Here is a 72,089-nt window from a genome sequence, read left to right on the forward strand (position 1 = left end):
AAAGGCAAACTCTCCTCTCTTCAAACCACCTCTTCCTGTTCCTCAAAGCAGCTTATTGGTAACAGACATTGGTATGACCAAAGAATATGAAAGCAGACTTTAAAATGTACGTAGAAATTGAGATGGTGGATTGTTTTGGACCACATGTGCACGCTCTCATGCTTTTCCAACAACTGAAAAAAGCCAGAGGTGGTTGGATGACATATGAAACATAAATTAGAGGTAAAATATGTCAGCTTGGTTGAAAAGAAACTGGAGGGTGTAATCTACCTGTCTACTGTTACAGTAGCAAAGTTAAGGCCCTTAATAGGGTAGACAGTAGTATCATACAGCAAGGTTGGAGTGGAGTAGTCCGGTGTGTTTACTTGCAATAGAAACATTATAAAGAAGATTTTTGTATGTAAATGTTTCTGTATGTATTTAAACTCATCCAGTAGTGTGAGTTTGGGTCAGGTTTTTTATGCATTGTGTGTGTGTATGTGTGTGTATATAAATATATATATATATATATATATATATATATATATATATATATATATATATACTGTATATATACACAAGTTCATCTCAATAAATTTGAATGTCGTGGAAAAGTTCATTTATTTTCAGTAATTCAATTCAAATTGTGAAATTTGTGTATTAAATTCAGTGGACGCAGACTTAGTTTAAGTCTTTGGTTCTTTTGTTTTGATTTTGGCTCACATTTAACAGAACCCACCACTGATCTCACCATATTAGAATATTGTGACATGCCAATCAACTAATCAACTCAAAACACCTGCAAAGGTTTCCTGAGCCTTCAACATGGTCTCTCAGTTTGGTTCACTAGGCTACACAATCATGGGGAAGACTGCCAATCTGACAGTTGTCCAGAAGACAATAATTGACACCCTTCACAAGGAGGGTAAGCCACAAACATTCATTGCCAAAGAAGCTGGCTGTTCACAGAGTGCTGTATCCAAGCATGTTAACAAAGTTGAGTAAAGGAAAAAGTGTGGAAGAAAAAGATGCGCAACCAACAGAGAGAACCGCAGCCTAATGAGGATTGTCAAGCAAAATCGATTCAAGAATGCACAAGGAATGGACTGAGGCCCTGGTCAAGGCATACAGACGTGTCAAGGAATTTGGCTACAGTTGTTGTATTCCTCTTTTTAAGCCACTCCTGAACCACAGACAAAAGCAGAGATGTCTTACCTGGGCGAAGGAAAAGAACTGGACTGTTGCCCAGTGGTCCAAAGTCCTCTTTTCAGATGAGAGCAAGTTTTGTATTTCATTTGGAAACCAAGGTCCTAGAGTCTGGAGGAAGGGTGGAGAAGCTCATAGCCCAAGTGGCTTGAAGTCCAGTGTTAAGTTTCCACAGTATGTGATGATTTGGGGTGCAATGTCATCTGCCGGTGTTGGTCCATTGTGTTTTTTGAAAACCAAAGTCACTGTACCCATTTACCAAGAATTTTGGAGCATTTCATGCATCCCTCTGCTGACCAGCTTTTGAAGATGCTGAATTGAGGCAGTAATTAAAGCAAAAGGAGCCCCTACCAAGTATTGAGTACATGTACAGTAAATGAACATACTTTACAGAAGTCCAACAATTTACAAAAAAAATAAAAATAATTGGTCTTATGAAATATTGGTCTTATATTCTTATTTGTTGAGATAGTGAATTGGTGGGTTTTTGTTAAATGTGAGCCAAAATCATCACAATTAAAAGAACCAAAGATGTCTGTGTGCATTGAATTTAATACACAAGTTTCACATTTGAGTTGAATAACTGAAATAAATTAACCTTTCCATGACACTCTAATTTATTAAGATGCTCCTGTGTATATATATGTTTCAAATAAATGCTGTTATTTAATCTACTATTCATCAAAGAAAAACAAAATAGCACAGTTTCCCCAAAAATATGCACAATTGTTTTCAACATTGATAATAATCAGAACTGTTTCTTGAGCAGCAATCAGCATGTTAGAGTGATTTCTAAAGGATCATCTGACACTGAAGACTAGAGTAATGATGTTTAAAAAATATAGCTTTGCTATCAGAGGAATAAATTCCATATTTATTTTCGATCATATAAATGTAGCCCTGGTGGGCATAAGAGACTTCTTTCAAAAACGTTAGAAAAACCAACCCCAAATTCCTATATACATTTATTAAACTGCATGCAAAAATAAGATTGACCTCCAAAAATGTGTGGAAATGTGACACAACACAAGTGATTGGGCAACAGCTCAGCAAAGCAGTGCTTACGAAAGTCATCTCTAGGGGCCGCTTTGTTGCAGCACCAAACCACATTTATGCATGTCCGACAAAGCTTAATTCCTGCCATTATTCCATGAATAGTTTCTATAAATATTTATTGTTATTGGCGTGATGGCATGACTTTCTGAGTTCAGCCTAGACCATGTCACTAGGCAGCTGCCTGAATGGTACATGCACTGGTACTACCAGGCTTCATTTATTAATTGTTACAATTAAATTGTTTTTATTTCAATATATTTGAAAATGTCATTTATTATTGTGATGCAAAATTTTCAGCATCATTACTTCAGTCTTCAGTGTCACACGATCCTTCATAAATCATTTTAATATGCTGATTCGCTGCTCAAGAAACATTTTTTTATTTTTATTATTATCAATATTAGAAACAGTTTTGTTGAATCAATGATGTATTTTTTTTTTTTTGCAGGATTCTTTGATAAATAGAAAGAAGTAGAGATCTTTAGTAACATTATAGTCTTTACTTTTACCTTTGATCAATTCAATTGCTAGTTCAAAAGTTATTTCTTTAAAAAAATCTTTCTGGCAGCAAACTTAGAATGTGTAACTTAAAATAACATTCCAGGTTCAGCCCAAGAAATGGCATATTGGTATATGGCATATTGTTAATTACAACAAAAATCATTTCGACTCAACCTTTGATTTCTTTTCCTATTTTTTTATTTTGGATTTTTTTAAATAGTGAGGCATGTAGAGTCTGTGGGGGCGATTTTGGATGATTTAAAAGCAGAAATGTCAGTGAGCAGTTCGGCCAAAAAGCACAATCACAAGCATGTTAGTCTTTGACACAGCATATATTTCAATTTAACATACATTCATATGAAATATAGTCCTCTTCAGTGTACAAGTCATTACAAACCTATGTTTCTTTTAAAAGCATAATGGATAGCAAGTTTTACTATAGAAAAGCTTGGAGTTATGATATCGTACATAATTCAGTCACTCAGGTCTGACTAATGGAGGAGGGAATGCTGGGGGATTTGTTTATTTGCGTTATGTGCATCTGGAGAGGAAAAGTGCTAGAGTCATCATACACAGAATCCATGGTCCAAGCACCCCAAGCGGGTAAACAATTTATGTTTGTCAGTTTCGCACCAGATGCATGGTTACATCTCAGCACCAATCATCTGTCTGCATCAATAGCTAGTTAACTAACACAGCGCTTCTTTTGAACAGCTTGCTAACACTTATATTTCCACTCTGTCTTGTTTGTAGTCGGTTTGCATCCATAGTAAAGCAAGCCTTGCTTTAATACTCGCTGTATGTTATCAGTGAGTGATTAATGAATTCAAGCAGCATCACAGGAACGAATGGCCACGAGGATGGAAAACTCTTGGAAAGTACATGTACACATGGACTGCATCTCAGCATGTAGTGTTCAATGTCTCAGTCCGACGTCCATCTTTCAAGATGAAACCCTAAAGCAGCATTAACGATGAAAAAGCATTGAACTTTCGCCATATTCATGTGCCCCAATGGCACTCCTCTGGTGCATGTCACATTAAAAATTCACTCTATTCGATTGCAATAAGTTAAAATGGATATATATATATATATATATATATATATATATATATATATATATATATGTGTATATATATATATATATATATATATATATATATATATATATATATATATATATTTATAAAAATAAGAGAGCAACCATGATTAAAAACAGGACAAGGAGAGAGAAAAATACTCTCAATTGGGACCTCGGATATTTTGCCCCTATAATTTAATGTCTCATGTATGACATGTTCCTCTACCTTTGCTTGAAATGCTTGGGAATTTGTCTAGTTTCCCTGTGCATGTAGGGAAGTGGTAAGGGGAAAGATCACCGACATGTGTGCATCTCAACCATCTTGTGGCACTGTTTGCACTTGACGTAGCAGCACCAGTGGAACTTGCAGCTGCAGCGGTCGACCACCTCCACCTCCTCCGTGTGGAATCCGCGACCACAGCACATGAGCTCACAGCCATCGATGGCCTTCGAGGTCTTGTTGCAAAAGCGGCCCGCGGTGCCCAGTATACCTGGAGATCTGGGGTCATGTTCGCAGAAGTCTGGGCTTGGGTCCAGGTACACCAGATCTTCATCTGTGTGTGGCTTGAACTGTGAGTTTCGGGGAACCAGGACCTTGGTGGTGCCCACTTTGCGTAGCTCCACCTCTGTAGCACCGTCAAATTTCTCCTTGATTATGTTGCCCACTTTGCGGAATGGCGGCATTGCTTTCCAGCAGGTTTTTACCTCACAAGAGCCAGAAACGCCATGGCACTTACATTCCACTCGCATGTTGTTCAGAATTGCCTTGGATTGTGAAAGAAAGGTAATTTGTTAACAAGTAGTGATAATTTAAACCTTTCAGCATGATGTGTGTTAAGCGCCGTACCTTCCTCCCTGCCTCATTGTTATGAAGGTTCATTAGGGCTCTGTTGGAGGACTGTCCTTTACTTCGTTCTCTGATGTCCACAAAGGACTGGGAAAAAGCAACCCCGTATGCAATGTTATCAGAGCATCCTGACCATTGGAAACCTGGTGAGATAAAGATCCTCAAGCATGGATAAATATAACGAGTCCATATGGAAACACAACGTTGTTAGGTACACGATTGGCAATCTTTCCAGATTAGTGACATCAGATCACAGAATGTCATTTAAAGTTTAGTTTAAGACACTTATTAGTAGGTGAACTAGATAACCATGAGAAAAACCGTGTACTATATGCAACAGCAATAATAATTAATCAGCAATCAGCAATCCTCATAATAATTATTATTCAAACAAAGCGCACATACCCTCTGGACTGACACCGTGCACATTGCGGTCGCAGCCACACTTGTCCAGCTCCCCACTGCTGCAGGCTCTGGTCACTGCAAAGGCTACACTAGCAGCAGATAAAGCGTACACAAATGCAGCTTCCCGTGTACCTGTGACACAAATAAGTAGCCATTAAGTATCTACAGGGTTTTAAGCAGGGCAGGCTTCATGTGCAATTAAATATGAGGCTACTTACCTTGTGTGACCACTTTGCCAAACACAGGAACACTTTCTAGCGTCGAGCAGTTCCAGCGTCGGTTGCGGAACTGAAACTGGCACTCGTCGATGGCGAGCTGAGCGCCCCTGCGGACGGCGTCCATCACCTCCACATTGCGCTTGCAGATCTGAACCTGCCTCTGGATGAGTCCTCTGAGCTTCTCACAGGTTTCTTCATCTGAGATGCTCCCCACTGATGACAGCTTTGCTAAGTATCTGAGGACAAAGCAGTAGAGTAATCAGTAAATGTTCCAAGACTATCAATAATATAGGCATTTGTAAAGAAAAAAAACTATGTATTTAGATGTTGGAAGAAAAACGCAAATGTGATTTGGAATATTAAAATGTAGAATATTACAATTTAGTTGTTTATTTATTTTACATACTTATTATTTCAGGTAATCTTTCATTACTTTTCACCAAGAAGTTTAGTTCACTAGAAGTTTATAATAATAACATTAAACAGTAGTTAAAGCATTGGGTATCATGAACTAACAATGAGTATTATATTTACCGCATTTATTTAATGTCAATTTCTACAAAGATGCATTTATAAAATTAAGTCAAATGAAGAAACCATTTAAACAAATAAACAGTATAATATAATAATAAATCTATAACAATAATACATTATATATTTATTTTATTATATATATTCTAAATACAGTACCGTTATATATTATCCTATTATTTATTAAGTTAGTATATGTATTCTGTAAAAAAAAAAAAAAAAAAAAGTTTATTATTAGTTCATGATAACTATTGCATTAAGTAATTGTACCAAATGTAACCTTAATGTATAAAAGTAATTATTTTTAGTATTTTTGTTTAAAGTTAAATTCAAATTTAATTATGGTCATTTTAATGTGTTTTGTATTTTACTATTTTTTATTTATTTATTATTTATTTATTTTTAGTTTTCTGGTTTAATTTAGTTGTTGTTATAGTGTCTGTTAACCCTGGCCCATGCATTGTTCCACTAATTTAGTGACCCAAGTAGGTTATATATTGAGTCCAAAGCACAAACAGTACAATAAACAGCGCAAACATAAGCAGCGTGTCCCTCCTGTGACGTTCATGGAAGGCTGTGTTGGGCAGATGAGGTAAGGGTGATGTTGAGTGACGGATAGAGACTATCTTCACCCATCACCTCCAGGGCCAGGGGGTCGGGGCAACACCAATGCTTTAAAGGGTCTGCTGAGCTCCATCTCTTTATGGCACCTTATAAAAATAGTCCTATACTACAACACATCACACAGGTTTTCATCCGTACACACCAAGCTTGGTCTCATTATCATCAAGGACTGGTTAATATCAAAGTCATGAGTGTTTAAAGTCTGCACAGATGCATTTAGAGAGTTGCGTGTGCTCACGGATGGGTTTGTTTTGCATTATTTGTTTCTGAAGGTCTTTTGGTGTAGTGCTGGGTAATTTGAATGTGAGCTTAAATGTATTGCGGATGGAGGTCTTAAGAATGGCTTTGAAAGTGCTGTGGTGTAAATACTCAATTAAGGTGCAAGATCTTGAGGTTTATTGATTTGGATTGTAGCTCAAGGCTAAACCACAAAATCACCACGGATCGGATCTGACTCACGAAATGCTTATAGTGTATTCGCATGTACAGTATTTACGCTCTTGAAAGTAGTTTTTAAAAGGGGTTTTCAAAGCGATGCAAACCTTTCATGGAATGGTTCTCAAAAGAAGGTTTTTTTTTTTTTTTTTTTCCTACGGTGAAGACCATTTTTGAAATTTAAATAACTTTTTGTGACATGGAAATTTTCCATGAATGTTAAAGGTTCTTCATGGAACCATTGATGCCACCACTTTAAAAACAAACAGTAAAATTAACTACACTAGTTTATTTCAAATATTAATAAAAGCTCATTGTACTAAAGTTAGATGAACCCAATAAATTATTATATTAATCTGAAATTAAAATGAAAGAGAAGCAGCAGATTTTTTGTTACCGTTATGCCAAACCTGTATGAGAATAAATGTTGAAATTAAGTATTATTTTTGTGTTTTTGCACAGGATCAATATAGTGAGAGATATGTTAGTGTTTAATTTTCTGTTAATTTGGGATTTTTAGGGGTTTCTGTTAGTGATAACCTGCAACTGCTACCTTTTAAAGAGCTATTTTTACCTGTTTTAACCCAGAAAATTCGTTGATACAGATTAATGTATTTGGGTTGATTTATCGATATTAATAGTTAACAATGTTGATTTAGATGTTGCCATTTTTTCAGTGTAACTAGCACACAAAACATTTGAGCTAATCTGATGTTAATGCACATGTATGACTTTGAGTCAGTATTTCAGTTCATGCTTATTAAATTGCAATTAACATACAAAATAAAAATCGTTTTAGGAATTTTAAGTGTGCAGTGTCTTGTTTGGTTTCAAGGGCTCATCTTAACAAGTTAAAAACGGCACGTTTGCATCCCTGCAGCTGGCAGCGGCGCATCCCACCCCTCTCTGCTGTTGACGAGATGATTTTGGAGGCCACGGTTGGGGCAGATATGCAACAAACACCTCCTTGTCCATGGGACCATCATCTCTGCTCTTTTGAGCTTTGATAACATGCTCCTGTTCAGCCAAAAGATGAAGCATGACTTCAATGGCCAGATGCACATGCATTCTGCTCAGAGGGAGTTTGAATTTCTTTTTTGTAGCATCTGTTGACAATTGCATGTTCTTGCATGCGTGTTTACAGCTTTTGTTTGTTTCACTAGTAAATTAGCTCTGTGATCCTGACCTGATAATGAATCTGGCAGCCAAATGGCGGCGGATTAGCGCTAGAATATAATATATCAGTGCCAGATGCACTCATAAGACTGGCGCTCATATCAAGCTTGGGATTTTGACAAACAGACACCTGAAGAACGGCCCGCTGCATATTTGTCTGGGAAAAAGATTGTCTGAGACCTTGAGAAAATCTTGTTTTCATTGCTCCCCAGTTATAGCTCTAGCCTTCTCTTCTACGTACTTGCTAAACGTTTGGGAAAACAAAGGGAGCCGACTGTGGGATTTTGTAAAAGAATGGGAGATGCCTTCCTCTGTGCTTTCTGGGAGGTTTTTGCAGGAGCATTCCACCTGGAGCATGGTGCCTTCTTCCTTTTCTGTCATGTTTGTGTTGAATTACATTGCCCTGGCCTTCGAGCACTGTTGGCTCCAGATGGCTTAGCCAAGCGCGACTTAGCACGCAACAATGCTGTATGAGAGAGTTTGAAAGAGAATAAGAGAGAAAAAGCGTCAAACACGTACACTTGCCTGACTGTATATATCCACTTGCCTCTTACTACTGTCAACTTATAAACATATCAAAGTTATATAACACACTACTGTTCAAGTCTCTTCTGCTCACGAGTCAGCATTTATTTGATCAAACATACAGTGAATGCAGTAATATTGTGAAATATTATTACAATTTAAATGCCTATTTTCTATTTAAATATACTTTAAAATGTAATTTATTCCTGAGATGCGTCATTATTGAAGTCTAAAGTGTCACATGATTCTTCAGAAATCATTCTAATATGAGAATTTGCTGCTCAAGAAACCTTTCTTAAAGAGGTCATCGGATGCAAATTTTCCACAAACTGATATGATTCTTAATATATGATTCTTAATAAGATCTTAATGAAAAGTCTGTAACATAGTTTAGTTAAAATATCTAAATGGGAGAGTAAAACAACAACTTTTTTATCCTGTCAAATACAACTCTTTGCAGAGCAAGCCGTTTTGTAGCATTTTCCTTTAAATGTTAATGAGCTCTGCTGACCCCACCCCTCTCTTCCATGCTGCTCTCAGAGAGACTGTTTACTTTAACTGCATTCATTGTGAAACTTGCTAATTAGAACATTATTTGGAAAGATGATTTGCAAAGATTAATTCAAAAAATATTTTACTCACGTCTTCTGTTGGTGAAGCTGGATTGCGAATTATTGGCTTGAACATAGATGCATTTATGTAGATCGGGGGCTAATTCCCTTCAAAAATAAACGTAATCCACTGCGTCTTCAGTGACTCACATGTCGGGAGTAAATGACGGCTGTTGTGCTCATTATTACATCTAACAACAGAACACCTTAATCTCTATATAAGCATGAGCCCCGTCAGACTGGTCGTGGCGGAGGTGTTGCAACAATATATAGTGATATTCTCAATGTTACCCAGAAAACAGGATACAGGTTTAACTCTTTTGAAATACTTCTGCTAAATGTTACACTGTCAGACATGCAAAAGAAGTCTAATGTATCTCTTGCTCTGGCTACTGTGTATAGACCACCAGGGCCGTATACAGAATTCCTAAAAGAATTTGCAGATTTCCTCTCAGACCTTCTAGTTACAGTTGATAAGGCGCTAATCATGGGAGATTTTAATATTCACGTTGATAATGCAAATGATACATTAGGACTTGCGTTTACTGACCTAATAAACTCCTTTGGAGTCAAGCAAAATGTCACCGGGCCCACTCATCATTTTAATCATACACTAGATCTAATTATATCGCATGGAATCGATCTTACTGCTATAGATATTGTACCCCAAAGTGATGATATTACAGACCATTTCCTTGTATCGTGCATGCTGCGTATAACTGATATTAACTATATGTCTCAGCGATACCGTCTGGGCAGAACTAGTGTTCCAGCCACCAAAGACAGATTCGCAAATAACCTGCCTGATCTATCTCAACTGCTATTTGTACCCAAAAATACACATGAATTAGACGAAATTACTGACAACATGGGCACTATTTTCTCTAATGCATTAGAAGCTGTTGCCCCCATCAAATTGAAAAAGGTTAGAGAAAAACGTACTGTGCCATGGTATAACAGTAATACTCACTCTCTCAAGAAAGTAACTCGTAGTCTTGAACGCAAATGGAGAAAAACTAACTTGGAAGTTTTTAAAATTGCATGGAAAAACAGTATGTCCAGCTATAGACAGGCTCTAAAAACTGCTAGGGCAGAGCATATCCACAAACTCATTGAAAATAACCAAAACAATCCAAGGTTTTTATTTAGCACAGTGGCTAAATTAACAAATTACCAGACGCCACCTGATTCAAATATTCCATCAACGTTAAATAGTAATGACTTTATGAATTTCTTCACTGATAAAATAGATAACATTAGAAATACAATAGTGAATGTAGATTCTACAGCGTCTAACACTTCAGTTTCATCCATCGCACCCAAAGATAAACTGCAGTGCTTTACAAATATAGGACAGGAAGAGCTCAATAAACTTATCACTGTATCTAAACCAACAACATGTTTATTAGATCCTGTACCCACTAAATTACTAAAAGAGCTGTTACCTGTAGCCGAAGAACCGCTTCTCAATATCATTAACTCGTCGTTATCTTTAGGTCACGTCCCAAAACCATTCAAGCTGGCGGTTATCAAGCCTCTTATTAAGAAACCAGAACTAGATCCTAGTGTACTGGCAAATTATAGGGCTATTTCAAATCTTCCATTTATGTCTAAAATTTTAGAAAAAGTTGTGTCTGCTCAATTGAGCACCTTCCTGCATAAAAATGATCTGTATGAAGAATTTCAGTCAGGTTTCAGGCCCCACCATAGCACAGAAACTGCACTTGTTAAAATTACAAATGACCTGCTTCTTGCGTCAGATCAAGGCTGCATCTCATTTCTAGTCTTACTTGATCTTAGTGCTGCGTTCGACACCATAGATCATGACATACTCATAGATCGATTACAAAACTATACAGGTATTCAAGGGCAGGCTCTAAGATGGTTTAGATCCTACCTGTCCGATCGCTACCATTTTGTTTACTTAAATGGGGTGTCATCTCATTTATCATTAGTAAAATATGGACTGCCACAAGGATCCGTCCTAGGTCCCCTTCTATTTTCAATATACATGTTCCCCTTGGTAATATTATTAGAAAATACGGAATTAGCTTCCACCGTTATGCTGATGATACTCAGCTATATATCTCAACGAGACCAGATGAAACTTCCCAATTATCTAAGCTAACAGAGTGTGTTAAAAATGTAAAAGATTGGATGACAAATAATTTTCTCCAATTAAATTCGGATAAGACAGAGATATTAATTATTGGACCAAAAAACACCACACAGAATCTTGTAGATTACAATCTGCAACTAGACGGATGTACTGTTACTTCCTCTACAGTCAGAAATCTGGGTGTTATATTAGACAGCAATTTGTCTTTTGAAAATCATATTTCCAATGTTACAAAAACTGCATTCTTCCATCTTAGAAACATTGCCAAGCTACGAAACATGTTATCTGTTTCTGATGCAGAAAAGCTAGTTCATGCATTCATGACCTCTAGACTGGACTATTGTAATGCACTTCTAGGTGGTTGTCCTGCTTCGTCAATAAACAAGCTACAGGTAGTCCAAAATGCAGCAGCTAGAGTCCTTACCAGGTCAAGAAAATATGATCATATTACCCCAATTTTACAGTCTCTGCACTGGCTACCTATTAAGTTCCGTATCAGTTACAAATTATCATTACTTAACTATAAGGCCCTAAATGGTTTAGCTCCTATGTACCTAACTAGCCTTCTACCACGCCACAATCCATCACGCACCCTAAGGTCACAAAACGCTGGACTTTTGGTAGTTCCTAGGATAGCAAAGTCCACTAAAGGAGATAGAGCTTTTTCACATTTGGCTCCCAAACTCTGGAATAGCCTTCCTGATAATGTTCGGGGTTCAGACACACTCTCTCTGTTTAAATCTAGATTAAAAACGCATCTCTTTCGCCAAGCATTCGAATAATGTATCTCTTAAATTGTGAGTGTAGTTGCATCTGCATTTTTATTCTTTAGCTTGGGTTAAACTAATTTTACTTTGTTGGATCAGCAGCTATGCTAATGATGTCTCTATTTTGTTTCTATGTTTTGCCACGGGATTTACATCCCGTGGTAACTAGGATTTACACAAGCTCCAGTCTGGATCCAGAACACCTGAGAAGAGATGATGCTGACCCTCAGAGGACCCCAGATGATGCTAACCTTGAATCAACAAACAGAACTAACAATTATTGCTACATGTGTGACTGCATCCTATAATTACTATTAATTAATAATATTGATAGTTCATCATCTAGCTGACTACGTCTTGTATTATTATTATTATTTTTATTTTTCTAAAATCCTGTCAAACGTGCACAAACTACTAGCTACTACTAAACTACTACTATTGTAGAAACATAATTTTCTGTAAAGTTGCTTTGTAACGATTTGTATTGTAAAAAGCGCTATACAAATAAACTTGAATTGAATTGAATTGAATCTTAGGAGTCATTCTTGAGATCGGCTCGATTTGAGAAAGGGGAAATTATTTAACGAGGTTAAATAAAAACCACTGGGTGGATTTAAAAAAATATTTTTGGACATTATTAATATTTTTACTGTCACTTTTGGATGCAACAAGACATTTAAGCCCAGGGTTCAATACGTACCTCTGTTTTTCAACCACGGTTTTTAGTTTGATTCGGTTCTGATCGGTTCTGATTTTTTTTTTTCTCTTTTTTCTGTACACTATAAAAAAAACATGGATTACTTCAAAATTCTTTTGAGAGAAGTATTATTTTTGTGGATTAGCCATTATTAGGCACTATGAAAACATGTAATGTCTGTTTCATTCATTCTGGCAGCCCGGAAGGGCATCCTTATGCAGAAAGTTCACATATACATCTCAGAACTAATAGAACTGATGACACTCAAGGAAACCCCTAATATGGACAAAGGCATCCTGCAAGAAACATTTTGAATGATGAAACATGAAGACAATAAACACTCGATTGCGACAATGTATAGTGTTCTTCAAGCCATTTAGTGTATTTTCATAATGATTTATATTTATAATCCAATGTTTGTCGATTTTACAGTACATATATTTACAGAATATATAATATATTTTCTGTGTCATTTGTGATAAGAAGCCATGTCAGATCACAAAAGGAAGTTATTTCAAACATTCTGACTGTTGTAGAGTGAAAGAGTGTTATAATGTACTCTTTTGGTTTAGAAACGCTTCTTATTACAAGACATTACAAAGAAAGATGTTCGGCATGTGGTGTTTTTTCAAATGCACGTTATAAGCAGGACGGCGTTTGGTCATCTCAGTGCTTAGACTCATGAGCACACAAACAGAGCCAGTTCAAAAATTATTTCAACGCAAAGCCAAAAAAAACACAATTCACAAGCACATATTGAACCGTGGATGTCGTGCCGAATGGTTCAATATTATATTGAGAATGGTGGCATTTATATATATATATATATATATATATAGCAACTAAAAAGCTTCAATTTCCCTCAGTATCTATTTTTTTTTATAATCAAACAATGGATGTTGAGATTTTGTCTCTCTGTGGTAAATCGGTGAAAGTAAATATCAGACCTATGCAGGTTACCGACAGTAAGTAAAGTGTGTTGTGGTGTCCAAGGGCCACAATTTCTTGAGGTTTACCAAAATATTTGATATTTACATATTTGTCAGATGTGCGTCATAGGGCGCTTGTATCTGTGTATTACAAGCTGTTTGTCTGAAATAAATTCAGTGTTAAGGGAGTTTAAGGGAACTAATGCATTTAGTGCTTCGCATCACACCCACATATTCTCATTTTTATTATAATTATTATTAAACGCATTACCAGCATTAACAAGGAGTTTGTTTTGAATAGAAGCACTATTAATGCATTACTGTTGGCATTGCTCATACTTTTCATAAAACTCTGTGAGAAACTCGTCCTGCACTGTTTTTTGGTGCTGATATAAATGATATATTAAGCTCAGATTTACAACATCATATGGCTCCTTTAAATATTACCTTGAAAATGAATGAATTTAAAAAGAACAAATTATTTATTCAAATTATTAACTGAATAAGGTTCATAGGTTAGAGTTTTTTTTCTTCTTCATTCTCTTATGCTTACAATGGCTGCATTTAGTCGTATTATAACCAAAATACAGTTGGGCTGCTATATATTTTTTGAGGAAATCCTGATCCTTTTTTCAGCATTTTTTATAGCATTATAAATGAATTTAGATACATTTAATGCATCCTTACTAAAATAAAAGTTTTCATTTTGTATTTTTGAACGGTAGTCTACAGATGATGAAAGTCACACTTTAATTCTCCTCACAACATTAAAAATACAGTCAAGAAGATGTTCTACACAAAGGAGAACTGGCCCCCCAACTGAGCCTGGTTTCTCCCAAGGTTTTTTTCTCCATTCTGTCACCGATGGAGTTTCGGTTCCTTGCCGCTGTCGCCTCTGGCTTGCTTAGTTGGGGACACTTCATCTACAGCGATATCGTTGACTTGATTGCAAATAAATGCACAGACACTATTTAACTGAACAGAGATGACATAACTGAATCCAATGATGAACTGCCTTTAACTATCATTTTTGCATTATTGACACTGTTTTCCTAATGAATGTTGTTCAGTTGCTTTGACGCAATGTATTTTGTTTAAAGCGCTATATAAATAAAGGTGACATTGACATTGACATTGACAAAGGAGCCAAAATGTGAATCAAACAACCATCAAAGAATATGACGTTTTCAAAAACAGATGTGTCATTCTTGCACAACAGTCTTTCTCTGATAAACAGCTCGTTTCCTCAAAAACTCAGTGACTCATTGGTATTTCTAAGTCTCGCAGACTGTTCACAGCTCATGTACCAAAACCTCATTCATTTTGCTTTAAGTTAAGAGAGTTCGCCTAGAGCTACAGGACAGTCTTAGTTGCATTTACACTACACTTAATCTGCAAGTCTGGTGGATGATTTATACTCTAGAGGGCAGTGTTATCTCATTTATTGAGATAACTTCATATATTTAATTAATCTTGTTTCTATATCTTCTGGCAGATTAAATATGTACCAGGTGTACATCATGAAGATACTTCAGACTTTCAGAGAGGGACAACAAGGTGCATTGAACATGTACATTTAAACTTAATCTATGAAGATTAATTCATTTTATATGAGCATATGCTTCTACAAACCAGGACGTTTTATATCATATATGACTCCAGAACAAATTAAAATAATTTATGTAAATATAATTTGCATCAATTCAAGAAGTAAATGGTTATATACTATTTATAGATATATTTCGTAGACATTCCTGCACCTGAGGTCTAAAAAACATCCTAAACATCTTGTGTGACCAGAACGCCGGTCTGTAAAATTGAAGACGGATTGACAAGAATCTGGAGGAAATGTACTCAGGTACAGAGCAGAAAATTAAGTAAGAGCGATTGACTCTTGTTCTGTTTAGGTGTTGACAGGCCCATATGGGGATTCTGCCATTTATTTTTAAGAGCAAAGAACTTAAATGTTGTTGACGGATGAAAGTGGTGATGGAAGTTGCCTGTTTTTATCAAATTAACCTTTTAATAGGCTGCTGTATGAGTGGAGGTATGTGACAACAGGTTTTACAGCTTCATTACGCTGTTGTCACTGGTGTTATTTGTGTTATCAGCACTCGGCGCCAGGATGTATTTCACATTAGAGGTTTCTCTCTTCTCATGTTGCTCATCAGCTGTGAACTATTTATTGACCGTCCTGTGCAAACGCCTCAACCACTGTTCTTTCCATCCCATGCAATGGGAAACACTGTGTCACTTCCCAAACAAAGACAACTGCATGGTTTTGTATTATATTCAGTAAACTGTGCATTAGTGAACATTCTGTAACCTCAACTTCTAAAAAAATAAAAAAATAAATAACATCTGCATTTCACAGTGTGCAACGCTTTCTTTACTTCTGAAATTGTTGCATCATGAAACTAGACTAATTCATCAAGATAAATTTTAAAGTTTAGAAAAATATTGAATTGTGAAGGTTGCATTGGCCTTATGTAGGTTGGATACTTAATGTAATAGTTAAGAATAGAGATAGTTAATTAAAATATACTGAAAATGTACTCACCTTTGGGCTATCCAAGATGTAGATGAGTTTGTTTCTTCATCAGAACAGATTTGGAGAAACCCAGCATTCCATCACTTGCTCACCAATGGCTCCTCTGCAGTGGATGGGTGCCGTCAGAATGAGAGTCCAAACAGCTGATAAAAACATCACATTAATCCACAAGTAATCCACATTATTGTACTCCATCAGTGAACGTCTTGTGAAATGAAAAGTTACATGTTTGTAAGGAACAAATCCATCATTAAGGCATTTTAACTTTTAAGTCGTCCCTTCCATAATCCATAATAACCCTTCTCACATCAAACTCCACCCACATATTTGATTAGAACTGTTTTAGACCGTTTTTGCTTGTAAACGGTGCTTGATCTGTGCATATTTCTCTCCTGATTCAGACAAGATGTCTATTTCACTGGAAAATATTTTAGCCGAAAGCTGGATTGAAGTTAGAAACTCCTTAATGTCGGATTTGTTTTTCTTCACAAACTTGCAGCTATTTGCTTCACAAGACGTTAACTGATGGACTGGAGTCATGGGGATTACTTTGGATTATTTTATCAGATGTTTGGACTCTCATTCTGACGGCACCCATTTACTGCAGAGGATCCATTGGTTAGCAAGTGATGTTTTGCTAAATTTCTCCAACTCTGTTCCCATGAACAAACAAGCTCTACATCTAGGCAGATTTTCTTTTTTGGGTGAACTATTTCTTCAAAGATTGGATGGATCAGTAGAGTCTGGCTTTCTCAATAGAACTCTACAAAATCTGAAACCGTTTGATCAGTCAAAAACACAAAGCACACTAAGTTGGAACAGACTAAACTTTTGGTGGATGTAATTCGGAATGTTGGTCTCAGTTTAAGGATTTTGAAGTTTGATCAATAGCAGTATATGCTGACTTTGCCAAAGCAAGATAAAAGCAAAAATCGTTGCTTGTCAAAATGCATTAGAATAAGGATTAAGAGCAACTATTTGCATTGTTTATTTAGAAAAGAGTTTGTTTAATAACATTTCACCATCTGTTATTTATAGTGTCTAATTAATGATTCATTCCTGGCATTTTAATACAAAGCAACTGCAAATAGTCATTCATAAAATATTATAAAGCAATGTAAGCTTATATTTGCATGAACAAGCACAAGCTGTTGAAGCAGGTTTGAAGATGTGCAGGTGCAGTACAACTGCTCTCGTGACGTGCACCTGCACCTCAACCCTCCACACAGGTGCTGATGGATGTGCTCAAGAATAATACATTCACACATCTCTCAAATGAAAAGCTCTTGGCTGTGCTTCAAAACATTTAATTATGACTGCTGAGTAAAGAGTATCTGACTAACCAGAAGAAATTTGTTACTCAACGCACACTCTTAAAACAAATAATCAGATTCGAGCTACAAAGGGCTAACAGCCTGATACTTTTTAAGCACCACAAAACCTTTATTCTCCTTTTTATGTCTATATTCTGGCGTTTTAAAGAGCCCAGAAGCCAAACCACTGATCTGAAGAACCTATATTGAAACATTGAGAACGTTTTAATCTCTGAAGAGGTTTGTGTTGAACCTAACCTACTACAGAAAAACCAGTCAAAGAACTTTTATTTTTAAGATTTGTTGCACAGTAATTCACTTATATGCAACAAACAGGAGACAAAACAGAAAAAGTTTGTGTACTCAGTCATGCTTTTCATCTGATTTTATTTAAGTGAGACCAAAACATTTAAAAAATGTTTATAATCTTACTTTACATCTAAATCTCATTTTAAGATCAGTCGTGACGAAATCACTGTTTATTTCATTTGAACTAAAGACTGCTATGTTGCTCAGAACATGATTTACCTCATAGGAATATGCCTGAAGATTTTTCTATTTATTGTAGGTTTTACACTAAGTCTGTTTCCCTGTTGTTCAGTTAAACCGTATACTTAAACCTTGCATTTCTTATCAAAACTTCAAGTCACATTTTTATAACATTTAAGCTTAATTAACTGTCTTCATGTAAATAATATTATTGTTTCTGGATCACATAGACTACATTTCAGATTCATGCTCACGTGTTGCTCCTATAACTCGAAGATTTCACATTTTCTATTTCTATGTCTATTTGGCTGCCTGCTAATACCTGTCCTGGGATGGGGTTGGAATCATGTACAAGCTCCTGTCAGAATGATCATATTTTGTAGACAGGTAGGAGGTTTTCCGTAAGTGTGAAGCTTGTCTGTGCATGCCCCAAACCTGTCACCACGCCTTTGAGTTAAAAACACTCTTCCATCGAAAACTCAACTACATCTGGATAGATTAAATGATGTGCTGTTTCTGCCCTGAGGATACAGATAAATGATTCTATACACCTGGAAATGCACTCATCTTGATATGGCCTTAACCAAGCATGTCATTCTGCTTCTTAACTACGTAAGTATCAAAATCAGATCATTCGCTTATGAATTCTTTGCTGTTATCACAAATTGCCATAAGTGATTCATTTATACAGCTCTCTTCAGCACTAACTAACTGCTGTCACATTCACGCGTTGCGCGCTGCGCGCAACCAGCGCCAAGCGCGGCTGTGCCAAATGCACATGAACGGAAAGTCTCCAAATAACCGGTTTCATTTCTTTATATTTTGTGCTGTCCATACAGTGCATGCTTTGAGATGTTTATTTCATAGTAAAGGCTACATTAGAGGACTTAGACAACGTTTATAACTGTTTTGTTCTGCGCTTCAAAAAACTGTAAGCTTTAAGGTATTTAATCGAAGTAGGTAGGTTCTATTCTTATTCACCAGTTCGCTTCCTAATTTCAGATTTGCGATTCACAGGCTACATTTGACATGCTAAACATTTGCTTTCGGGGAATCTGACTGACTTAGGCATAACAGACCTAGACCCAGACGTCAAAACATAACATGAATGAAGAAAGTGATAGCTATTCACTTACAGCCAGTTGCTCGCATTGGCGGAGAAGAGTGCTAGAAAGAGCATAAGCAGCGACCTTATCAAATACTCCGATGACATCTTGAGAGGATAATTGAGGTAAAGGTCGCTGGTGTAAAATCCTCAGGGGAAGTTTATCAGTGCACCGCGCTGAAAAGTTGCACCGAAAAGCGATGAATCCATCATTGCGCATCCATCTGAATGAGAAGCAGGTCTGTCCGGATCAACAGTTCATGCCTCCTTGTATAAACAAGCCCAAGTGCTCAATATAGTTCATGTAGTGGCAGCAAACTCACACTGAGCGGTATCCAACCATGCGATTTCCTCCGAGCGCGTGCAGAGGTTTCCACGGTCAACTTTTACGCAGCATCAGATAAAGATGAACCACGCACGGTCCCGCCAATAAATTGAGTCTAAACGACAGTCCCGCTCCCGTGCGTGCAGTTAATTCATCTAAACGTGAGGTTTAGCTCCGTTTGATGACCCCTGTTGATGCCACTCTGAATTGAGTCTGAGAGGGAATGCTGAATTTACTGACTCCTGAAGGGTTTGGTAGGGGCGGCGCGTCGTTTGGGGGAGGTTTTGATGTGTGAGAAAGCAGATAAAGGCGGGTTTAGTGCATGCATATATGTTTTCTCCTGCTCTTTGCTGCCAAGGAAGGTGTATTTATTTATTTATTTTTTTGAGTTCTTCAGAGGGACTATTCTATTCTATTCTATTCGCCGTGCTCGAGGTATAACCGCTTATGCTTTTGGCAAGGTGTATTTTCCCTGGCCTCAGTCCCCCAAACGCAAGTAGGCCCTACTTTGTGGTTAGAAAGCTATTTATAGGATGCCTAGCATTTTGACAGCTTTGACAAAAAATAGACTACAGATTATGGCGTATTATTGTTAGTTATTAATGCTGTGATATGTAGTTGGCATTTGAATGAGAATAAAGATTACAAGAGTCACTTTAAGACAGCATTTTCAAAGATACAATCTGATTTATTAGGCTTACATACATAAATAAACCAGGTTTTTCTTCGTAATAGAACATTAGGCTGAAATAAGTCGTGGTGGTTTCATTTTTTTGTCGTTTCATGTCAGCATAATCACAGCAACAGTTCATCATAAGTTTATGTGTGTTTAACATGGTATGTATGCAGTGGGAAACCACAAACATCTTTCTATACTGGTAAATATTATGTGCAGTTGTTTTTATCTTGCAAGTGCAAAACAAGTGCACTTTGTTTGACAAAACAAGTGCTCGACTGGGTCCCTCAGATTCCCTGTTCACCAACAGAGGGAGAAAGTGAGCAACAGTAACTGATGCTGAAGTCAAGGCTGGCATTGGCTGGTTTCTGAATTGGCTTCTGGGGTTTCAGTGTTAGAGATTGTTCTGAGTCATCTTTTAATTGTTAAATCATGCAGCCACAGCTCAATGTGCTCAATGCGCATTTCTCTTTCAAACATTGCTTTGAGTAACAACTATTCAAAATGTCTCAGGCTTCAGGCTGCATTTGTTTTTATTTTATTTTATTTTATTTTTTCTTTTAAGCTATGATTTTATTATTATTATTTAAAGCAGAATTTAGTTAGAATCATTTTTTTTGTTTTTGTTGGTATTCTATATAACCCATTAAATGATAACGATTGAAAGACTTATTACATTTTTTTACAAATTATTTAGCAATGTAAAAATTATTATTGGTGGTACAATTTATTTGTATGTATTTTTGAAGGATGCGTCTTATGCTCACCAGGACTACATTTATTTGAACAAAAATACAGTAAAACAGTAATATTGTATTTTAAAATGTAATTTATGCCTGTGATGCAAAAGCTGAATTTTCAGCATCATTACTCCAGTCTTCAGTGTCACATGATCCTTCAGAAATCATTCTAATATGCTGATTTGCTGCTTTAAGAAATATTTCTGATTATTATCAACATTGAAAAAAGATGTGCTGCTTAGTCTTTTTTGTGAAACCATGGTGCATTTTTCCTTTGATTAATAGAAATTTCAGCATGAAAAAAAAACTGCATTTCTAAGAAATAGAAATAGAAATTATTTTGTAATTAATGTCTTCACTGTTTAATGCATCCTTGCTGAATAAAAACATTACATTTTTAATTAAAAAAATCATACTGACACTTAATTATAAGCCCTATATAATAAGTAATCCATGTGAACATAAATGGGACACGCATGGTGCTGTTAGAATGACCTGACTAATGTCATTAAATTATAATTAGTAGAAAAAAAAATACCTTTCTGCATCCATGCAGTCATGTTTAGACTAAATGCATTTTAATTCTTATAATTGTTCTCTCATCAGGCCTTTTAAATACCGTAGATGGCTGAGACTTGTTGCTGGTTCTGTCCAGTTCTGTACTCCATTGGTCCTGATTTACTGAGTCTTGGCCCTCGTGCAATCCCACACTCACAAAAGAGGTGTGATCTGTTATTCCCACAGACGCCACCGATGATACTAGAGCAACGAGAGCAAGACTGCATGGAGCCAAGGAGATGAGGTTTGGATGGCAGACAACCTACATGACACTATTTTTTTCACAGCTGTTGTGCTTATACTGTCTCTTTGCTTTAAACAAATCAGCAGCATTGGAACCACAATCAGCAGAGACGGATTGGTCTCGATAGGTCCTGAATTCTGTAACAGTTTGGATTTGGGAAGATTTTCTCTCATTTGTAAATGCTAAACTTGTCTGTAGTGCAATTTAATAGCCACTTAATGACCAGTTGCACTCATAAAAATATTAATTTGATAATTTTGGGTCTTTTTTTCCAGACCAGGTCTGCAACATGTCTACACTAGACGTGTATATGGATAAACAGGCAGTCAGAGATGCTGACTTACAACCAATAAATTATAGACATATGCCACCAGTGAATGAATCCATTCTTGTGGCGCGAGCACTGCAGAAGTTTGGATAGGCTCTTCACAGTATGCGCTGAACATGCAAGTGCATAACAGTCATTGCACGACAGACTGCAGTGCTTTCAGTGCCCAGCAACCTTTGCATGACTCCTGCATAGCATTTGCTCTTCCTCCATCTGAAATCATTCAAATTATGCCACATCAGGACTTTCTGCTTTGGCTAATGCTTATCAAGATGCTTTGAAATAATATTGCCCTTTATATATCAGGCTTTGTTTTCACATTTCAACACATATATATATACTGTACTCTCACCTAAAGGATTATTAGGAACACCATACTAATACTGTGTTTGACCCCCTTTCACCTTCAGAACTGCCTTAATTCTACGTGGCATTGGTTCAACAAGGTGCTGAAAGCATTCTTTAGAAATGATGGCCCATATTGATAGGATAGCATCTTGCAGTTGATGGAGATTTGTGGGATGCACATACAGGGGACGAAGCTCCCGTTCCACCACATCCCAAAGATGCTCTATTGGGTTGAGATCTGGTGACTGTGGGGGGCATTTTAGTACAGTGAACTCATTGTCATGTTCAAGAAACCAATCTGAAATGATTCGAGCTTTGTGACATGGTGCATTATCCTGCTGGAATTAGCCATCAGAGGATGGGTACATAGTGGTCATAAAGGGATGGACATGGTCAGAAACAATGCTCAGGTAGGCCGTGGCATTTAAACGATGCCCAATTGGCACTAAGGGGCTTACAGTGTGCCAAGAAAACATCCCCCACACCATTACACCACCACCACCAGCCTGAACAGTGGTAACAAGGCATGATGGATCCATGTTCTCATTCTGTTTACGCCAAATTCTGACTCTACCATCTAAATGTCTCAACAGAAATCCAGACTAATCAGACCAGGCAACATTTTTCTAGTCTTCAACTGTCCAATTTTGGTGAGCTCGTGCAAATTGTAGCCTCTTTTTCCTATTTGTAGTGGAGATGAGTGGTACCCGGTGGGGTCTTCTGCTGTTGTACTACATCCGCCTCAAGGTTGTGCGTGTTGTGGCTTTGCAAATGCTTTGCTGCATACCTCGGTTGAATCCACCACATCCCAAAGATGCTCTATTGGGTTGAGATCTGGTGACTGTGGGGGGCATTTTAGTACAGTGAACTCATTGTCATGTTCAAGAAACCAATCTGAAATGATTCGAGCTTTGTGACATGGTGCATTATCCTGCTGGAATTAGCCATCAGAGGATGGGTACATGGTGGTCATAAAGGGATGGACATGGTCAGAAACAATGCTCAGGTAGGCCGTGGCATTTAAACGATGCCCAATTGGCACTAAGGGGCTTACAGTGTGCCAAGAAAACATCCCCCACACCATTACACCACCACCACCAGCCTGAACAGTGGTAACAAGGCATGATGGATCCATGTTCTCATTCTGTTTACGCCAAATTCTGACTCTACCATCTGAATGTCTCAACAGAAATCCAGACTAATCAGACCAGGCAACATTTTTCTAGTCTTCAACTGTCCAATTTTGGTGAGCTCGTGCAAATTGTAGCCTCTTTTTCCTATTTGTAGTGGAGATGAGTGGTACCCGGTGGGGTCTTCTGCTGTTGTACTACATCCGCCTCAAGGTTGTGCGTGTTGTGGCTTTGCAAATGCTTTGCTGCATACCTCGGTTGTATCGAGTGGTTAATTCAGTCAAAGTTGCTCTTCTATCAGCTTGAATCAGTCAGCCCATTCTCCTCTGACCTCTAGCATCAACAAGGCATTTTCGCCCACAGGACTGCCTCATACTGGATGTTTTTCCCTTTTCATACCATTCTTTGTAAACCCTAGAAATGGTTGTGCGTGAAAATCCCAGTAACTGAGCAGATTGTGAAATACTCAGACCGACCCGTCTGGCACCAACAACCATGCCACGCTCAAAATTGCTTAAATCACCTTTCTTTCCCATTCTGACATTCAGTTTGGAGTTCAGGAGATTGTCTTGACCAGGACCACACCCCTAAATGCATTGAAGCAACTGCCATGTGATTGGTTGACTAGATAATTGCATTAATGAGAAATTGAACAGGTGTTCCTAATAATCCTTTAGGTGAGTGTATATATATATATATATATATATACAGTTCAGACCAAAATTTTGACACACCTTCTCATTCAAAGAGTTTTCTTTATTTTCATGACTATGAAAATTGTAGAGTCACACTGAAGGCATCAAGGGCTATTTGACCAAGAAAGAGAGTGATGGGGTGCTGCGCCAGAAGACCTGGCCTCCACAGTCACCGGACCTGAACCCAATCAAGATGGTTTAGAGGTGAGCTGGACCGCAGACAGAAGACAAAAGGGCCAACAAGTGCTAAGCATCTCTCGGGGAACTCCTTCAAGACCATTTCAGGTGACTACCTCTTGAAGCTCATCAAGAGAATGCCAAGAGTGTGCAAAGCAGTAATCAGAGCAAAAGGTGGCTACTTTGAAGAACCTAGAATATGACATATTTTCAGTTGTTTCACACTTTTTTGTTATGTATATATTTCCATATATATTTCCACATGTGTTAATTCATAGTTTTGATGCCTTCAGTGTGAATCTACAATTTTCATAGTCATGAAAATAAAGAAAACTCTTTGAATGAGAAGGTGTGTCCAAACTTTTGCTCTGTACTGTATATGTATATGTGTGTATGTGTGTATGTGTGTGTGTGTGGTTCATATTTATTTATTTGAAATGTTTGGTTGCTGTGGGAATAAGGATTGGTTTGTGCCATCCACAATGTATTTTTATTAAAAAGATTAATCATGTATGATATATTTATAATTTCCATTCATGCATTAACAATGTTTGTTGTTGTGCAATTGCATTGTTCTATTTATTTGTTTGTTTGTTCATTCATTTGTTCATTGCGTTGGATTAGTGCGTTGTTGATCATTAATGTGAACCTTATGATCCATATCTGATGTCTGATGTCATGTCACTGATGTCATCAGTTAACCATTCTATTTTCTACAGTAAAATTTTTCTCCATTAGTTTATTTATTTTTAAATGGAAGCTGCAAGTTTGAAATTGAAATGGACATGGAAAGAGTTATGGGGTCTGTTGTGTTATATTGTTCACTTTGGAAAGATCCAGGAAATGACATCAGTATCTGTGGCCCATCTGCTGAGGCTGTGTGGAGTTCAAGAGAGGACGTCGGGCCCAAATTAAAATCAGATCTAAGGGTGTTGATCAGATCTGCTTTCTTTGACAGGAATACATATATTGTTGTCTTTTCAGACCAAAGAAAGCTGGCTAGAATTAGGCCATTGGTGTTGAAGTTAGTCAGAAGTGAGCAGTGAGGTGCAGAGGTTAGGCAACAGAAGGTGGTTGATCTGATCATTCCTGTCTGTGATGAATTAAATCCAGAATGAATGACTCCTGGGAAAGGGGAAGAATGGGGCTTAGTCATGAAAAGGCGTTCCTGAGCAGTCCCGCCCTCCATGGTAACATGGATTGGCACATATATCTGATCACAATGGCATTCCCAACCCAAACAGATTTTATACAGCTTGTGCTTGCAGAGCCATTGCCAAGGAAACAGCTTTCCAATGGCATGTTAATGGTGGTGCGCCGAACCCCTTTAACATTTACACAGAGCGTTGGGTACCATAAACATTTCCCCTTCGTGTTGTGTTGACTGTGAGTTATGGCAGTATTATGGTTACAGATCTTTTCCGGTCTCCTACCATCACACCTGCTGTCTCAAGGATTAGACTGGATTTAAAAAAGCAATTTAGCCAATGTAAATAACTGTCAGAAAACATTTAGATTACCATTTAGTCAGTGAGTCAGTAAGTCAACGGCATTAGAAGTGTTGCAAGATGATTTCAATCTTATTACTAATCATTTCACTCATTGTGCAGCTCTCTGGAATACTTGATTCTGATTGTGCAATCTTAGCACTCTACACTGTAAAAATTATTATTATTATTACCGTTTCAGTCCTAACTTCAAAATTGTATTTTTCATTTCTGAGTGAAAATTGTTTCTGCATCAATGCACAGTCAAATATTTTTCATAAAGTGTCTTGTATCACTCCATGCCCCTTTTATTCTCAAATATTAGAGTAATTTTTATCTTACAACTCTCTCTCTCTGTGTGTGTGTGTATGTGTTTGCTCCTAGCATTGATCCTGGCAACTTTACCCTGATTCCAAATCCTGATTCCTGATGAGCACAGCATTGGTGACATTTGAGTGAAAGGGTTTACAGGCTTCTATATCTCAGATCACAACAGATTAAGTTTGTTCTCCTTTCCCATCTGCCTTCAAACATAAAAGCAGATCTTCAGTCAATACTGCACTAATATTGAACAGACTGTTTGTATTACTGGAATACTGGTTTCCAAAACTCATATTGTTCAAATGACCACAATAAAACAACTAAAACATATTCGAAAAACGACAATAAACTCACTGAGGCTAAATATAATTGAGGGGGAAAAAATCTGTAATATTGTGAAATATTATTCAAATTGAAAATGATTGTTTTCAGTTTGAATATTCTTTAACCTTCCTGTTATGTCTGGAGACAAACTGACCCCAAAGCAACTTTGACTTCTCTAAAAAAAAAAAAAAAAAGATAATTATATTTTAAAACCTTGAATCTTTCTGACTTTTGCTAAAAGTAAAAAGTAAAAGTTTTTTTTATTATTATATGCAGAATAATTTTTGTGTTGCGTTTGACCTTTTCCTGATCAATCTCTGGCAGGCTCTATTGCCTCTCATGACTAAATATCTAATGAGTAAATATAATTTATGCCTTGGCATAAATGTACATTTTACTATTACCGTACTGCATATAAAGGCCAATTTTCATATGACTTTATATACTATTATATTATATACAATAATGTGTATAAGCACTGTACACATATTTTTACAAGCATCAAAATTATTGTTGTTGTGTTTTCTTATTATATGGAGACTTTCGATAATATTTATTTTATACTGTGCTAACTATATTTCAATTTCCCTAACCCTACCCTACACACAACTTTCTTTCCAAAAAAATTACAAATAATTTCTTAAATCATAATAATTAAAATAATTTCTGAATCATTACTCCAGTCAGGTACTTTCTTTCTTTCTTTCTTTCTTTCTTTCTTTCTTTCATTACCATCCTAAACCCAAATAAAATAAATATTGCATTAGTGGGGTCGCTTTAACCCATGGAGTTGTAAAACAGCCCGCGGCAACAATGAAAAAGTAGCCCAATTACAAGGGAAAACTGTGGACTTGCAACACTTGAGCAGCACACTGTCATATGAAAGTGAACACGGAGGCAGGTGCACCGTAATTGAAGGGGGGGTGTTAGGATGATTCCAAGGGCCCGACGAGGGACAGGGGGCCTAAAAAATTGGAATTGAAAAGATCAGATTCCATGTGGTTTGTGCTGCTCACACTGTCATGAGAAAAACAGATCTGGGCCTACCAAACACCTGGTAGAAAGAAACTTGATTTAGAAACAGCAGTAAACTCCAGCAAGCCCTTTTATGCAAAACCATTTACTTTTATCTACATATCAAGTATAATAATAATAGCAACCCTGAATCATCTTGGAGAGAGTTTAATCGTCTTGACTGTTGTAATCGAACGTGACACACAGTTTGAATGCTGAATGGAGGATGATAAAAAATTGATGGTGCTTTATAATGTTTTTTGCCTACCGTGGGACTTAACAATAACATAGAATAGTATACTCACAATATCAGATTTGGATCGGTATTATCTGACCGATACCTGACCTGGCAGAAAATGGAAGTATCGGATCCGATACCGATACTGAGTATCAGATCGGTGCATCCCTAATCTAAAGAACCTTTTGTGGAATGGAAAGTCTCTATGGATGTTAAAGGTTCCTCAAAGAGCCATCGATACCAGTAAAGAACCTTTGTTTTAAAGAGTGATCAATAGGGTTTTTCAATGGCAGATTTTTCTCTTTTGGCAGTCGTTTAGTACTTTACTGCTAAATGTGCATAAACATAAGATATACAAGGACTTTCTGTTGTATTCGAACCTGTAGCATTAGTATATGTGCGAACGTTGGTGAGAATGAAATAGAGATAACAAAAGAGGTGGATGTGACCTCTAAACTTGGGTTAGAGCATCCAGGGGTCAGTAGTCCTAGAGAGATTGTAGGAGATGAGCAGTGAACTGGGTTATTCAGTAACTCTTTCTCTCTCACAGCAGGGTTTCGGACCAGCGCAGAATTAAATCAACATATAGAAATACACTCCTGTTTCTAAGAAGATCTTATTTCTTAAAGCCACTTTCGCAATAGTCCATTCACATAATTTGGTTTTGTTCTTTTTATCAATCTTCTTCCTTTGAAACGCTCATCCTCTCTTTCACATGCAAAACACATGCATTTCACCTACACACTTACTCGTCGTGTTTTCCCATTATCTGTTTATGTGTGCTCTGTCCTGTCAGGATGAATTCTGTATTGACTTTCTGGTTAAGGTGGAAATCAGCAGGACGGGTGATGTTGAGTAAATGTTAGTCCACAGTCAGGCTCAGTGTCAGGGTGAGGGATAGCAGTGTTTAAGCAGAGCCGTCCGCACACATTCACAGCCTCGCTGGACCTGTTACCAAAGACCAGACTCTCAAACGCTGGAATGCTAATGGTGTAAAATGATAACTATAATCTGACAGTTGCGTATGAGCATTGCAATGATCTGCGAGCACATGTAGACATTAAGTATTGTGTATAAATGTTTAGTTTTGTATGGCTGAACAGTATTTAATGCAGATTTTATTTGCTCTTTCATTTGCTTTGGAGACTCAGTGAAGTATGTTTTATTGAAGAATGTACATTGTCTCTTTTACAATTTCAGCTTTAAATAGATGCAAAGAATATAGAGCTGTGGAATAAATGCTAATAGTATAGATCAGATAATTTAGTCATGGAAGAAAATGAAAAAAGTTTGAGTTCATATTGAGATTTTTGTCTTTCGAATGTAAGGACAATGTTTTCTCCACTTGATCTCAGATTTAATCTCATTGCTGTCTAGTAGAAACAAATATAAAGAAATAGGATCATTTATTTTAATAATGAAATATTAATTAATTATACATACACTACTACCAAAAAGTTGGAGGTCGGTCAAATTTGTTCTTGTTTTTGAAAATTGCTCACAAGGCTGCATTTATTTGATTACAATATAATTTTTTTTTTTTCAAATCTATTTAAAAAATGTAATTTATTCCTGCGATAGTAAAGCTGGTTTTTCAGCAGCCATTATAGCCATCAGTATTTTTGTGGAAAATGTGATCAATTTTTACCCCCAGGATTCTTTGGAGAATAGAAATTTCAAAATTTGTATAATTTAATAATTATAATAAAGACATAATCAAATTTTATAATAAAATGTTTCATTGTGATTTTTCTATCCCATAATATACACTTTTTTCACCATTGGCTGTGACATTTAATGTTTTAAATGCATAACATAACTTTTTTATTATTTAAAATGCCATTAGGAGACACTGAGTTGCCAGACAATTAGCTAGACATGATGATAAAGCAGATTTCAAAAGCTTACATTGATCTATATTTCAGTGGTTCTCAACTGGTGGGCCGTTTAGTAATCAAGTAATCATATATTGCATAATTAGGACAGAAAATAAATAAATAAGTTGATCAACTTTGTTGTTGACATTAAAGATTCCACAAATTCACAGTGACATCTAGTAGAAGCTATTTAAATGACTGTACTGTAGGGCAGTTCCTATACTGACAGGTTGGTAGGTAAAACACATTGTAAAGGGAGTTTTGACCCAGATTGCATTAAACATGGGTTAAATTTAGCCCTTGATCAGCATGTAATATGAAGTCTGGTTCCTCAAACAAATCCAGTTGAGAACCGCTGCTGTAATTTCTTGAGCTGGTTCGATGTGTTGAGACTCGGAGTGTGACCTGCAGTTTTTTTGGGTTTTTAGGGCCTCTGTAGATGCTGGTTGGGTGGTTGATGGGGGTGTTGCATTAGTCCCTCAAATGAACAGCTGAGTTATCTTATTTAGTCTATATAAAAGCCGTCCAACTGTCATAACAAAGAAGCAGGACAGCAGGGCCCATTGACAGACAATGGGGAGTCAGTGGCTCCAAAAAGCATCCCTAACACAGAGCTCCCCTAAAAAGAGACCCAGTTGAATGGGATTGAGGGACGCCCATAACAAAAAGCTGAAATCTTACTCAATTGAGGGCATCAGTCAGTGCTCTCACACTACATTTTGCACACCGGGTGCTGTGTAGAAATTACTTTTGCATGTGTAATAAAATAGATCTAGAAACACCACAGACGATTGTGCATGTTCATATTTGATAAATATTGTATTTGTTTTATCACTTCAGGTGAAATCAAGGACTTTATTTTTGGACATTGCCTTTGCAGCTCGGTCTTTGAGATGATCCAGCAACCAAAGTGTATGTGAGTGAATCATTGCTGGATGTGACAAAATGTACTACAATGTTTTAATTAAACAAACTGCTGTTTAAAGTAATCATCATAAACTATTTGCTCACTGCAAACACACTGACAACCAACCCAGTAGCTTCAGTTGCAAATATTTTACGACCTACCCAAGAGCTTTAATCTCTGTATTACACGTTCTACTGAATTTAATTTCAATCAATGAATCTTTTCCGCTCATGTTGAAGGCCAAAAATAGGATGACTAACATATTGCTCCATGTTTGGCTTTTTGAATGCATTTGTGACATAACTTAACTCAAAATATCTTTAAAATTCAACAAAATGTATTCTTTATGCCATAAGAAAATATGACATGAAGAATAAAATAAATTAAATATTTTTCTCATTTATTTTTTATTAAAAATTTTGTATATTTACATGTATTATTTTTTATTTTTTATTAATTAATAAGCCAAGTCAGAAGAGTCCATTCCCAGGCCTCAATTATATTCTGGTCTCTAAATATGGTTCAGCTCCTTCCTTCAATGTAAGTCTGTGGGATTTATTTATTAATTTTTTTTGCCACTTTTATTGTAATAGTGCACCTCTCTTCTACAAGACATATGTTTTGATTTGAATGTATGTAGGAAAAACAGGCAGGAGATAGAGGTCTGTGACATTGACATAAAATATCAAACGATTCATTTAAATCGGCTGATGCATTTAGCAATGACTGTCTTTACGAATGGATCATTGAATTGCTGACTCAAATGAGTTGTTTAAAAACAGATTAATTCTTCAGATTAATTAGTGAAACGCTGCAGTGTTTCTCAGAAATACACAATTGTTTTGATCCAACTTTGTTTGGAACTATACAGAACAAAATTATAAACGCAACACTTTTGTTTTTGCCCCCATTTTTCATGAACTGAACTCAAAGATCTTACACTTTTTCTGTGTACAAAAAATGGCCAGCCTAAGGCACACCTGTACAATAATCATGCTGTCTAATCAGCATCTTGATATGTCACACCTGTGAGGTAGATGGATTATCTCGGCAAAGGAGAAGTGCTCACTAACAAAGATTTAGACAGATTTGTGAACAATATTGAGAGAACTAGGCCTTTCGTGTACATAGAAAAATTCTTAGATCTTTGAGTTCAGCTCATGAAAAATGGGGGCAAAAACAAAAGTGTCGCATTTGTAATTTTGTTCAGTGTATTTCCATTGCCAATATTATGTCTAAAATGTAACTTACTCAGTTGTAACTTTTATTTTTATTTTTTATTAACAGTTAAAATCACATTTGTAATCGAGATTGCACTCACTTGCTACTATTCAGGAAAACATCACTCTTGCTCTCGAGATATCACTAAGCCACCCAGATAGAACAGGTACGTCTGCAAAATGTCTGTTAAAGATCGCTTCATGAAAGCATCCGTGGTGTACAAACATCTGATTCAGACGTCAATTTTACATTCATTCTAAATCATAAATATCTTCAAGACATCTTCTAAATGTGTATTTGAAATCCGATAAGAAATGTCCTATAGACGTATTGCAGATGAGCAAACACTCTAAAAATACATCTTGCAGATGTCAAATCTATCAGACGTCTCGCTATCAGGGTATATCATATCTTATAAAAAAACTAACTTTTTGGACTTTTTTTTTTGCAAGTGAGTGATATTCTTGATAACGTCTACTCACACTTCATTAAAACAACAATTAACATATTATTATAGATAACAAATATCACACATGCCTAGTGGGAGGAGTTTAATACTTAGCTTTAGCAAGCACTGCTACTTATTGAGCTATTTAAATCAATAGTGTGTTAATCTTAGCTGAAGTTGCCTAACTTTCACAATGAAAAAAACATCTGAGACGCATCTAAACTTTTCCCTGTGTTGCCATCGATTGACAAGAGGTTCTGGATGGGAGCTTTATAGAAATGTGTAACAAAGAACAATAATGCTTTTCAGACTGGATGTCAGCAAAGTGCTGTCAAGCAGATGTTCACATACATTGTCAAATCAATGATTAAGACAAGTTTTGCGCTGGGACTGGGTTTTATTCAGTGTTGTTGTGATGTCATGAGGGCCAGAGGCCCAACCCTCCCCCAGGTCTCTGTTCCCCTCATATTCAATGCCATCAGCCTCACTGTATATCATTCACTTCATGTTCACTAATTAACACGTTCATGACCTATGTTTCCTGGTTTCCAACTCTCCTGTACACAGTGTAAAAATGTTCTAAAAGCATGTTACTTGCTTAATTTCACTGTACAAGTCACCATATGGATATTTTGAAAATCTATATTAGACTTAACAATACATGTAACTGTACTGTGCATTTAGATGGAAGTAAAATTAGTCACCTTATAATTTATGATAATAAACACTACTACAGATGTTCCTAAGAAGTCCCTGCTTGACACATCATTTGCTTGTATTATATTTCACTATTTCAGTATTTATTTATTTATTTCATATCAAAGATTCTCAAAGAGACTTACTTATTTCTTACTTGTATTTATGTATGCAATACTTATATATTTTTATTATTTTTTATTATTATTTATAATAAAAAATTTTAGCAGTTATGCAATTGATTTATACTTATATTATGTTTATTTTACATTTTTAATTATTATTTATTATATTTTATTTATTTATTTATTTAAATTTTAGTTTCTTTTTTATCATATGTATGCATTTATTGTACGTCACATGTACATGGTGTGAATTTTATTTCTTTTAGTACATTTTTGTTGGGTTTTAGCAATCACGCTTTACAAGTTGTCATACATACATTTATGAAGTATAAACTATGAACCAAGTTAGATGGCTTCAGTTTCACTATATTTAAATATTTCTGTATTTTTTACAGTGAATTTCTGGCACAGCTGGCAGTTATCCTGTAAATTTAAACTGTGCAGGTTTCAGATGCTCAGCTTGTACAGTAATTTAGACTTAGCTTTGGTCACTATGTGTAAGCAAGTCCATTTTGAATTATGACATGATAAAGAGTTATTGTTACTTCTGTAAACATAATATAAGCCCTCTGAAAAGCAAGAACATCCATTAATTACACACCGAGCTTAGAGCGATCAGGGAGGGAACAGGTGCTGATTGTGTCTGAGTGAGCGCTCCGTGCCTGCAACACCCCCTATTATATCCCCTTACCCAATGATCCAAGAAACACACAACCGTATTTCTGAGAGAACAGGCCCCAGCTGCGTGTCACACCTCATAACGCCTGAATGCTGCAGCTAGGAAGTTTTAGGATGGTCGGCATCAGCGGAGAGCGTTTCTAGGAATGCAAGATATTTTATCACGGTTGCTGTAATGGACTATTTGAAGTGTATGATTCAGCATTAGCTTATGAGTAATGTGACAAGAATCCAAGTTAATGAGATCAATCAATCTATCAGGATTATCTCTGGTCTTCACATGAAAAGAACGGCTCATAAATGAGAGAATTTATGAAATAAGAGCTTTAGATGAACCATGTCTGTAGCAAGAACCTGAATGTCTCAGTGGAGGAATAGATATTGTGCTAGTATGAGAATGTAACAATTAAACTGAGATTAGTTTGCTTGAACCATGCTTAAAAGACCATGAATTTTCATGCTGATCCTCAAAGATTTATGCTGATTATTAGTGCTGGATGGTTATTGTCTAGATCAGGGGTGTCAAACTAAATTCTGGAGTGCTGTAGAGTTTAGATTCAACCATAATTAAACACACCTGATCCAGCTGAAGTCCTTCAGGGTTATTTGAAAACTACATGGTATGTGTGTTGGACCAAAACCTTCCAGGAATGAGTTTGACACCCCTGCTGTTGATAGTGGAAAAATGGCTAGATGGTGAAGGTTGTCAACAAGCTTTGGAACTTTGCTGGTTAAGCAAAGAAGCCTGGTGTGGACATTTTTGTTTGGGGTGCTAAATAGCATGTGAAGATATTAGTGAGCACTGTAAAATAATAATAATAAAAAATCTGCACATGGTCACTAGTTTCCTCCAGGTGTTTTAATTTTTTTATTATCATTTATTTATTGACTAGTCTAAAGCTGCAGTATGAACCAGACTTTATGCTACAAGTCAAAGTGTGGCTACGCAAGAATACCAGCATCCCATAATGGGGACCAGCATCCGAAACACAACATATGCTGGTTATGTATGCTCCGAAAAGCATCTGGGCTTCATTATGCTCGTGCTTTTTTTTTTTTAACCACAGGTTTTGAACTGAATAACCCCTTCAGTTCACCTCACTGCGACTGAATGAGATTTACTGCCATTTTCACACACGTGTAGACATACAATCACACAAACCTGGGAATTTGATGAATGGCATTTGCTATTAGTAAACAAGCAGTTTTTACAGCATACTAGCAAAGATTTATATTCTGTATTTTAATATATATTTTTAATGTATTTCAAAATATACCAAATTGGACAAAAATATATCGCTAATTAAAATGTATTTACACAAATATAAAAGAACTGTCAAACATTTTATTCATTTGCCAGCCTGCAGATGACTGTCTGTCTACAAAAGGCTGAATTGAATTTTAATTTTTTTTCTTTTTCATAAATCATTCATTGAGTTTATCTAGAGCAATATCGATTGTTTTTAAGAATTTTTGTAGTACAGCTGTGGTGTTGTTAGCACTGTTGAAATTCACATGAAAAGTATCTGACATCTTATAGTTATTTTCCAGTTATATTAGGAATATTCAAGGCTGTCCACCCCATTTGTTCATGCAATATATAATCATTTAGCAGGTGCTTTTATCTACAGTAGCAACCTAGGCCTTAATTTGCACTTGCAACCCATCTCACTTCCATAATGTAACACATTTACAAATGAAATCAGATATTCAATAAGAGAAGATGCAGGTCTTGATTTTATCCATCAGGAATTCATCAACTTGTGAAATGCCAGGGAGGCTGCGGATGTGAAGGCTGAAGGTCAGCTTCTACCAATTTATCCCAGTAGCAATATACTACATTTTGGTATTACATTCCGATTAATCATGCATAATAAGACCTAAGACATTGTACCTGAGAGTATATGGTCAGTTTTGATTTCATGTAGTCTTTAAGCTTTTTCCTCAAGGGCACAATGGTGGCCCGTTGTTGCCCAAATCGGCTACCTTCTGGTTACCAGCATGGGCTGGAGCCATTAGACCAGAGCACGCTTGTTTCCAGCAGCCAACAATAGCTTGATCACAGTCCCTGATACATTAGTTCATAGCTCTGGAATTCCCAGTGGAATTGGAGTCCTGTGGAAATGTGACACAACCCAGCACTTCCATTCCCTATTAAAATGCAGCCATGGGACGTGGGTTCAATGCAATTCTTGTGAGTCAACAATGAGGTTAGAAATACCACCAGGCTTCTGAAACCATATGCACTGCTGTCCCCAAAATAGGTTAGCAGAGGCCTTTTAACAGACCCCATCAGGGGAGGTGGGAGACCTCCATTCACAGGAAAGATTAAGATACCATCAGAAAGGGGTGCCAAGGGGGATCAGAGAGGAATGGGCCGAGGGATGAGCTCACCAACGGTGAGGCTGTGTGTCTTTGCTCTCAGCCAGATCAGACCCTCTGAAGTGCCATGGAGAGACTTGATTGAGATGGATGCAAGCCATGAATGGTTATATGTGTAGCATAACTAGTTTTTTTTTTTTTTTCCTGTTGTCTGTTTATGAGAAATCTGCAGAGAGACTGTTCTCTTTTATTCATTGTTTGATTCAGTAACTAATTGATTCATATAGATTCAGAATAGTTCACAGAACTGTTTGATCATTGTTTTTGTTAGATCCAGTTACCCAGCCAACAGAGAACATTCTCAGAATTTGACTGATGTTCTGGCAAGGTTCTCTCAAAGTCATGAACAAACGTTCTTCTAGTAACATTAATAGAATGTTTGTCAAACGTTTCCAGGTCTTCAATAATATTCTTAAAATGTTAGCACAAAAATCGTTATTTATACATTATTAATGGAGCATTTTTCTGAAACGTTTCAGTTGAATGTCCATCTAACATTTTTAAATGTTACTACTTGTTTCAAAATGTTCAGAGAATATTCAAAAGTAACATTCCCATAATGTTTGCAATATTATAAAATGGAAATTGTCTGTAGAACATATTTTTGTTAGCTGGGTAACACTAGTGTTTTTTTAAAGGTTTAAGTTCTGCATTACTTGTTACAACAAACTCTAAATAATGACTGTTTCCAATCTGGTTTCCATCTGCCATTGTTGGATTCAAATGTTGGAGCCCCTGCTGGACAGTGCAGTAACTACATTAAATAGTCAATCAATATTTTTGCAAGCAACATATAAATCATTATTATTTTATTAAATTAATGTTAGAGCTGTAGAAATTAACACGCATTAATGCAGGTAATGCAGCTTTTCAGTTAATAATTGTTAAATATTTTATTCAACTGACAGCAGTAAATATAATTTCAGTTCCATTTTGACAAGGCTTTTAAAATCAAGTTTCATTATTTTTATTATAGCGATATTAGTCACAGAACATTTTCAGCTCAAAAAATAAATAAATAAATAAATAAAATTTGGAACTGAGCACCTAATAAGTTCCAGGGATTCATGCATCAACCAAGCAAAATAAATGGGAATGCTTACTGATAGGTATGTTAAAACTCTTTGGTTTGCATAGAGTCACACCTTAAATGGCATTGGTTAAACTAGAAGTCCACATCAGAATGGAAGAAGGTTTATCTCTGCAGTTTGGAAATGTAATCACATGAAATTTAATATCTATTGCAATTAAAATTTGTTTATATCTGGCATGTGACATTTCTTGATACTTGTTGTACATTCTGTTTGTCCTGTGCAATAAAATTTACATTAAGGCCAAAAATATAATCAATTACTCTGTAAAGAATAGATGAAAAAGCTTCACAAATATTCCTTGCAATCGGCAACCTGGGTTTCAGCAGGCCAAACCTTAAAGAAATTCCATTTGCCGTTAATAGATTTTTTCTCGATCTACACTTTCCTTTGGCTCCAGCATAAAATCCTTTTCAACAACAGTGCTTAATCTAGTTCTCCAAGATCTCCCGTGATTGAATTAGAGCGGGAACAAAATGAAGACAACAAGCTGTCTTAAAGCCAATGGAGTCCAGTGACAAAAGCCTTGTCATGCTCTGGTGGGGTCTTGCCTCTAATCCAGAGGGTTTTAGAGGCAGCAGACACTGGCCTGTTGTTCTTTGGCGGGGATGGCTAGGCGCTAAGTAACTAGCAGAGCTACTGGCGACAGTTCCGTCCAGGAGAGATGGCCTGCTAATCCTAATCATGCCCGAGAATGCCGTCTGGGTCACATGACCTTTCACTAGCTGTAATAGAAGGGGTCATAATTGGGATTTATCGCCACAGAGGCAGCCCGCAGGAGAGATGCCAGTCAAAGGGTTCTGGATCCTGGATGTCTGACGGGTATAGTGGAGAAGAATGAGTCATCTGAACGCTTATAGACACGGAAGCCACACGGGGAAGGCCACATTGAGCACGTAGAAACATCAGACACTAATTCAATTAAACCTTTCTACAGAGACCCTGAGGGGACATGGTGATGGGAAAATAAAAATCAGATGGGATGAAAAATTATTAATGATTTTGTGTTCTTTTGCAAAGCTTTTGTGTTCCCCGAAACTTTGTGCTCGCTTGAAGAACTTTGGTGATGGAATAGTTTAAAAATTTTGGTGCGAGAGTGAACGCAAATGTTTCTCAGGGGGAGCAAGGTACTTTTGCCAAAGAGTGCAAATGCTTGATGGGAGTATACAAAGTTTCTCTGGGGAACAGAATACTTTTGTGATAGCATACAAATGGTTTGCGAATTTTTTTTTTTTCAGGGCAACTAAGTACTTTTGCCAGAGAATGCAAAAGTTTTGCAAGAGAATGCAAAATCTTTGCACAATACTTTTGAGAGAACTCAAATGTTCTGCAGCTTACTTAATTCGTTTTACTAGAAAATGCTAAGTTTCTCGAAGAACAGTTTTGTTAGACAACGTAAATGTTTTGCCAGCAACACAAAGTTTCTCAGGGGAACAAAGTACTTTTGCTAAAGAATGCAAATGTTTTGTGAGAATATGCAAAGTTTCTCTGGGGAGCGCAATACCTCTGCAAGAAAATGCTAATGTTTTGCGAGAGTACGAGACAACTTTTTTGAGAGAATGCACTACTTTTGCACTGGACTGCAAATGTTTTGCTAGCAAAGTTTTGCAAAAACTCTGGGAAACACAATACTTTTGCAAGAGAATGGAAAAGTTTTGCAAGAAAATGCTAATGTTTTACCAATAAAGACTAAGTTTCTCAAAGGGACATAATACTTCTGCAATAGAATGCAAATGTTTTGCAAGATAATACAAAGTTTCTCTGGGGAACATAATGCTTTTGCAAGCGAATGTAAATGGTTTTTGAGGGCATGCAATATTTTTGCACTAGAACACAAATGTTTTGCCATCAAATGCTAATTTTCTTTTTTCTTAAAGTACTTTTGCTAAAAAAATGCAAATGCTTTATAGGAGTATACAAAGTTTATCTTGGGAACAGGATAGATTGCAAATGCTTTGCGAGAGAACACAACATTTTTTTTATACTTTTACTAAAAAATGCTAATGTTTTGCAAGAGAATAAAAACTTTCTCTGAGAAAATGCAATACTTTCGCAAGAGAATGCAAAGAATGCAACCTTTCTCAGGTTTACCGAAATACTTTTGTGAGAGAATGCGCCAATGTTTTGTGATAGACCACAAAACTTGTGATAGGTTCTCGGGGAAGCAGAAAAAACATTGAAATATATATATTTTTCTCATTTCATATTTTTTTTCTATCATATTTTTTCCATACCTTTCTGAGTGTTTGAATGAACTTTAGCTGCTTTATTATAGTGTTTATGAACTGTTAATTTAAGTACCAAAAAGCAGGAATACCAAATTGCTAAATACTTCCTATACCTACATATAGTCCGACTCACTGTGCAATTGTTTTATGTTGTCTTGTGGGAACATATGATCTAGGTCTTTCTTTGCTGTGTTTTGTTTGGGACATGCATTGTGTTTTGACATCAACACGTACAAACTTTAGAGGAAACATGAGTGCAGATTTCGCTCCCCAAATCCCATTTCTACTTTTCTTGGTTAACATGAGGACTCTCTTAAAGTGTAGGCAGAAGTACAGGTTTTTGGTTGAGATTTGCTGGAGGGTCCTCTTCAACAAGAAGGCCTTTTCTGTCTCTGGTGTAAGTCTATTCAGGGTGTCCTAATCCTGTTAACAAGATCCCTGACTGTGGGTGTCTGGGAAGTTGGATCAATATCAAATTCTCTCTTTTCACTGTTCTGCTCAGGCAAGTGATAGGCCAGCTTAAGAGGGTCTGGCAGGAGAACATGTCGTTCCGTGACTTTGCTGTACCAACAGAGATTGAAACGGCTTTCCACACTGCCAGAATTACTATTTTACAAGCTAGAGATTTAGAAATGAGCTTTTCATCTATTTTTTCCCCTACTGTTTATAGGACAAGAGATTTAAACGAATATCTTAAAAGTGTTAAACAAGCATTTTACTTGAATTTACTTACAATACCTTAAAATGTTCTTAAAGTGTTCAGGAGTGATGAGCTGGTAAGTCTTCTTAGTGATTATAGGTACAGTTTTTACCAATAATACTGAAGCAGATTTTTTTATTAATAATAATAATAATAATAATAATAATAATAATAATAATAATAATAATTATATATATATATATTATTACCAGACATTACCTGATCTGGGGTGTTTTCTCATCTTTGTCTCTACTGCTGGGGCTGGATAACCCAAAGGCCTTGATGTATCATTGCCCTGTTGGATGTCTGCTGACTAATGTACCAGTAAAAAAAATAAGTAAGAGGGGGTGGTACAAGTCAAGTGGAACTTAATTACCTCTGACAAGATATTTCAAGGAGGAAAAAAAAGGATACCAGATCACACATGTGGGGATCATGTGACAGCAATGACCAGCACTCTAAAAGTAGATTATTTATATCCAACCGTTTTAGAGAACATGATGAATCGCACAATACTGGAAATCTAATTTCTTTTCCGATCTATACCACCCAGCAATCCGCCTCCAGAAAAACATGTTTGTGTGTGACCGAGGCAAAATGACACGTGCTGAGAAAAAGTCGGTCTCAGGGGCCTTCGACATAGCGAGCGTCCCATGTTTCTCCTGGGGGTCCGAGTGCTGTGTGCATCTGGAAGAGATATTTGGCTGAAGTTTGGCCCAGAAGGCTTTCACAATGTGCCTTCCCGTCTCTGAAACACATCAGAGTTGAGATACATGTCAGGAAGACAAAATGCAGCATTATTGTCAGAGAGGAACAAGAGGCTTTGTTGAACGAAATTGCACGATACAATTAAACCAATTCTGACGAATAAGAAAAATAAAACACATTGCTTGTTTTACCTCTCTACATTTCATTAGAAACATTCGCCATGCTCTATCCAGTTAACGTAATAAAAATCATTGTTTATATTTTGAAAAATAATTCTGGATATCCAAGATGTTTATTTCGGGATTTGGTGAAGCATGGTTTCAGCTGCGGTTCAACAAGCCCTCGATGAACTCTTGCACTTTGACTGCTAATCTCAAATCACTCTCACACAGGAGCTTTTGGCTGTGCTAATTGTTTTGCTTATTTTTATCTGTCTTCCCATTTTCCTTTCAGCGCCAAGCAGAGGAGCAGCCAACAAGAAGCAGGTCCAACAACATGCCTCTCAGCACGAGCGGGAAGTCTAATTTTCACATCTGCTCAAGTGAGAGGCTTAAATCAACAATCACTTAAGATAACAAGACTATATAAATTACAATGGCAATGAATTTAACGAGCAAAGCTCTTAAACATCCAATATTGTGAGCGTTTGAAGGTCCCTGCTGAGTTGAGCAACTGTGGTGAGTAACCAATGACTCAAAGAAGTGGCAGAAGTTCAGGTCTCTGTTCCACAAAAAGCTTAAACGATGCTGCTATGTTTTGTATTCCTGGCAACTAGTGATGATGGCACATCCTAGAAGATATTTATCTTCATATATGAACATTGCACACTTTGTTCTGTTTATTATCAATATTGATGGCCAGGAAATGAGGTAATGAGTAAATACTATGTGTTATTATTTCCATGGAAAGCATCACTTTCACTATAGCTCCTTATAAATGACCAATTGACTTGATTTTCACTTAGTAGGCAATAAAACAGGTGAAAAATCTCACACACATAGACATTCACAGAGTTTTGGGCTTTGTAAGATTTTTTAATGTTTCTAAAAGAAGTGTCTTATGCTCACCATGGCTGCATTTATTTGATTAAAAAAAAACTAAAAACAGAAATATTGTGAAATATTGCTAAAATTTCAAATAACTTTATTTTAATATATTTTAAAATGAAATGTATTACTGTGATGTTAAAGCTGAATTCTCAGGATCATTACTCCAGTCTTCAGTGTCACATGATCTTCAGAAATCATAAATGTACTGCTCAGGAAACATTTCTTATTATTATCCATGTCGAAAACAGCTTAATATTTTTGTCAATTTTCTATTTATTTATTTATTTATTTAATTACTAGGATTCCTTGATACATAAAACGTTCAAAAGACAGCATTTATTTGAAATGGAAATCTTCTGTAACATCATGAATGTCTTTATTGTCGTTTTCGATCAGTTAATACGTCCTTGCAACATGCTCACAACCTCATGCAAGAACTCTTGCATATGCAACAAAAATGTTTAAGAAAGTGTACACTACCCTAAAAAGGTTGCTGTACAAGAAAAGCTAAGAAGGTAACATTAAAAATACTGCATGTGGAAGTGTGGTACTACTGTATATAGTGTTAAAACAATATTTTGCAGATGAGCTTTTGTAAGTCTGTTACAAATGCTTTGACATCTAGTGTCACTGATGCAGGAAGTAAAGAGTATTTGGTTCATATGTTAAATCATTAGAGGAATGATTAGGCCTATTTGTTCTCTCCCAGAGGACTGTTTTCTTTTTTTAATACTGTATGACTGGGACCGTTTGCCTAGAGTGGCATCTGCTGGGAAAATATGGATGTGTATTAAATTATAAGAATAGTTCAGAATGAAATTCACTACACTTCTTTACTTTTGCTCTCAAACTTCATTTGACTTATTATATACAGTTTATATTCAGTTATAGTATAGTATAATCAAATTTACCACACCAACCAAGGTTGACATAAATGATCATTTCAGAAAAAAAACTTATTTTTTAAGTTATTATTATTTTAAATATTTATTAAAATAACTTAAATGCAGTATGATCCACACACAAAAGAAGACTTGAATGGACTGCTTTCATAATCCTAACAAAGTGTGTGTTACTCACAAAAGGTGAGTAAATTATTTGTACTTTTGGATGAACTATTTTAATAAGTTTTAAAGACTTTTGTTTCCTCATGCAAAGATGTTTCTGTTAGGGATCATGTTACGTTTATTGCAGGTTTAGGCAAGTCAAATCAAAATATTTATATACTATTTCGTACAATACAATATGTTTCAAAGCAGCTTCATATTAATAAACAGGAAAATAACTGTTAATGTTGTAAAATTCATAAATTATGGAACAAATTCATATACAGAAGATAACAGTCATTTAGCCCAGTTTAGTTCAGTGTTCATTCAAATCAGTTTGATAACTGTCTATAGTTAAATATCTATCTAAATGTATTTACAAAAACATTGAGATATATGTTAAAAAAGTTGCATATATAAAGTGTTGAAAGATATGGTTGCTTCATATATAACCAGGGGTGCACTTACGAATTTCAGTCTGGTTCTAATGAGAGCATCTGGAGATTTGGTTTGGTACTCACACTGAACATAGTGTGACCAATTAAATATAACCATAAAAAAATAAAATAATTAATAATAGTATTAAAATAAATTTAAATTTAATTTAATAAATTTTTGGGTTCATGTATATATATATTTTTCTTTTTTCTTTGTCTTTCTCGTAGTTTAACTGGTCATTGTTGTGATATTATCATGATAATATTGTATGGTCATGTGCCCTTTAATTTCTTGGAGGTAGTCCTATAAAGATTGTTAAATCAGTGTTTCTCATTTGTCTGATGAAGAGCCTGCGTGCTCGAAACGTCACATACTTAGTATGCGATAGTTTCTAAACAATAAATTTTTGATACCTTTGGAGCTATGTTGCTGACTTTACATTCAAGTATTATTCTGCTTGTGTTTTGGTTTTATATATATATATATATATATATATATATATATATACAGTACAGACCAAAAGTTTGGACACACCTTCTCATTCAAAGAGTTTTCTTTATTTTCATGACTATGAAAATTGTAGATTCACACTGAAGGCATCAAAACTATGAATTAACACATGTGGAATTATATATGGAATCATATACATAACACAAAAGTGTGAAACAACTGAAAATATGTCATATTGTAGGTTCTTGAAAGTAGCCACCTTTTGCTTTGATTACTGCTTTGCACACTCTTGGCATTCTCTTGATGAGCTTCAAGAGGTAGTCACCTGAAATGGTCTTCCAACAGTCTTGAAGGAGTTCCCCGAGAGATGCTTAGCACTTGTTGGCCCTTTTGCCTTCTGTCTGCGGTCCAGCTCACCCCTAAACCATCTCGATTGGGTTCAGGTCCGGTGACTGTGGAGGCAGGTCATCTGGCGCAGCACCCCATCACTCTCCTTCTTGCTCAAATAGCCCTTGATGCCTTCAGTGTGACTCTACAATTTTCATAGTCATGAAAATAAAGAAAACTCTTTGAATGAGAAGGTGTGTCCAAACTTTTGGTCTGTACAGTGTGTGCATATATATATATATATATATATATATATATATATATATATTCATAGTACACATAAAAAATACGATGCTAATATTTACATTTTCTTACTTTTTTTATACTTTTTTTTTTAAATACAAATCATATTTTTTTAACCTGAAATCAGAAAGCTTTTATTATGGCAGACTGCCAGTTTTAGTGCTGCCAAGTGAAGCAAGTGAATGAAATATACCACAATTTTGTGTTTTACTCTGAAGTATTACAGTTAGTCGATCTAAAATGTCAAAAATGCTGGCATACAAATGAGCGGTCTGAATTTATTTACTCTGCACATTTTTTATTTTGGTTGTGCATGCGCACCTGCACACCCCTGTATATAACCACAAAAATAAAAACATAGAAATATTTTTTACCTGTATTAACAAACTTATATCTTCATCCACCCAAATATATAGATAACCTTATAGGTAACATACAGGTCCTTCTCAAAAAATTAGCATATTGTGATAAAGTTCATTATTTTCCATAATGTAATGATAAAAATTTAACTTTCATATATTTTAGATTCATTGCACACCAACTGAAATATTTCAGGTCTTTTATTGTTTTAATACTGATGATTTTGGCATACAGCTCATGAAAACCCAAAATTCCTGTCTCAAAAAATTAGCATATCATGAAAAGGTTCTCTAAACAAGCTATTAACTTAATCATCTGAATCAACTAATTAACTATAAACACCTGCAAAAGATTCCTGAGGCTTTTAAAAACTCCCAGCCTGGTTCATTACTCAAAACCGCAATCATGGGTAAGACTGCTGACCAGAAGGCCATCATTGACACCCTCAAGCGAGAGGGTAAGTCACAGAAAGAAATTTCTGAACGAACAGGCTGTTCCCAGAGTGCTGTATCAAGGCACCTCAGTGGGAAGTCTGTGGGAAGGAAAAAGTGTGGCAAAAACGCTGCACAACGAGAAGAGGTGACCGGACCCTGAGGAAGATTGTGGAGAAGGACCGATTCCAGACCTTGGGGGACCTGCGGAAGCAGTGGACTGAGTCCGGATTAGAAACATCCAGAGCCACCGTGCACAGGCGTGTGCAGGAAATGGGCTACAAGTGCCGCATTCCCCAGGTCAAGCCACTTTTGAACCAGAAACAGTGGCAGAAGCGCCTGACCTGGGCTACAGAGAAGCAGCACTGGACTTTTGGACAAATTTTGCATGTAATTTGGAAATCAAGGTGCCAGAGTCTGGAGGAAGACTGGTGAGAAGGAAATGCCAAAATACCTGAAGTCCAGTGTCAAGTACCCACAGTCAGTGATGGTCTGGGGTGCCATGTCAGCTGCTGGTGTTGGTCCACTGTGTTTTATCAAGGGCAGGGTCAATGCAGCTAGCTATCAGGAGATTTTGGAGCACTTCATGCTTCCATCTGCTGAAAAGCTTTATGGAGATGAAGATTTCGTTTTTCAGCACGACCTGGCACCTGCTCACAGTGCCAAAACCACTGGTAAATGGTTTACTGACCATGGTATTACTGTGCTCAATTGGCCTGCCAACTCTCCTGACCTGAACCCCATAGACAATCTGTGGGATATTGTGAAGAGAAAGTTGAGAGACGCGAGACCCAACACTCTGGATGAGCTTAAGGCCACTATCGAAGCATCCTGGGCCTCCATAACACCTCAGCAGTGCCACAGGCTGATTGCCTCCATGCCACGCCGCATTGAAGCAGTCATTTCTGCAAAAGGATTCCCGACCAAGTATTGAGTGCATAACTGAACATAATTATTTGAAGGTTGACTTTTTTTTTGTATTAAAAACACTTTTCTTTTATTGGTCGGATGAAATATGCTAATTTTTTGAGACAGGCATTTTGGGTTTTCATGAGCTGTATGCCAAAATCATCAGTATTAAAACAATAAAAGACCTGAAATATTTCAGTTGGTGTGCAATGAATCTAAAATATATGAAAGTTTAATTTTTATCATTACATTATGGAAAATAATGAACTTAATCACAGTATGCTAATTTTTTGAGAAGGACCTGTATGTGTCAATGTCATATATTACATTCCATATGGGAAACTCAGTGCAGTGTTGATTCATCAACTATGAAACAAGTTCGGTTTAGACACAGCATAAGTAGTAGAACAGGATTCAGCTCAAGACGGTTCATTTTGGATTAAATCCAGTTTAATAACAGTGTTATTGTCATTATCCAGCTTTATATAGTTGTTTCTCATCTCATCCGTGTCAGTCTAGGTGTGTTGTGATGTCCAGGTAGCTCTTAGAGTCTCTGTTGTGGGTCCACAATTTTTTTTTTTTTTTTTATGTGGAATTTCCTCTCCCTTGTTCTGTGACGGCACCCTCGGGCACTATCTTTTCTCAGGGTTGAGAGATCATTAGGGCACAAGACCTTACTGATGTTATGACTGCGTATTGATCTTAATGGTCTTCTTGTCTCAGTGACTTGTTAAAAGTGAACGACCATGCAGGGCTTCACTGCAGCATTGCGGTCACCCTCCAAACTGCTGTCTTGGGGATAATGCTTACACCACAGATCGTTTTTTTCCATCTGTTATAGCTGAAAACTGTGAGGAGCATTCTGGAATGTAACGAAATGTGCAAACAACACAGTTTGTGGCAAGCATTCCTAGTCAGACGCTCATTTCAGGACTTTTCCTGACACGGCACCCACATGATTAGCACAGGATCGGAAAGCATAATGAGTTGTGAGACATCTGGGAAAGAGTGTACAGAGATAATTCCAAGAGCCAATCTACTGTTCTTGTTTTTATTGTTGTCTATGGGACTGAATGCATTTATCTGAATAGCTAGGCCAGAAATATACTTTACACAAGGGGTAACTTTGTCACTTTCTTAAGACTTCTTTCTTTAGAAGCTGTCCTGTCAAGTAAACATACTAATGTGCCAAGTTATATTTCAAGATGACTACTACTAAGTGAAATAAGAATATATATATATATATATATATATATATATATATATATATATATATATATATATATATATATATATATATATATACATATACAAAGAAAATAAGAGCATTTATTTGAAAAAAAAAATAAAAATAAAAATCAATGTTAACTTTTAAAATAATATTATAATATTAAGAAATGTTTCTTAAGCACCAAATCAGCATATAAGAATGATTTCTGAAGGATAATGTGACACTGAAGACTAGAGTAATGATTCTGAAAGTTCAGCTTTGTCATCACAAGAATAAATAAAATTTTAAAATATATTAAAATAGAAAACAATTTTTTAAATTCACAATATTACGGGTTTACTGTATTTTTTAATCAAATAAATGCAACCTTTATGAGCATAAGAGAGATATTGAAAAATCTTGTTGACCCCAATCATCTGAACAGTAGCGTAAATTGCGTTATTTTTTTCTCCGATTGCATAAACCAGCAAGTAGAAGGTTTATTATTCAGCATATTTGAATGTGTATTTGGTTACCTCCATTTGGCGGCAAAGCTTGCTCTAACTTGTGCTTACTCTATTGTATTTCCCATATCCGTTTAAAAATGTTTGTAACTTTATTGTGTTTTTATTATTTGTTTTTCTGTGTCCCATATTGCTATATAGTTTTTATTGTTATTTCAATTTTAGTTTTAGTTATTTTATTAAACTAAATAAAAATAAGAAATGTTCTGGCAACTAGCTGTATTTTGTTTGTTTGTTTTTTATTTCAGTTAGCGTTTATTTTATTTCAAGTAACTTTTTTTTACTGGTTTTAATTTGAACTAACTTTAATAACTCTGGTGAATGCTTGGGCGATGTATTGCTAACTTGCGGTAACAAACTTCAGCACTCAAGGCGCGACAGAGTTCAAATTTATCTGTTAATAAATTGGATATGTTATCATTTAGATGGATAATTTCTCTTTAAACTGAAAACTGAGTTTAGATGAAGACCATTTGTGCTAATGACAGCGCCCCTTTTGGCAAGACTGAGAAGCCAATGCATACTTGCATTGCGTTATGAATTTTGCACAGAATATAGTTTTGTAGCTATAAGTATTGTGTGTTTATAAACTTGCCTGCTACAAGTTTGTTTCTGATATTTTTCTTTGCGGCAACAGAAGGGCTAACATATGGTTTTTGGGTGGGCCTGCCAACTCAAAACATTGCATTTCACTTTGAAACTCATTGCGTCTAATGCATTTCAACGGAACAGGATAACATGGCAGCTCTCGCTCCAGGCACTGCTTCCTTGCTTCGCTACATTCCCTCATGGCACTTCTGTCGCCACCCAGGACGCTGACAAGTCCTCAGGCGACGACTTCGAGAGCCTGTTTGTGGTGCCTTCACCAGCTTCCCTTCTTGTCTTTTGAGATCCATTCAGCAATGGCGTCTCATTTTATCAAACCTCCGCAGAACCTCCAGTGAGCTGATGTGTGTTTTGGGCCTGTAGGCGGTTGGTGAAAAATGACTGATTTGTCAAGGGGCATGAGTGATGTCAGGGAGAGAGGAGGGACATATTTCCACCAGGCAGGTCAAGGGTCAGCGTGAGGTTACACTTGAACAGTGTGGTAAAGCTAAGCAGGGCCTGGAGCTTCAGCCTTTCATCAGTCTGAGTCACATCCCTGTTTAGACATTAGTGTGAGGAGCTGCTTCAGTTTGAACTGTCTCCTGCTATGTTAACATGCTAAAGACTGGCACTAGAATGAGACAGGGTGCAAATGTTCATTTTATGCATTAATAGTTCACCCAAAACTTAAATTTCCAAACTTACATGACTTTCTTCTGTGTATTTTTTTGCTAATAATAGTGCATTTAAACCCCCCAAAAGCAACCAAGAAATAAGTATTGGTATAGTGTGTGCTTACACACTTATATCTTACCTACTGTCTGAGGTGTTAGCTTGCTGTATTGACATTTTTTTAACAAATCAGTTTTTTTTTTGTGTGTTATGATCATACCTTGATTATCAGAAAGATAAACAGTTTTTACACGGCAAAGTCCTGTCATATTTCCATTTACCTGTTTAGCAGGCAAGTGCAAACATAGACATGAAAGGGGGCTTGAGCACCTGCCCTTTTTATTCCTGGAGAGAAAGTGCCCTTTTTTCTGGGATGCTTTTTTTTTTTTTTGAAAAATAATATATATTTCTGTTTGCACACAGCTTCCCTGTCAAACAAATATATTTATTGAAATATAGTATCTTAATATCAGGTCAGGAGTTCTGAAGCGCTCCCTCTCCTTCTCCCCCGATTGTTAAACCCGATTGTATTGCTTCCGCTAAAGAAAATAGTCCGCTCCGTCTCTACGGTTAGAATCCTGTGAGTCCATAGCAACGCTCTGTTTTTCATGGCAACGGTCTGTTATACAACGGTCTGTTGGTTATAACAGACCGCATTCTACATTGGAATTCAACCAAGCCATGTAATAAAATAAGTTAATAAAATAAGCATATACTGTGTCACCACCAGGTGATATGCTTTAGTTATTTTGTTTATCCTATTTACCTGCATTTCCCTGTCAATTAGATGCAAATGTGCGCATTTTAACTAGTTGACGCCTAATTTGCATACAGAACGTCCCCAGTTATTGACTTACATCAAGAGTCTTTCCCCCTGAAATTTAGAAATCTAAATTGGTGAATTTAGAAGAAATCTACAGATGCAAACAGATGGAGGATACACTCTAAAAAATGTAGTAAATCTGAGTAACTGCATCTGGTACATTAATAAATAAAACTGAGTAGGAATAAGTTAACATTAAACTTTAAAAATAACAATATTTATAAATTAACTATTTAAGTAATTTAACTTTTTTTATTTCCTCGAAACCTTTATAAAATAGTATTCCATACCACCACAAATACATACGTGACATTGGCTTTTATTAAATTTTTACTCAATTATTTTGGTAAGTTTAATTTTAAAGTGTTATGTATTCTGATAACACCAAAATAATTAAAACGATGTAGTGCCTTGTGCAAAAATAAACAAATTATTAATAAAACACGCCCCTCTGTTTGATGCAGTTATTTAGGTTATTCTAAATATGAAGAGTTCACATGAAAAATCCTCTAAGTGCCATCTGAAATTTCTTTCAATAATGATCATTTTTATCAAGCTTGTATGTTTATGTTAACTTATTTCACATTACTGGCAATGAAAATTACCTATTAATTGTCATTTAAGTTAAATTACTGAACTGAAATACGAGCTTGAAAAAAAAAGCTCATAAGAAAATTTCAGATGGCACTTAGAGGCTTTTGCATCTGAACTCTTCATATATACTTGAAACTAGTAGCATAGAAAATGTTTTCAAAACATGCACATTGTGGAATGGTTTCCTTTGCTGCTCTATAAACCTAGTGAATACTAAGGAGACCATGGTTTCTGTGAACTGATTATTTTGTAGACATCTTTTGAAAATGAAACAATTGTGTGAGTTTGAGGAAGATAAAATTAATTAACTTTTAATTATTTTTTTTAAAAGGAAGTCAGAGTTGCGTTAATATATATTCATATATATATATATATATATATATATATATATATATATATATATATATATATATATATATATATATATACTTTTTTGTAAAAAAAAAAAAAAAAAAACTAATTATGAGAAGTGCCCTTTATTTCACTTGAGCCCCTGCCCCTCAAAATGTCTGTGCACGTCCCTGCTGTTTAGCCATCATTAGGAGGGAAGGAGGATCAGCAGGACCCTTGAAGGTGGTCACTGTCAGACAGGTATGAACAGCTCATCAGATGAAAAATGAAGACGCTGTATTGTAGACAGTGCGAGTGTAATTAGCTCACACAAAGGAGTTGGTCTGTGCTTACTAAAGCTTCTGTTAACCTAACGGGGTCGACAGGTTCACATACACTAGATGTAAATACAACGCCTTAAAGGAATTTTCCAGGCTCAAGTTCTCAAGCTCTATTGGCAGCATTATGGCATATGGTTACCACAGACTTTTTTTGACTTTTTTTTTTCCTCATACATAAAAAGAAATCTTAATTAAATCATCTTAATTAAAGAAAAAAAAAGTTCTTAAAAAGATTATAACTGCACAATTTTATTTAAAAAAAAATAAATATTACAAAAGTCCAATATGATTTAAATTGATAAATTCTAAATAAAAATTCTAAATTTATATTGGTTAAATTATAAAAAAAAAATATAAAAAAAAATTAAAAACTGACTTGGACATTTTATAAATGTGTCTGTTTGTATGTCAATTATTTCAAAAAGTTGCATTCAACATTTTTGTATATATATATATATATATATGTATATGAAATTAATTTGAAAAGCATAATGAGAAAGTTTGTTTATAGAAGGTTTATTTTATGAAGTTATTGGTTGAATATTTATTTATGATTGTTATTGTTAACCAAAGATATTTTGTTCCAGTTGTGATTTTTTTTCATGCCAAGAGAATTGCTGCCTTTATTGAATTATTATTTCAAATGACTTCATTTTAGTGTACAGCACTTCATTTTATAACTTATTTGGCATGAAATTCCCCTGCCATGTCTGCAAGGGCTTGTTTAGATCGCTCATGCTATCACAACATGCCACAGGCACATTTCTGTCTGTCATTAAACACATTTAAAGTGTCTCAGGCCTCCACCAACCGACCCCATTACGCTAACCAGAGTCTCAACTAATTTAAAACAAATTGGGAAATCGGGGCAGAGGTGTCTATCAGCGTTCCCCCTACAGAGAGAAACTAAGATATTTTAACACTCCGGGCAGCCCACACAAATAAAACCAGCTCTCTGTGTGGGGCAGGCAGCCGCTGGCCAGGAGAGGATCATGGGAGGTAAAACTAGAAGAAAGAGCCTTTCACACGAGGACACTCCTTAGGGTGCACAAAAAGCATTAAAGCCCTGGAAAAGTGAACAGTTCATCAGTTAGACGCACATTCAGCCTGTAAAGAGACAGATTCATTTGACATGTTCATGTTTTTAGGTTAATGCTGCTTAAAAGTGCACACAAGACATGCAACAGAACCAGAGAATCGGACACCAGTGTTTCTATTATACCGTTGACATCTAACATACCTGTAAATGCAAAAGACAGCAGAAAGACCAAACCATTACAAATGCTTAAAATAATTCTTCACCTTTAAGTGGTCCTTTTTCTTTTCTCATTCATAGACATTTCAAAATATTATTTAATAGTTCAAGGCTTAAAGAAAAATGAATATTGCAAAATTGTATTCAAAGCTTTTTTTAAATATTTTATAATATTTAATGTTTATACTGTTTATATTGCTTCTACATATAAAATATATTTTTATTTGTAATGTACCTGCTTATTATTTATATATTATAAAACCATTTCTTAAAGATAAATTTATAGGTGATTTATATATTATTGCATACAAAAACAAAAGTGAAACAATATAGTTTCACCTTTGTTTTTATATGTGTGTGTTTATGAATGTACATACGTAGTTTTTTGTTTCTATATATGAAATTTAGCATTATAAATGTATTAGTATTAATTTTACTTGGTTGGATCAGCAGCTATGCTAATTATGTCTCTATTTGTTTCTCTGTTTTGCCACAGGATTTAGATCAGCTCCAGTCTGGATCCAGAACACTTGACACTTGAGAAGAGATGATGCCAGCCCCTCAGAGGACCTCAGATGATGCTAACCCTGAAACAACATACAGAACTAACAAATATTGCTACTTACTATGCAATCATATAATAATTGCTGTTAATAGTGTTCATCGTCTGGTTGACTACGTCTTGTATACATTTTTCTGAAAATTCCAATCATATGCACACAAACTGACAAACTGATCTATCTATCTATTATGTGTGTGTGTGTGTGTGTGTGTGTGTGTGTGTGTATATATATATATACAATTCTGCAGAATTTGTTTTCAGGCTTCTTTGATGAATAAAGTTAGAAAGTGTTTTTTTTTTTTTTTTTTTATAAAAAATATTTTCTAACAATATGTCTTTATTATCACTTTTTATTAATTTAACACATCCTTGCTAAAAAAAAGCAATTATTTCTTTCAAAAAGAAAGAAAGAAAAAGACAGTAAAAACCTGACCTCAAACTTTCGAACGTTATTGTATATTGTTACAAAAGATTACTGTTTTGAATTAATAGTGTTCTTTTTAACTTTTTTTCATCAAAGAATCCTGAAAAAATAATCACTGGCTCCAAATAAATAAATACATAAAATATTAAGCAACAAAACTGTTTCAGATATTGATAATAAATCAGCATTTAAGAATGATTTCTGAAGAATCATGATGCTGAAAATTCAGCTTTTAAATTACATTTTAAAGTATATTAAAATAGAAAACCATTATTTTAAATTGCAATAATATTTCACAATATTACTACTTTTTCTGTATTTCTGATCAAATGCAGCATTGATGAAGATACTTCTTTAAAAAACATTAAAATCTTACTGATCCCAAACTTTTGAACGACAGTGTGTCAATCTATATATATATATATATATGTGTGTGTGTATGTGTCTGTGTGTTCATACCATATACTGTATAAAAACAGGTTCATACAAATAAATAGATACTTCTATGTTTGGTGTTTTTTCTGCAGGTTTATGGATGGTGTAGTTCTTCACCAGAACGTCATCTTTTACACACCACCTTAGGAGCTTATGCTGAGTCTGCATTGAAAAGGTTCATGATTTATAATGAAAGTTTCTCTATGGTGAAAATAACTTTAGATCATTTAGGTGCGAGTGCTTATTTACAGTATGTTTGTTTTGAGTGCTGTAGCTCATCATGATAATTACTCATTACAGGATTCTGATATTTCATCCAAAGAAGAGCCTACGCAATCACACTGAAACCTGATCCAGGACTTGCATGTGCTGGGATTAACCAAAAAATATTTAATCTCGGCCTTCTTCCCAGGTAACGATATGATCACCGTACAGCTTTCCAGCCTCTCACCTCCCCAAACAGCGTTTCAGCAAACGTTCAGATTTCTGTGGGTTCAACACCCATTGTAAACAGTGTTCTGAGTTGGTGTGTTGGTGTCGTACAGTTGGCCAGTTTTCTGTGCATTATTAGTCAGGATTCATTCTCCAGTCAGAGAGATTGGATTTTTTATTTCAGCATGGGCCACAGGTTGCTAATTGAAGGTGAAATTGAACACCACACAGTCCCAATGTCAAATGGCATGACCATAAATTCACATGCGTCATTGTTGGTGGGGAAGAGTTTTTTTGACCAGTTTTTTACAGTAATGGTGTAAGACTAAACAATAACAAATGTACTATACTATAATTTGACTATATGAAATATCATCAGAACAGCTGTTGTTATTATCACAAATATCTTTTCTTTTTTTTCTGTTTAGTGCCTTTGTGGAGAAAATGTGGCTATATAAAAATAGTATACAAGACAGGATGGTCCAATCACAATTCAGTATGCAAATAAAGGCACAGGTGAAGACCAATCGCAATTTAGTATGCAGAGACTGCATATATTCTCTGTATATTCTGTTGCTTTAAGAATAAAAGCAAACAACTAAAAAAATATTTTTTTTCTATTATGAAAATATAAATTAAATGGAATTTTGTTTTGTCCGAGGGATAAAAAAAAATGAAAAGGGTAATTGTGAGAATTTCACAATTCTGATTTTTTTTCCCTAATGATTGACTTTTTTTTTCTCAGAAATGCAAAAAAAAAAAAAAAAAGTCATAATGAGGGATAAACTCAGAATTCCGTTTAAAAAAAAAATCTAAATTGCAAGATGTAAACTCAGAATTCTGAAGTAAAAACATCTTAATTGTGAGATGTAAACTTAGAATTCCATTTAAAAATACAAATACATGCATTTAGACTGCCGTTTCAGCTGTGTTTTAGAAACGATCTCCATCTACACTACATAACCGAAAACGCATGTCACATGACCATTCATGCACACTGGGCATGCGTGTAAAAGCGTAAACAAGAAGTCAGTTGCTAGTCACTGGCATGTTCAACAATGAGCATGATGGCGAGGAAAAGCAAAGACATCTTTGTGTGGATAGATGATGAGGTGGAATTGTTACTCAAAGTAACTAATGATTACAAGGCGACCATTGCGGCCATAAATGTCGATTAGGAGTCATGCCGAAACAAATACAGCAACATACTCGACAGATGCATGATACGATTACACGGTCGTAAAGGATACGCAGAGATCATGTGGGCAGCCACGCCATCGTTTTCTAAAGTCTCTGTTTTGGTCCATTTACACTGAAACACAACCCCGGAGTTTTCAAACTAAAACGGGGTCAGCAGCATTTTCAAAAGTCTCTATTTTCGAACGTGGAATATGCCGGAGTAGTCTAATCGATAGGCGTAACCATAGCAAAAGTTTTGCATTTTAAAATGAAACCTACTAGTGTAAACGGGGCCTCAGAAGTCCATATAAAAAATTCTAAATTGCAAGATGAAAACTAATTCTGAGGAAAAAAGTCTGAATTGTGAGGCATAAACCCCAAATCGCAAGAACAAAAAACCCAGAAACGCCCCCATAAAAGCAAGGCATAAACTCAGAAATTCTGAGGAAGGAAAGTCAGAATTCCTAATTTATTACCTGCAAATTCACAAAACCTTTTTATATAGTTTATATATATTGTGGATTTCCAATGAACAGCTCCTCAGCTGTAAAAACATATATTAATTTCTTAAAGGTAGCACAGTGAAGACAGGTGGAGATAATCCCTCTTAAGTGAGCTGGATCATCACAGCAGTAGTTTTGAGGTCTGATGCACCTGTGATGTCACAAGGGAATGAATAATGAGTTAAAGAAAGCTGTTCCTAAACCAGTGCCTGTGCTTCTTTTTTTTCCCTCCCAATCTTCATGCACTTGCCTGCATGGGTGATTCTAATTCAAGCTTCATCTCCTCACCGTTTGTCTCTCAGCACCTTGGTCCCTTTTTCTGATCTTATCTCCCAATTACTGCCCTGCAAACATTCCTGCACTCCAAACAGACTGCGAACGCTGAACGCTGGAGTCCATGATCACCTGTTCTCTTTTAGACGCACATCTGCTTCCTGTTCTACATCAACAGTAAGCAGTTATGTCATTCATTCAAACTCGCCTTTATACAGAAAAAATATTTTGAATAAAAAGGGGTTTACCTCTTGTAACTGTCACTGGTAGTTAATAACATTTCCAATGAGTATACATTCAAATGATAAATAAATGTAAATAAAATAATAATATAAGCACAAAAACAGTTAATATGATAAATATTAATGAAAATATAATTAGGTTCCAACCTTATATATATTAGGCTAAATGAGTAAAAATGAAAAAGGACACAAAAATTACACTGAAGACATTTATAATGTTGTAAAAAAAAATGTTTAAACTAAAACATGTTTTTGATAGGAAAATCAGAATATAAATAAATAAATAAATAAATATATATATATATATATATACATCTGAAACGCATAGATTTTTACAAAGCTCATCGGTCTGAAAATCGAGGTGTACGCCGATTGGCCTGCTATCCAGTGCGTTGTGATTGGCCAAATACCTCAAGCTAGTTACTGAAATGTTGCGCCCCTTAACATATTTTGATGTCGTGTCCTGGTCCAATGAGACAAAACCAGTAAAACCAATCACAAAAGAGACATTTGTTGCATACACTGGGAACATAATTACTGATTATTATGACTTATACTGTTGTAATATTGTTTTTACGCGATGTGTTGCATATAGCGCTGTCTTTCTTTTTAAGATTAACAAAAGTTATGCCAGTATAATAATTTGGCCTCAGATCCCTCCTTCAATCTAAATCTTTTTTTCACCTGTTTTATTGTCCACAAATCAACATTCAAGTCAAAAAGTCCAATCTTTTACTGTAGAATAGCAAATATCTGAATTTGCCTTCATAAATACCATAATTTAAAGGTTTATTCATGCATAAGGCACATTATACTCTTAAATACTCAATTTAGTATCCTGCTTGGTAAACAAGGAATTTCAGAGTCAGCTTACCACAACTGTCCAAATAGAAGGATTAATAAAATGATACTGTAACCTACACACGTGTGCATTTTAATTAACAGCTAGTCATTAACAACATAAATCACTGTATTTATCAAGATGCATTTGGTACGCTCACTGAGTCTTTCCAAGAAATAACCCTGTGATCTCTGGCTCAATTTTCTAGAGGACCAACAGTATCGTTCTACAAGTGGCCTTGATAGCTTTGACCTATGACCTTAACATTGTCTGATGTTTCAGGGAAGCAAGAGAGAAGGCCAACATGGGTCAGATAAACAGGAAGCAATTACTTTCTTACCAAAGCAAAAGGTGTTGTTAGATGACATGGTGAGGAAAGGTCAGGTTTAAAAAGTCAGGTTAACTAGCTGGATGTTTTAGTTAACGTTAATTTTTCAGAAATATACAAAATAATAATAATTATTATTATTAAAAAAAATAATTGTTATATTGTCCACAAAATAGAGCAGTTGTTAAAGAAAATATATACGTCTGTAGTAATGAAGTCATTTGAAAAACTGGTGCTTGTCCAACTGAAGGACATCACTGGACCATTGCTGGATCCTCTTCAGTTTGCCTACAGAGCAAACAGGTCTGTGGACGATGAAGTAAACTTTGGACTGCATTATGTTCTGCAACACCTAGACAGACTGGGGACTTATGTGAGGATCCTGTTTGTGGACTTCAGCTCGGCCTTTAACACGATCATCCTGGGAAAATACACATCCAGCACCCGTACAATCAGCACCGGAGCTCCCCAGGGCTGCGTTCTATCCCCACTGCTTTTCCCCCTGTACACTAACGATTGCACGTCTAAAGACCCCTCTGTCAAGCTCCTGAAGTTTGCAGATGACACCACACTCATCTGCCTCATTCAGGACGGTGACGAGTCTGCTTACAGACAGGAGGTTACACTTATTTACATACACTTATTTATCTAACACATACTCAGTGTACACTTAAATTTTGCACATAATATACCTGCCATACAATTGTCAATTTGTATATTGTCATTCCTTGCCTACTTTAGTCTACTTTATTTTTAGTATTTTTTATTCTTTTATTATGTGTTTTTTGTTCTGTCGCTGTCATTCTGTTGCACTGCGGAGCTTCTATCACGAAAACAAATTCCTCGAATGTGTAAACATGCCTGGCAATAAAGCTCACTCTGATTCTGATTCATTCATTCTACTGGCAATAAAGTGAGAAACATGAACATCGCATTTCTGAACTCCAGCCGTAAAAAAAAAAACATTTGTTTTTGCACATGCACATTGTTACTCACTCTGTTCCCGTACCACTTTTCCGGCAAATCCGGAGTGCTTCTAATTTGAAAAAAAAATATTACATTTAATTTGTTAATAAAATTGCATATTTGATTGGTATTTTGTAAAACGTTTGTAACTTCTCTTTATCACTTAATTAGAAGCACCACAATTACAGTACTTGCATTTTTATAACACTATAAGTGAGTCCCATCAGGTAATGAAAAGTTCGACACACACTTGTGGTCTTCATGCTCACTTGAACACTTGAGCTAAATACAGGAAATGCATAATGTAAGTAGACAAGTTTACAAATGCAAAGAGTGTGAGGAAAAGCCCTATCTATATAGATCAGTGAGTCCAGTTCATGAACAAATGACTCTTATGAGCCAAATATTTTTAATAAACCAAAAACATATGACTCAACAAGTGTAGTCAGATTCACTAGTAATGAACTCATGACCTGGATCTTTTAGTGAATAAAAATATAGTTGTATTCACATGTAAATGACTTTTATGAGCCGGTTTCTTTTTAGTGATTCAAAAACACAGTGCAATAACTGTAGTCAAATTTAAGAGTAAATGACTCTTATGAGCCTGATATTTTAATGATAGCTGAACTTGGAAGTATTTTTATTTGGCAGAAGTAGTAAGAGTAGTATTCTGTTTGGTATTCTATAGTATAGTATCTGAATTCAGTTGTGTCGATTTTTATTTACTATGAAATGAAAGCAAATTCAGAATGCACTATTTATGAAACTTGTTGAGGATTGTTGACAAAAACAAACTTTTCTTTTTAAGAATGTTAACTATAAGACAAGAGGAAATTTATTAAAAATGTCTGAAGTAGGGTACATTTTGGTTTTCACAACTCATGCATATACTTTTTAAGTTTTAAAATACTTTATCTTATGCCAGTTTAATACGCAAATATAACTTTAAGTAATTTCTCTGAAAAGTCTAAATACTGTTTTTACTATTTGTTTCAGCACCCTGACATTGCAGCTTTGACAGTTTGGGCCAAGACTACCAGTTTTCTTTGACCAGATGAGTAAAGTGTTAAAGCCACTTTTTTCATTATAATTCCATTAACCGGTTCACTCTTTGAGCAGTGTCTTTTATTCATTAACTATAACGTACAAACACAAATTTCCCGCCTTTAAACACAACACACAATAGGCCTCAAGATCTTACAAGAGAAAATCAATCCTGTGTCTCCCCTCACTTCTGACCTCTGCACTCTCTACAAATCCTGAATTAATTAAAGAGGGAAATCCCACTGGCCAACACAGAAGAGGGATTGAGTGTTTTTGGCCCCCTCCGAGGTACCAGAGGATTAAAAGAGATCACTCAATGATGAGAGAGTTTCCAAACCTCCAGGTACCTGTAGTGACGAACATAACTGCGTGTTTTTATCGTCGATCCCAGTGGTGTACATTGCAGTGATGCTGCTGTATGTAGTATGGCATGATGACACTTCAACTGATTTTTAGTGCCCCAGAAGGATGTTTTTGATGGCTTTTTGAGAGTTTTCCAACAGGGATAAGACAGGAGTTGACGTTTAACAAGAGTCTTGCTCATGGTTGACTCACCCTCAGGCCTTGCCCCCTCGTCCTAGAGATGGAGGCAGTTCTGGGTTTGGCTGCTCAGTTTCCTGGCTGCTGACCCACTTGGAAATCCAGCGTTGTAGCTTCAGCTTACACGGGTCACTCCTGTGGCAGGTTCCCAGTGGTACATACCCCGCGATAAGGAGCTGCAAGGGAACTATTGTTCCCTGAGCCCAATCTGTCATCGGGGGCTTGTTGAGCAAATACGCCCAGGTATGACCACAGTCACAGCATCTCGCACTCCACCTACCTGTCACTTCCAAATCTGAACCTCGGACACATGGAGAACAGAGGTCTCTTAAAGGGGTTTTCACAGCAGCGCCATAAAAGAACAATTTTGGTTCCCCAAAGAACCTTTAAGTGAATAGTTTTTAAAAGAACATTTTGTGTTTGTGTGAAGAATTTTAATATTCTAAAGACCCTATTTGTTCACTGGAAAGTTTCCATGGTGCACCCCTAAATATAAGGGTTCTTTACTGGCATCTATGGTTCAGTGAAGAACCTTTAACATCCATGGAACCTTTTTCCATGGATTTGTAATAGTGGAAAAAAAAAAATTAGATTATTAAAATGTTATTCACAATAAGGACAAAAGTTGGAATCAAAAATGGTTCTTCTATGGCATTGCTTACGATGCCAAGTGCATAATGACATTATTGAACTGTCATTAGGATTGACATTTCCACAGACACTAAAATTCCCCTGCACAGACAGGGAACGGTTTACTCCAATCTTCCTTGGAGGGATGGGATTTCTCTGTGGTGTGAACTAAATTTTTCAGGATTATAATCTAAATGGGAAAGGACGAACCACAGGGCTCATGAAAGTGAATGTATGGTCTCCTGAACTGGGATTGTAGTCTGTAAGGAAACACTCTCGTTAAACTGCCACTTTCAATCAGGATTTTGACCGCGGTGGAGATCGTGGGGCCACACCGGAGGGAGGGCAATAGGTGGGAAAGACGTCTCCCCTCCTGAATTTGATCTAGGATCTGCTCCCTCGATGTGTGTTCAGTGGCGTTACGTCACAGGCCAGGAGCCCTTAAAACAAAGTTATTTGGATGGTGGATGCTGCACACTGGTGGTGGATGAGGAGATACCCCCAGACTATGTAAAGCGCTTTGAGTGCCTAGAAAAGCGCTATATAAATGTAATGAATTATTATTATTATTATTAAAGTGTAAGTCTGAATTGCTGAGCTTGAGTTGCACCGTGGTCAACTTTAATATAACACTGTTACCCTAACCAGTAATTTATTTGGATTTCATCTTGATTTCAATCTTGGGACTTTTGAGTGACTGATGCTCCAGTTTAGGACATGTAACAATTTTTTCAGCCAAAAACAACACAGTTTAGTGTCAAATAAAGGCAGTTTCCAGATGTGTGCCATTTGTTGTGTCACTAGTGTCACTATTCACTCTTCTTCAAATTACAGATGCAGAAGATGTGCCGGTCTCAGAGGTTGTGTGAAGCTCTCTTAAAGACTCATTCATCACTGTAAAATGGTCATCCTCCATAGAGACTGTCGTTTTTAATGCATTCATTCATGGGTGGCCACCCCTTCCCACCCAAACAGCCCACTGGAAGGTCTGGAGAGGTAATTTTCTTTAATAACACACCATCATAGTTCGAACATGGTTATTAGAAAAAACCACCCCTATTCTGGGCTTAAAGGGTTTTGTGCCAGCGGGCAGTCCTCTGCCAGTCCTACATCTCTGAACTAATTCCTCAAAAAAAGGAGAAAAATTGCTGAGCCACATTTATGACTGAGCATTATATATATATTCCAAACCAGTTTTTAAATGGACAATTACTTCACTCTAGACAATGTACAATATATAATTAATCTTAGTATTCCAGCCAAGAGATTTAACTTGTACAGCATGAAAAGTATTGGCCCATAAAATCTAAGATTTTGTATTTATTTACTTGCACTACCAGGGTGTGGATGCCCTTTAAGAAATGAACTGTGAAAGGCAGGAAATCCTGTTTATTATCAATTACATGGAAAATATGCACCTGTCACCAACTCTTATTGCTGTTGTGAATTATTTCCAGTTTAACTGTGAAGGAAGTCATCTGGAATATGTTTAGTTTACATCGTAGTAAAGTCAGTATCATGCATCATTCAAAGTCAACATGAAATCAGATTTCACATCCTGGGTCTTCATAAGATTGTTTGTATTATGTTAATGATAAAAAAAAATAACCAAACTGTCATTATTTTATACTACTGTTGTAGATAATGCAGCCTTTCTAAAATCTTGCCAGTAGTTAATGCATTTTTAAAATGCTAGTTAAAGGAATGGTTAGCCCCAAAATCAAAACTTGCTGAAAATTTACTCACCCTCAAGCCATCCAATGTGTAGATGAGTTTGTTTGTTCATTGGAACAGATTTGGAGAAATGTAGCACGTTTTGTCTTTCTGAAGATTACATTGTTATTCCAGTAGGAATGTACAGGTAAGTGATTAAATCCTTTGTTCAATCAATTTGTTCAAAACTGATTCATTCAGAAACTAAGCAAGTGACCTTCTGGTAACACTTTAGAAGAGAGAACACATATTTACTATTAACTAAGACTTTTTTTCCTTTACAAACACCTAATTACCTGCTTATTAATAGTTAGTCAGGTAGTTGCTAAATTTAGATATGGGGTTAAAGGATCTAAAATGTGCTAATGCAGAATAAAGCATTAATTTGTGCTTTATAAGTACTAATAAACAGCCAATATGCTAGTAATATGCATGCTAATAAGTAAGTAAGTTAATAGTGAGAATTGGTCCATAAAATAGTGTTATGACCTTCCTTGTGAGTGAATCACTGAATCATTTGCTCAGTCATTAGGTTAAAACATGGATTCATTTTTAATATTAAGATTTCTTGAAAACGTTTACATATTTCTAAAAATGTTTTTGAAAGAAGTCTCTTATGCTCAGCAAGGCAGCATTTATCAAAAATAAATGTAAAACAGTAATACTGTGCAATATTATTTCACTTTTTTTCGCTTTTTTTCACTAGAAATCTTTTGTAACATTATAAATGTCTTTACTTTCACTTGACCAACTGAATGTGTCCCGGCTGGATAAAAAGTATTAATTTCTTAATGTAATAAAATAAGAAATGAATTAAACTTACTGACCCAACACTTTAAAAGGCCACACATTGGAAAAGAGGCTCTTTGGAACTAGATGGCCATCTACCAGCAGGAATTTAACTGAAGAGAGCCAAACCTTGACCCTTTAAATTCAAATGTAAGGATGTTGTGTCTTTGGTTCAGTTTTTAAATCAACATTTTTCTTTCTTGGTTTAGGGTGAGAGAGAAACAGCACAGTATCATGAGGCCTGTGTTGAGAATCTGCTGAGTTGTTCTTACATCTGTGCATTCTCCAAATAAACAGGCTGTCAACAGCCTGTCTGTCCCAGCATTGTATACACGACACACTGTGAGATGGCCAATACAAATAGGTTTGAGCTGAACCATATTGCACTTTGGAGCTAACGTAGACCAGCTGCATTATCACATTGAATAGACATCTCTGAAACTCATGTACTGTACCAGCCGAACCATGCTGTGGCAACGCTTCATCTTTTTAGGACACCTAAAGACTAGATTTACACTAGACATGCATTGATTTCAGCTGGGTCTACTGTAAGGCCATGGAGGGTTTTGAAGTTGTCGCTCCGTCATGCAATAAAAAATTATGGCAGTTTTAATATTTATTGCACCAAAACGAGACATCTGGACATACATACAAAACCTAAAAATTAATCAACTCCAAATTAAAATAAGATAAGATAAGATAGTAAATGAGCCAAAGTAAATAAACATGTCAACAAACTTTAATTAATATGATCTGACACAACAGCTGTGGATATAAACATCCCAAAGATGCACAAATGGGCTACAAACACCTGCAATTAATAATTTGCTTTCTACAAATATTCCACCACAACCCTTCTGTCGTGTTCTGGAAAGACTCTCAAACAAAACATTGAAACATTCGCACCGTCTGCGCTGCTGATTCTGCCTTGTTTCTTTAACCCACAATCTCCCATAGTGTAAACTCAAAACATAGTCAGACGTCCCTTTTACTCTTATATTCAGTTTGTGCTTTCTTTGCTGTTTGCAGCAAGCTCATAGCTGCCAGGGAAATTGCCTTCATTAATGGTAGACTGTTTACCTCAGACTCTTGCTTTAGGTGCAGCCTGTGGTGCAGGGACGGTTTCTTGGCTCTTCACAGGGGCTGGCTGGTTTTGTCAAGTACAGCTGTGGAGTTTGTCATTGTAGATGGTGAGCAGAGCTGCATGGCTCACTGTGGAGGTAACAACAATGACAAAATAAATGAAATGTTCTGTTGTAATAAATGCAATTAACACTTGTGCTGTGCTAAAAATACTTCTCCTAATGTCATGTTCCTGCCAAAAATGTCTGGCCTTTTAAAAATTGCTTGTAAATCTCTCATTATGCTGTAGTATCACCAAATCTTGAATTTAATCATCTTGTCAGCTTGTTTTCATTTAATTAGGACAGTTTTTTGTTGTTGTTATTATTATTTTTACTGATTGTTAGTAGGCTTCATTGATCTAACTTTATCCAACTCAGTGTAAAAAAAAAAAAAAAAAAATTGAGGTGCATAAGTCCAGATCAACAATGCCTACAATTTACATTTACATTTATTCATTTAGCAGACACTTTTATCCAAAGCGACTTACAGATGAAGACAGTGGAAGCAATCAAAAACAACAAAAAGAGCAATGATATATAAGTGCTATAACAAGTCTCAGTTCTGTTTAAAGGGATACTCTTTAAATTTTGTCATTAATCACTTACCCCGTGTCGTTCCAAACCCGTAAAAGCTTTGTTTGTCTTCGGAACACAATTTAAGATCTTTTGGATGAAAACCGGGAGGCTTTTTACCATCCTATAGATTGCCAAGTAAGTTACACTGTCAAAGTCTAGAAAAGTATGAGAGATGTCATCAGAATACTCCATCTGCCATTTGGAGATTATGAGCTAAATGCAGGCAGCGTACACTCTTCTGAGTTAGCCACGACATCAAGGTGGGGGGAAATCCCCAAAAAGTGCTTAATTCATTCATTCATTCATTTGTTTATATTCATTTCTTCCTTACTTGCTTCCAAAAATAAATAAATAAATAAATAAATTAGTCCAATGCAATAACAATAATTTTAAGCAGAAAGAAAAAAACTCTCCAGGTCAAAATGACTGCAACACAATATGTGGGTTAAGTAGAGTGCATGCAATACTTAAAAAAAAGTATATATATATATATATATATATATATATATATATATATATATATATATATATATATATATATATATATAATATATATATAATTATTTTCTTTGTAATTATGATGTTAGCATTTTGATATTATTTTGGGTGTGTGTGTGTGTGTATCTAGAAAATATATATATAGCTGCTAAAAATGTAGCTTTGCCATAACAAAATTAAGTTAAAAAATATGTTTCATTCAGTGTGGCCCTTGATCCTTAATTGGGGAGGTCAAACACACCTATTCAGATTTTGAGAATGATCTTTTCTCTCTCTTTCCATCACCTTCGATCTCCATCTCTTTTCTTGCCTGTCTCTCTTACGTTTCTTTCTCTCCCTTGTTTAAACTCAATGTTTTTTTTTCCCTGCCTGTCTCTCTCTCTCTGCTTCTCCTCATCTGTCCAATGTCTCTCTCTTCTCTCTTTGTGTGATTGTGTGCTGGACATGTCTAAGCTTGTGAGGTACGGTGTTTGATGTCAGTTAATTTCTCCTGGTGCTGACAGCCCAATGGTCCCGGCAAGGCCTTCGCCAACTTTCGGTTCCCAAGGTAGTCCTGCAGTAATTGTGGACCCGCCATCCCCATTCAGTGGATTACAGGATTTCTGCCAATTCACCTCCTGGGATGATGGTACTCTGTGGGGAAAATTTTTGATAATGCTCGCTGGGCACTCGCACACAAAATATTGTTGAATGCTAGAGAAATATTTGCTTAAAACCCTGAAAAAAGTATTAATTTTATTGCTATGCTTAAAGAGGCTGTGAACTGCAGCGGAGTTTAAGGAAATGACACATGATTCACGCGATCTACAGCATCAAAGCGCTCATAAGCCATTCATTTTTCAATAAAAGGATGATCTATAGACATGTAGACCAATGCGATGAGTTGAGTCTAACTATGCAAGTGTACAGCAAGTACTAACGAGAAAGAAAGTAAATGTTTCCAGTTTGTTGTCATTGGGCTGTGATGCTGCAATCTGTAAGGAAATATATATATAGACTTTTATTTAACACATTTTCTAGATAGAAGCCCTATAGTGTAGGGTTGATAAAGGGGGAACTATCCAGAATAAATAAGTGACGACCCCCTCTCCTCGCACTGGATCAACACAGCAACATCACTTACTGTTGTGAGCATTCAGACCTCCTTTAATGGATACGTTAAAAAAGACATACGCAAACACTGTAACATAATAGTGCTTCTCCTCTAAGAGAACTACCGTGTGTATCTCCCAAATGCTTTTTGGCTTATACTGTTTGTTTTACCAAGACTGGAGTGCTTGTGTAACATCTGATTTTAATTGTTGGCATTGTTCCTGGGGACGACCCCCCCCCCCCCCCATGTCAGCGGTCCACACCATCATTTACACAACATATCACCTCGCACTGCACCGTTGCTGCCACTGAAAGACACGTTGGTCATGTGTTTTAAAAACTGTAACCATGACACTTCTCTTTTCAGGATAAATGTAAGTTGAACATCAGCTTTATTGCTATCTAGAAGGGGCCATTCTTCAGGAGCAGGACGTTTTAAATTAACATCTCTCAGTGAGGAGGAATTGTGAGAGAGGAAAGATAATCTTCGCCGGTGGCAAAGTGCCCAGGCTTCGTGGGAAGTCCACACTCGCTTCCCTGACATCTGCCAGCGAGTGCCTTCAGCGACACCACACTGTCTCTAGAAGCAAACACTTCCCAAGAACACAGTAAGAAATATATGTGCAGTCGTTACTTTAAGGAGTTAAATCTACATAATGTGGGACTTGAAAATTGTCTCTGTTAGTGTAACACAATGTATTCAGGTTGATCAGTAATAATATTAAATATGTACTACACTGTGATGATTTTTATAAGTTGTAAACAAAGTTAACTGGAGTACGTTTTACAAAGTCTTTGTTTCATGTAATGTGTTACTTGCTGTTTCTTTGTAATTATTTCTGACATTTAATATCTGTGTCTGAGTGAAATTATTGATATACTGATGTCACAAATGGTGCAGGATGATTTCCAAGCCAAGATTTAATGTTTCATATTTTAAACATCTTCATGCCTATCCACTTTTTTCCTCAACGTGGAAGTAAGCCTATGGGTGAGACTTCCGTTTCATTAGCCGCTATAGGGAAATAACGAGGAGAATAACAACGTGCAGTAAAAGGTAAAACAGTTTGCAGTACAAACCAGTTAGTTCTTAGGATAACAGATTAAAATAATATGAAAGGACACATCAACTGTCAATATCAAGCAGCAAAACGAATTGTTTTGTACATCTAAAAATAGCTCGACACAAATGAGACCGGAAGCTACACCCATAGAATTTACAAATGGCGGCCCTTTTTTAACGTCAGGAAAAAGGTGGATAGTTCTACTAATAGTGTTTAAATGGCTAGTCTACACAAAAAATTATAATAACAAGGTATTTTAAGAACATAAGTAACCAGTAAGTTTTTTTTTTCTGCTCCACAGAAAGAAAGTCATTCAGGTTTAGAACAACATGTTATTGAGCAACTGATGACAAAATTTTCATTTTCAATGTTTTTTTTTTCCAAGTTTTATGTCCTACTTATATTAAAAAAGACAACAATACAATCCTGTATATATATATATATATATATATATATATATATTCATTTACTTATTTTTCAAAACATTAAGTTATTTACAAATTGGAATCTTGCACAGTGTTGACAGGTCTGTGTAACAAAATCAACCCAATTGCATGGTGTTTTGCTTCAACCCAAGGACTAAAATCCCAGACAGCAAGCAGTTTCGGCCCAGATCTGGCCCACATCTGGCCCGCATGGATTTCACGTGGGCCAGATGTGGGCCGGATCTGGGCCGAAACTGCTTGGTGTCTGGGAAGAACAAACTGTGGCAACGGAAAAAAAGTAGCCCAATTCAATGGGAAAACTGTGGTCTGTGTCAAAGAATTAACCTTAAAGCATCGAAATGGACCATCTTTTTATTGAAATAAGACTTTTATAATCTGAGATTTACATCTCTTACTTTTAGTCTGAGAACCCAAAATTCCTCTGATTTCTCTCCTCATGCCCTTTTCAAGCCGAACACTTTTTCAGCCTCTGAAACCATTAGTGAGAATTTATAACTGCTGAATCCTGCAATAAGTCACTCAGCAGGCTCTGACTTGCCAAGTTCTAAATTTCCTGACGTGTCAGGACCTGAAGGAGCGCAGAGGCCTGATAAAACTCTTTGATGATTCCTCTTTCCCAGAAATAGCAGTGTATGTGAGTGTTCTCCATATTTTGACTGGGTTGCAGTGTGTCTGTTGGAGAATGTGTTGCACCGGTGTGTTTCACTGTCCGCTGTCCCCCTCCTTTTGTTTTGTATTATAATGATGTCTCCTTTCCAGGCCAAATTAATACCGGTTAATTAGTGCCTGACTTGCTACTAACAAGGTTTTTGTTCAGGCTGCTCTTTACACTAAATGCCAGTTTAAAGCTGTTATCGCTGCCAAGTCGCCCTGCCAGGAAACAGGAAATGGATCAGGCCTTCATGTCACCATAAAGCAACAGCAGAATGGTTGCCAAGGCCACAATGGTCTCACAGAGAAATTACATCACCTCAGAAAACACCCCCCAACATGGCGATAAGAATAACGACATGAAGAACTGCCATAATCGTAGCCAAGACCACCTTATGATACATGAGCATGATCAAGAAAAATACTTTTATATTGCAAACGATTCGTGCTGTGAAACTATGAATGAATGAGCTCAGGGGTTCCCAAACTGCAGCTTTTTTGTTAGAAATTAAGATAAAGATAAAAAATGTGTTTAAAGCAATGCCATTATAATGGAAGTCTTTATAGGGCATTGCATAAGAATAAACATTCAAATGCACATATTTGAATGTTTGCTTAGATTTTAAGACTTAAATGTTACATATTTAAAAACGGAAGTGTCACTTAATAACCGTAATATATGCTAAATTTAATCCAGTTTTCAGCACTGCTAAAAATACAATTTAAAAGGATTTGCAACTTAAGTGACGGTTTCAGTGAAAACTTATAGAGCCTTGGATCAGAATAAACATTAAAATGCACATTAATTTGGACTTTTGCTTAAAAACTAAGACTATAATTTGATGTAAATAAGTTTTGTTTTTGTTTTCAAAAGAACATTTTTTGTGTGTGTGTAAATTATATATTTATTGGCTTTAATGAAATTTTCAAAATAACAGAAACAGTAAGATATATAAAAAGTTTGTGTTAATGACAAATTCAAAAAGTATAATTTCACTTACAATTTGTGGAAAATTCTAAGTTTTGAACTTCTTTCAGCAAATGTGAAGCAAGATGATGATATCACACAAACAACTAGGCTTAATTTGTTTTTAGCCCAAAACACTCCTTTAAGGTTATTATGATTTTTAAATAATTAATTAAAATTAGATAGAATGGTTTGATTTGGTACTCAAATGTTTATTGCTTTATTCTCAGGACTTGTGAATACGTGACATCACACCACCAGCACAATCATCAAGCTGATGAACAGCACCCATCAACAAGAGGATAAGGGTTTGCGTATTCCTCAGATTCCAAACTGCACTCAGATGAGACTTTAACTCAGATGGGAGAGAATGACACAGAAGAGACAGAAAGCAGCGTATCATGACACACGTCATCAGATGTGACCTCCTTCCTCCCTTATTGTGACCTGGAATCTACGTGAATCCAAACGGTGTAATTAAACTCTTCCTGCTCACTGACAGAATGGGAATTTCTTGGAGAGCAAGCAACATCCATGACTTTCACTGTCCTCATCCATCATTGTGAACAAGTGTCTGACAGAGTGAAGGAGGCTTTTCAAGACATACACTTGAGCTCCACTTTTTTTTTTGTCTGCCTACTTGCTTATTTGGCATTATTCCAGATTTTACAGGCAAAACTTCCCTGTTTCTGAATGGCGCTGTAGGGTATATTTGCTGTAAGTATGACCAGAAAAGTACTAAACAAACATACAGATGCAAATGTTTGGCTAGTGTTTGACTGTGAATGAATATTCAGGTAGATACATAAACTATTTAACTAGCCCTTCAAATTTTTGCATTGCCATTACAGAAGTTGACCTGAAAAAGAAAACTGTCTGTAGAATAGTTTATGCTAACATCTACTACGGCAACCTACAGTTTGACAAACATGCATTGTGTTTTGAATTGCATGTACATTTATTACAAAATGATGGAATCTTTTTTACCAAAACAGCCTAAATATCTGCACACACACACACACACGCAGACAAACACATACAGTATATATAATTTATGTATATTTATACATGTGTGTGTGCATGTTCATATTTGCCTAATATGAATTTTGGAAATTGTTGTTGTTTTGTTAATATATTTTGGTATATATATATTTATATATATATATAAAGTAATGCGTTGTATTACTTTTGCGTAACTTTTAAAAATCTGGGCAGGGCTTGCTTGTTTGGTTTTAATATAAAAAGTTATATTTTTGGCAAATGTAAAAGCCGTTTCACACCAAAATCCTCAGGCTGAAAGAAATGTAAATTCATGTCTGTCAATTCTTTAAATATGAGTTATTACAGTAAGTGCACAAAATCAGCACTAAATTACAAAACGAATAGCTACAAGGTCATTATTGCCAAAGTGGTATCATGGCCTATAGGTTTGCAAATTTTTTTGTTCAGATAAGATTTCTGCCTTTGTCAAAGAATATTTATGGGTCATATGCTGTGCGCTCTTGGCAGCAAAGTCTCTCGCTGTATTCAACACAGCTTGGCAGGATCTGATGTTTCCTCCTTGTGAATGGAGTGTGTGTGGTGGGATTCCTTAAATCCACCTTTCTCATCTTTCACTCTTCACAAAACTGAGCTTTTACCCTCTTTTCTATTAATTTCAATATTCATAATAGTTGCAACATAGTATAAAATGTTGCAACTTGTAATGACAGATCTGGAGAATCTGCTCAACCAATGGCATGCTAGAGAATTATGTATTTTGCGATATATATATATATATATATATATATATATATATATATATATATATATATATATATATATATATATATATTGCAATTTAATCATTCTGCATTGAGGGTGGATGAATAGATATTGACTGTGCACCATGATTTATTACAGTACACAGGTACTTGCTACCCTGACGGATCCTATGCGAGAGTTTCATATACAAGAACACAGAGGGCCCTATTTTAATGATCTAAATGCAAAGTGTAAGCCTGGGCATGGTCTAAACGGGTTGTCCCTATTCTCTTAATGAATAATTGGTGCTTTTTGGGTGTAACGTGCACACTGTAAAAAAAAATCTGTGACATTTACGGTAAAATACCGGCAGCTGTGGTTGCCAGAACTTCACCATTGAAAATATGGTAGTGAAATTTTAGGTTTTACAGACTTAACTTAAATTCACAATAAAAAAACATATTTAATGAACTGATGTACTGTTAATAAACCAGCAGCATATTAAAGTACTAATATCTGTTTTGAACCATTGTAATACTAATAACC

The 72,089-nt window shown here is 36.0% G+C and overlaps 1 protein-coding gene across 1 annotated transcript; it reads right to left on the reverse strand.

Moving 5' to 3' along the window:
* Positions 1-3,911: 3,911 nt before the first annotated feature.
* On the reverse strand, positions 3,912-19,702 carry LOC132119674 (protein Wnt-4a-like). The gene is made up of 5 exons (XM_059529835.1): positions 19,197-19,702; positions 5,294-5,529; positions 5,076-5,207; positions 4,671-4,813; positions 3,912-4,588 (listed from the first exon to the last, which is right to left on the reverse strand). The coding sequence occupies exons 1-5, from the start codon at positions 19,271-19,273 to the stop codon at positions 4,118-4,120; spliced, it is 1,059 nt and encodes a 352-aa protein (XP_059385818.1). The 5' UTR covers positions 19,274-19,702; the 3' UTR covers positions 3,912-4,117.
* Between the last annotated feature and the right edge of the window lie 52,387 nt (positions 19,703-72,089).

This window comes from Carassius carassius, chromosome 38 (assembly GCF_963082965.1).
Source record: "Carassius carassius chromosome 38, fCarCar2.1, whole genome shotgun sequence".
NCBI lineage: Eukaryota > Metazoa > Chordata > Actinopteri > Cypriniformes > Cyprinidae > Carassius > Carassius carassius.

Coding starts and splice junctions, on each gene's coding strand:
- LOC132119674 (XM_059529835.1), bottom strand. CDS start 19,273: ATGTCATCGGAGTATTTGATAAGGTCGCTGCTTATGCTCTTTCTAGCA. Junction 5,208..5,293: donor TGGCAAAGTGGTCACACAAG/GTAAGTAGCCTC, acceptor TTTGTGTCACAG/GTACACGGGAAGCTGCATTT. Junction 4,814..5,075: donor GCACGGTGTCAGTCCAGAGG/GTATGTGCGCTT, acceptor TTATCTCACCAG/GTTTCCAATGGTCAGGATGC.